Below are 55,379 nucleotides of genomic sequence, written 5' to 3'. Positions count from 1 at the left end.
AGGACAACCAGGATTTATTTCCCTTGCTGAGTTAAAAAGAGGTGTGAGAAACCAGCAGGGGATTATTGGGGAATACAAAAAGCATAAGGAAGAATTGCAGATGCATCAACAAAGCAAACAGCTACAGCTGATGGAGCACAGCTTCCTCGTCAAAGCAACAGGGCAGTAAATGCTCCTTGACTGAGTTTGCACAACTCATTGGAGCTTCTGGTTTCTGAATTGGCCACTGAGCTCTTTCTAACCCCCTTAGCTGGCTTACAGCGTGCCTTGTCTTCTCCCATCTTCTTCTGATGTGAGAGCAGCAAAAGGTGAGTGAGATGCCACTGAGCTGCTCACTGGTGCCAGAGTCAGCATTTCCCATAGGTAAGCCTCAAAATAATTCCTTTCCCAAAGGAGATTTGCTTTCAAGTTATTCCGGTAGGATAGAGCTGTACTTTCTTTGTGCCAGTGTGATTTTGCACGCAGAGGCAACCCGTGTGTAACAAAGGACTTGAAAGGCATCACAGCATTATGGAAACATGTTGGGTTTTTACATCAATCACATGTCAAAAGAACGAAGGTTTGGGGAGTGCCCTGCAGTAAGGATGAGAATTTAAAAGATGTCTTAGTGTATTAGGAAGCAAAATGCCAGCTGGGAGTTAAAAGGGAGGTAAGGACAGGGCCAGATCCTGGGCTGTGTTTAGGCACTTATTTCCTAGAGGGAATAAGGAGCCTGAATACCACTGAGGCTCCATAAAGTACATGTGGGACTGCAGCAGTGCCATTGCTTAGGCTAAATTTGACTCAGCAGGGGGGATATGAACCTCTCTGGGAAGCCTGGGGATCCCTCTCTCTCTCCACTTGGCAGCAGGACTTCCCCATCCTGCCTTGTCTCATCTGACAGAGCAATCTGACAGAGATCCTCAGGCCTGGTCTTGAGAGCAGGGGAGGGAGGATGTGCATAAAAGGACCTGCAAAATCACCATCAGGATCAGAGCCATGTCGGATAAGGGGGGCAGGAGTTGACTATTTCCTTATGGCAGCTTTCCTTCTACCAGGGTTTAATAACAATAGGAAAGATTTACATTTAATCACCCTTCAAGGTGTGTTACAGTATTTGAAAGCTCGCCATAGATTTTAATCGCTTGGCACCCTTGTGGCCAAGCTCGGTACACCAGCATTTGTAACAAGCCTGCCAGACCTAAAACCAGCTAAGTGATTTCAAAACACCCCCACTCTGATCTGTCCTTAAACCGCTGGTTTGGGGCTCACTCGAGCAGCCTGTGAATCCAAGTCAAACCCCACAAGCAGTTTTGGCTGGGGAAAAAGTGGTCATGTCTAAATATTTTTGGTGGTTTTGAATGGAAACACTTTGATTTTGTATGTTGAGCTGCCCGGTTCATTTAGAACTTCATTAAGGAATGCTGCCCTGTCAGACCGCGTCTGCTGCCTGCTTGCTTCCAAGAGGCAAGAAAGAGTGTTAGCTCCAGGTCAGAGAAAACCCAGGTTTTGCAAAAACATAACTGCATCAATTGTGCAATGTTGGGAAACCCTGGGGCTGGTGTGTCACTGGGGGCTGCTGATATGAACGTACCACCAGCAGCCCTGTAGAACAGAGGAATCATCACAATCCCATTTTATAGACAGGGAATTGCATCAGCCCTGCTGTTGAGGGGTCCCTGTGACCCATCCTTCCCCATCCACAGAAACTTCACCACCGCTTGCAATGTGGCACCCTGACACAAAACGGGGTCCTTGGGGAACCTGCCCCTCTGTGGCATCATCCAGAGAGGAAGAAACCAAAGGGAGATAAGGAGCTGCTGTTCTGGCAGTGTGGGGCTGGGTGAATCACAGAGGTAAGTGATTCACCCAGCATCACGCAGGAAACCTGTGAGCAAGGAAGGAACTGAATCAGGGGGTCTTGGTTTTTGTGTTTCTAGCTTTTAATCATCTTTTTCTCATTATCCTTAAAGCCTCTTCCCAGAGGTGGAGGGGGCTTTGCTCGCCAGAAGGGAGCAGGTTAATTACTCCCAGGTGGAAAAGCAAAGAGCAGTGGGAAGTGTGATGCCCTGCTGTAGACAAGCACCTGCAGAGACTAAAAGGTGATGAACTGCCATAATTTCTGCTCCCTCCTTTACTTGTATTTAATTAAATTGGTTTAAGACAGGTCTGAACAGGAGACTGATTTCTCTGTGCAGTTTAAACCACCTGTATGGGGAGGAGAGGTGGGATCAGGGATGCTTGGCAAGACCTGCCATTCTTATGGATGTCTTCTCTTATGCTCACTCTCAGCTATACTAAGAGATGCCTGGAGGATCTGCCCTAGGAGGAGGATGTGAAGAGCTCAGCCCCTGGCACAACATGCACGTGGGACCCAGTGGATGCTCCCATGCCCGCGCTCAAGCCATCAAGTTGTGATGTTCCACCCAAAGCAAAACCAACCCCAAAACCAGAGCATTTTCCATCGAGGTCACAACTGGGAAAGTTCTCAGGTAGCTCAGTCACTGAAGAGCTGCTAAAAGCAGGAGTCACACAAAGCTACGTGCCTGCGGGCTCATTAAAATAGTCTTTGTGCTCCAGAAATGTATATAAAAGATGCACACAGGACCTGTCATTCTTACAGATTCCTTCTCTTTATATTCACTCATTCTCAGCTAAACTAAGAAATGCCTGAAGCTGTCAAAGGGGCTGTTTCAAAGGCAGCCTGGAGACAGAAAGGGAGCAAGCCTGTGCCTGGAAAGCCTTACTAATCAAGGGAGGGGGGATCCGCCTGGTTTCCTCCCTCCCCGGAGCACGGCTCGTGCTTCAGCTTTGAAGACCTGTCATGTGTGATGCTGCTTTGCCTCAACATTTATACTGAGACATTTCTGCCTGGAATATATATTTAATTCCCTTAAAACCAGCCCGCCCACCCTTTGCCTCTCAGCACAGCACTGGGATCATTTCAGAGCCTTAAATAAAACGTAGGGGAGGTGGCCCCAGTGCCAGGACCATCCCCAGGCCATCCTCTGTATAAACAAAGGGATTTTCTCACAGCAGAGCACCCAGCAGGCTGTGTCTAACATCAGGATCTTTAGAAATCTAGGTCTCTAATGAAAAGGAGAGACTTTTGCCCCCAGGAGCACTACAAAAATTAATGGGTATCATGACTGTAACTACTTGAATCAAACGCAAAGCCACGCGTCGCTCAGCCCTTTTGCAATATTAGTAGCTTATTACAAGCCTGTTTACGTCTGTCCCTGCCTGACTTAAGCCCAGCAGGAATAAAACTAATATAAAGTGAGCAAAGTGAATTAGGAGCAGAGATGCTTTTACCAGAGCTTGTTCGAGTGCAGCGCGCTCCTAGCACTGGGCAGATAGATGGGTCCTGCTGGTGTCTGGTGGGTCAAAACCCAGCAGGTACCAGGGGGGAGGCCCAAAGGCACAGACCCAGGACAATGTCAGCCTCAGGACTCGTTCTTTGTACCTGGTGTCACCTGTACCATGCAGGGACATCCCATTGCATAGCAGAGGTGTCCGTGAATCCCTACAGCCAGTAAAACTACTCAGGCTCTTCCAGCTGCAGCAAGGGGTCAGGCTGGGGCATAGCAAGTGAAAACCACCATTGAGATGTGCTTGAAGTCTCTGCAGCAGCCCCAGATGCAGACATTCACTACGGGTGCGTTCATTAAGCTGAACAATGCCTTTGGCTGGTGTTTGAAGAGCTGAGGTAGCTGCCTGTGTTGTGAAAGGCAGAGGTATGAATTCTCTCCCGTTCTGTGCCATCGGCATCTTTAATCTGAAGCCTCTCAGCGAGCTGAGCACTGACACCATCCGCGTCCCAGCTGGCAAACACAACTAATTAGAGACAGTGTGAGAGACAGCGCAGCATCAAAGGGGGGGTGCGGAGCAAAAATCAAGTGTGGGTGCCCTGTCTGAGGTGGAGATTTGTCTCTCCAACAGGATGAGTCACTCCTCTCCCCTTCCCACAGAACAAGGGCCCTGGCTGAAACTTTAAGAGACTGCATTAATAGATCACCAAACCTATCTGTCTGTCAGGGATGAAGCACATTTTGCAGGGAAGAAGGACAGATTTGGGCTGGCACACAGCTTCATGGAACCATTGGGCTTGCCATCACAGTGGTGGCTTATAAATTACTTACAAGTAGCTGTAGTCTCTGGGCTAGTTTAATATTTCATCTTGTTTTTGTCGGTCAGATGCAGGACAAGATCCCAGAGAAACCAAAGTCCAGGGATGAGTCCTGTTAATGCCACCACTTACATTTGCTGAAGAGCCACAAGTGCGCTGCCCGCCCCTGTGATTTAGACGTGATGCACATAACATGCAGGAGGAATTATTCATACCAAATAATTTCTCTTACCCATATTAGCTTCTGGAAGAGGTTGCAGCAAATCCACTGGACCATGTGAGCCAAGATCTTCTGCTAAGCAGCTACTTAACAGGAGCAGATCTGAGCAATGCATGGCAAAAGGGAAGTCAGGCAAAAAAAGAAAGCTCAGGGTTATCCAAAAATCACAGCAAAACCAGCTCCTGTGCAGGGCTGAAGGTGGCCAGAATCATGGGGTAGCCCAGAATGAAGTCTTTGGCTGCCCAAAGCCTCCCAGCACCCTTGCCCAAAGGTTGGAAGCTCAGCTGACACTGGGCTTTCCCCTCTATTGGTAGCACAGTTTAACCTTTCAGCTTTCATCAGGGAATGGCACCATTACCATTGTGGTGATCCCTTGGAGCACTGGCCAGGCTGCATCTAGATGATCTTTCACAGCTCCTTCCACCACAAACCACTAGATGGTTGTGTAGTGTGGGTTGCTGCTGCAAACCCCACAGAAATTGGAATTTGAGATCCTTTTTATCAAGGGTGTTTCCCCAGGAGCCTTTCTCTGGGCTAACACCACATTGGCTTCATCTATGGGTCCAACATTAACCAGGCTGGCAGATCAGGGGACTGTGGGCAAAGCCTCTGTGGGTCATTCTAGGGCCAGACAAGCTCAAGTGATGAGGATCTTTCATCTGTGGTCAATACACAAACCTGAAGACACTGCAAGAAGGACCTCTCCTGGTTTCACCAGCATTCAGCACTGCCCCAGCAGAGGCAGCACAGCAAGGTTTGCTGCACAAAGTACTTCTGCAAGGTGTTTAAAAGCAGATTTCTCTGTAATTCAGAGAGAGACAAACCTTAGGCCAGAACCAAGCTCCCCCCTGGCAGCTCAGGTGGCATGTTTTATTGTGCAGGACAGGGACTTGGACAGGGGTTGGTGCCCATGACTTGGGATCGTGTTAAACTGGGGCAACCAAGTGCCCTGACTGCTTGCTTCTGCCCTGCCAAGAGCAAAATGATTGATTTTTGTTTCTACTTGAATAAATGAGTGGGAAATTTCCACTACTTAGATCAGGAGATGCTGTGAATATTTATGTTATTGTTCAGCAATTGGGGGAAAAAAGGAAGTGCTATAAATGAACATATTTGGTGACCCAATTTGAGTGGCTCATTACAATTAGATCAAGCTAATTGCCAGCCTTGTATTTCATTTGGCAACTTGTTAAGCTAATTGAACAAAATAAAACTAATGAACAATTATAATGAAGTTTATAATTAGACCACTGGAAAAAACCCTCAGTTTGAGAATATTTAAGGCATAATGAATGTTCGGGAGGTTTGGGGAGGGGGAATGGGAGGTGTCAGTACATCATGCCACTCTCTCCCACCAAAAGGCTTCTTCCCAGGAGCTGAAGTTCTTGGCATATTACCTATTCCCAAATTACCTCAACCTGGCATTTTCTCAATTACATTAATGCCTTTAATGTACATACATGGCATTTAAAGTGATCCCAAATTCTGGAATCAGCCTGTTAGTGAGGCAACATTATATTATAACTCTCCTCAACCCCACCTCTACAACAGGAATCAACGTCTCTATGCAAGATGGGCTTTTAATGATAAAGTGAAAAACAAGCATGGGGTGCAGACAGAGGAGTTCACAGAACCCCAACAAGCTCATCTGTGGTGTCAACACACCAACTTGCCTTTCCCATTCAGGAGCCAGGGAGGCAGAGATAGGGAAGAACAGAGAGCAGCACTCTCCACATGATTAGAGCCATTTTTTAAAATAGAGTTATTTTTGTTGCATTCAATCCCTACATAGATTTGAATAAACCCATGCCAGCCTCCTTTCACCCCCTGCTGCTGAAGCACAGAGAATTAAATACCGTGATAAGACTCACTTTCTGGAGTTTCAATTTGCAGGGTCAAGCAGGTGCCCACCGAAACCTAATAGAATTGTCACATCAGACTCCTCACAGCTTAAAAACTTCTTTTCCTCCAGCTTGCACATGAAAGTAATTATTTCATATAGAACTCAGTGGGAACTGAGGGTTTGCATCAGGGAATAAAGGCAGAAACTTTTAAACCAGGGAGGCAACGGGATCAACCTTTTCTCTTAGATGTCTAGAGGTTTCCAGCACTTGTGGCACTCTGAAAGCAAGTGCTGGTTTTCATCAGGAGCCCGTGGTGCCAAATGCCATATGCACAGGGCAGGGATGAAGCATACGCAGTCTGCACAGACCACAGGGTGGAACTGGAGATATTAAACAAAGCAGCACTGATCACACTCCCTACCTGTAACCACCGTAATCCCAGCCTGAAGTCCCAGTGGCAATAACTTTCTTCTTCCCATTTACATAGCTGCTTTACTTGCCCAGATATTAAGATAATGAACTGTTTCAGGGAAATAAGAGGTTTACCTGTATAAGCTATTGAAATCCTATTCCCCCCTCCCCAGTTTTAATTCCAGCTGCATTAGGAGAAAGATCTCTGGGTTTTCAGCCATGTCTCAGTATTTCTGTGCCATCAGAACCAGCTGTCCTCTTCTAAAGCTAATTACAGGTTTCATTGGGAGAGTGGCAATATCCTGGTATTAATGTGGGTTTGTAGCTGTCTGGCACTCACCACTTTCCATCACCTACTTTTGGTGGGTTTCATGCAGGTGTCCTTTCATCAGTCATCCTGGAACTGCTGGCACAAACATGCTGGGGCTAGGACTGCCCTCCCTTCTGCTTGTGCTGCTCGAGGCAGGCTCTGGTCCCATTTCACCATGGTCAGGAGAGAGTTTGGGTAAGGAGGATGCAGAGGGCCATGACCTCTCACCTCCCCTGCATCCCTCTCTGCAGAGATGCAGAGTTTATTGCTGCTGCATCACCTGTAAACTTGGCATCTCTTCCTTATACTGGCAGGTTACAGCTATGGTTTATTCTCAGTACATCAACCCTGCCAGTACCTTCATTTTTTGTCCATTGCATGAAATTAAAGAGATCCCTCCATGTGCTTTCTCCGTTAGGCAAAGCGCCTGGACAAAAGCAATCAGGTCTTTTTCTCCCCCACTGCAACAGCCCCAGTAATCCAATTCACACCAGCAGAGTCTCACAAATGCCTTTCACCAACTTGTATGAGGACAGCAGGCTGACAGCCTCATCCTCACTTGGGAACAACCACGAGGGCCTCCAGTGTGCTGAAAGCTCACCTATACATGCAGGGTTTTCTATGGGCTTGTGCTGGTCCCTCCCACATGGATGCTCACATCCTCTAATAATAAAATGGTTGAGAAAATGGGAACAAACCTTGAAGTGAAGCATGAAATAGGCTCCATGATTCCAGATAGCCAGGTCCATTTAAAGCCTTGCTTGGCATTTGCATTATAAGAAGAAATCCTGTACAAAAATTCCTCTTCATGCATTATACTCTTGCATTAATTCATGAAGTGTCATGCATCTAGCATATTTTATTATACATGAGAACTAGGCAAATTGAAACTCTCAGTTGAGTATCACTTTGCATACTCAAGGCCACCTCCTCAGGCCCTGTTGAGGTTTAGAAGTCTCACCTGTTTAAACTCAGCTTGCCTTTTAAGCCAACTTACTTAAACCAGCACAAGTTCTTATAGTTTTCTCCACACAATTGATTTCAGTTTAGCTTTAACCTCTTCATAGCTAATACAAGCTGAAGAGAAATACATCTGGTTTAAAGGGAAATAAATGTGCTGCCAGGGAAGCTAACTGTGATTGAGTTCTTGGGCTGTAGACACCCACTTCTCAAGTGCCACTGCCTATGACTGTCCCAGTCCCATCACCCAGGACCAGCTGCATCAGCCAAGTCCCATCCGTTTAAAATCCACTGCAAAGGAAGGAAATGCAACTCCACATCTCAGCAAGCTCTTCAAAACCACCTTTTCCTGAGTAAAAGATGCCTCAGATGCAGGCAGAGATCATGAGAGGTAACAGTGCTATAAACAGTCTGGGACTCTCCTCCTCTGGCTGCTGTAGAAAGAAGAGCCTGAGATAAACTCATCTTTAGAAAGGGAAGGAGCCAATCATGCTAAGATGGGGCTTAACTAAAATTAGGCTGTTTGAACATGACACTAGAGCTCTTATCCCCATCACAGAGAACTTCATTGGTTCAGTGCAACTAAGTTTTGCATACAGCTTCCAAAATGTATCTTCTCAAAGTAGGAAAACCAAGCTGAGCAGGCACTTTGTAGGAGTGGGTGTTCAGCTACAGGCTCCCAAAAATCACAGCATCCAAGGACTGCAGAAGAAGGGGCACCTCCAGGACCTCCTCCTCTTCCAGCCTTATTTTCCCCTGCCCCAGGCACATGAACCCCCCTCCGTCTCCTCTCAGTCCTTCACATTGCCACTGATTTCAGCTCTCCTCTTGTCTTACCTGTTGTCTTAACACATCTTACTGTTCAGCTCGGAGCTTGTCCTGGTAACATAAACTCTTTCCTTCAAATGATGGTGTTTGAGCCATTTGCCGTAATACCACAGCCAGGGCCTTGGAGAACAACATATTACAGCCAAGCCATGTTTCTAAGAGCATGCAAAGCATACATGAGAAGAAATGCTCTCCAATTCCTTGGCAAAACACACAGGCTGTAGATCAACAAGCTAGAAACATTAGAAACAACCTCATTGTAGAACTAAAACAGAAACCACAGGGAATATACCCATCTGTGGGACTGTTACCCTACAACAACCAATTCTGAACTTCCTTTAAATCACGGCAGAAGAGGGAACAGAACTGAAAAAAGGATTGTCCTTTCTTCCCTTTTTGTCCAGATTGCTCATTAGCGATGTGAACCTCTCCATGTATACATTAATCTACTATTGTTAACTCATTAAGAATCCTGGAGATGATGGGGTTTTTTTCAAGGGACATTGTGGTTTCAGCAGGAACCTCAGCCTCAATGCTGATAAGCCTCTTGAACTTTGTAAAACCACTTGTCAAAAGTACTAAGATGAGAATTTGTTAAGGTCTTCTAATTAAGAAGTACAAGGCCCAATTAAGCTTCCACTAACATGTTAAACAATGGCATGCCAAGGATTTTCCCACCCCCACCAACGCTGTTTTATCACTTGAGTTCATCTCTGACTGGTGGTTTGGAAGAATTTCTCTGGCCATCAGAAGCAATGATGAGAAATGGTGTGGACAGCTGCAGCCTGCTGCATTAATACTTTGGGACATCTTATTGTTCTGCAACTGAAATTGCTCTGAGACACTCTTTGACTCACTAATGGCATTTCAGAGACTGTTACGCAAAGGAGAGGGAAGCAGAGTCACTCCCACTTTGCACACAGATCATGTAGAGCAAGATGCTCAAACTGATGTTGATTATCTCATTATTTGAATCTAAAAGGGCCCCTAATTCCCAGCAAGGAAAATATGTGTGCTCTCACCAGCTCGGAGGCTGCTGTACTGGGCTGTGGCCATGCTTCACAGCAATTCATGCCCTCATTTTATTTCTGGAAGAATACAGTGTATGACATGTAGCTTCCTCTTTCTATAAAAGATGTAGAAGAAAATTAAGTTGCATCTTGTTGCTGTCTAAGACCTGATTATTTCAGAACTATAAATACCCTCTTCATAAAGGGAGAAGGATGAGCCAAGCATTTTTGGACTTAGCTCTGTAGGGCACAAGACCCAGCCAGGAGACAAACATCTCAGGTCTGATGAGCTAAAAGATTTAAGTGGAGAAACTGCTCTATGAAATTGCTGTTTGAACATTCCAAAGATGACCTGCAGGAAGAGCAAAGCCTTCACATCCACTGAGATGTCTCTGATCAGAGTCCCAAAGGTGGACAGAGGTTAAGTACTCAATAAAGTGACCCACTAGAAGAAATGGAAAAGGAGAAACAGAGAAATAAAGCATTATTCAACAGAACACTTCTTCCAAATCAATGTCTGTTCCATGCTGTGACCCAAGTGTGAAACCCAGTATCAGCCAATTCCAAATACATTAGTCAACAAATGCCTCTTTCCCAAAGCTCTTGTACCTCTGAGCACCGAGGAGACAAATCAGAGATGACGGGCCTGATCTCATGCTGCTCCTGCATCATGCTCCTCCAGCAGCCTTCTCCAGCAAAGGTGTGTCATACTCACAGAAGTGCTCATGATCCATAACCCTTCTCCTCCCTCAGCAGCCTGTTGAACACCCAAGATTCACACGATATCCAGGAAGACAATTAATAACTTAAGTCCTGATATTTAGCCACACCACAGCCCTGGTGTGTGCCAGCTGGAGCTGCACTTACCTGCATAAGGACTATGGCAGCACTTCCATCCAGGGATGTGGTATGGAGTATGTAATTCCCAAATACCTTCCACAAAGATTGGCCTGGACACCATCTTCCTGCCACTGTTCCCTATAGACACTGGTTCTCCCAAACCCAAAACCCTACAGAGTCTGATCTCAAGAACAAACTGGTACTCCTTACTAATGCATTTGATGTATTATTTAACACCCATCCACCTGTGTGACTGAGTGCTCTGCCTTGTAAATGATATTCCTTTAAATGCGTCTGCATTAAACTGAAAGACAATAATGGCCCCAGGGAAGTTGCATTCCATCAGGCAATTATCTGTGTTTCTAAAAATCACTGAAAAAGTAATTCATCAGCTATGCCCTGCTTGGGTTGTTGTGTACCAGCTGATTTCACTTCTTTGAGAACCACCACTAACCAGAGAAATTAACTGAAATCATAAAGTAGTGGGAAGGGGAAGTGCCTGCTCTAACAGGAGCTGACATGAGCGCATTTCTTGAAGGGGGATGATAAAACTACATCTCTCAATGAGTCAAAGGAAATGGGCTGATTCCATCACGTAATTCAACAGTCACTCTCAAATTTGCAGGAGACTAAGTGAGAAAAGCACCTAGCCTCAAGTACCTCTGCTCTGAATTTCCTTGCTACTGAGCATTTATGTTAAAGCTTAACGCAACTTCCAGAATCAGCTCTATTTGCATGCCACTAACATCTGCATATGTAACTTCCAGGCAAGACACTGTGAGCCCCAAATTATAAATAGGCATCAAAAACAGGGGGCAACGCATTCAAGGTACAATCAAGGTATCAAGTCTTTCTGGATAAAGCTACCTGAGGTAGGTCAGTGCTCCATCGGCTCAGACATTCTGCAAGGGTCACCCAACTTAGGACTTAGGACCACCAGGGCTGTGGTACTCACAGGAGCTGCTGCTGATGCTGTGGTATGAAGAGCTGCACTACCACACCAGACCTTGTTGTAGCCAAGCAGCTGGGTGCTACCAGTTTGTAAGGACACAATTGAAACCACATTTGACCACAATTATGTGATGCCCAGGCTCTGGAAAAAACACAGCTAGCTCATCACCTGGGATGGGAAACAGAATATTATGTTCTCTGCTTTTCCTTTGCAAACTGTAATGACTTTAGCTCCCTGCTTTCATGCCAGTGAGGTTCTCAACTATCCCCAACTGGATGTTCACAGCTCCATGGCAGTAACCAAAGAAAAGGGTCACTACAAGTAAGCAAAGACAAATCCAAGTTGGATGCTTGGAGGACAGGGTTTGGAATGGACGGAGCTCCACTCAGGAAGTGGGACATTGTTCCCAGCTCTACCATAGCCTCCCTTCAAGTCACTTCACAGCCTGACACAAGTACCCACATACCTCTCCTCCTCCCTGGACTTCCATGGGCTGTCAGCATCCAGCACTTCTGAAACTCAGTCCCTTGAAACCAGGAGAGGCACTGGCAAGTCCTTGGTCTGCAGAGTGCATTTTGCACCACCCATCAAGGCTTCATGGCTATAAAGTCATTTTCAGTACATAGATCAATATATATAAATACATCTATTTTTTGTTTGTCACTATAGCCTCAGAAAAGTTTTGCAACATGACATTTGCAAGAGATCCAATTATAACAGTTAACAAAACTTTCTACAGTGTTTACAGCAAGATAACATATTAAAAAAGCAGCCTCTAGGCATTGTATATGTTCTTAATGCATCTGTGCTTCTAAACTATCTTTAATTAATGAAATATCCCAAAATTACTTATTAAGAAGGATCTGTGGGCTTTATAAACCCCAGACATTTTGCATGAATTAAAGAACAATGTAATGAAGTTTTAATGAATACAAAGTCACAGTTAATGTAAAATTTATATATAGCATGCCAGAGGGGAAAGGAATTTAAAAGTACTTTCAATCATAGGTTATTGGCAGCTGCATAGCTCATTTTTATACTTTTCTAATGGGTGCTTGGTATTTATGCTATCACATTTATCATGCCAGCATGGTATATTGTCTGCCTTGGTACAGTTCAGAAAGTCAAATGGAGACGAGCTCATTTAATGCCTCATTTGCTAATGAGGCTTTTCTGCATCCTGCAGTGCATGCGGAGCTGGTGTCCACAATGACTGTGTGCTTTTGATTCAGCCACAGACCACCTGAGAGGGACTGCTCCTCAGCTGCATTCACAGGCAGTTTCCCCATTACTGAGTTACTAGCAGCAATGTGACATATTCTGCAACACATCTACCACAAGGTGGAAGAAATATAAACTTTTACTAGCTGTAGCCAAACGAGCATCTACATTTTGCCCTAGGTAACAGAGTACACACCTTTCAGTGCGATCCCTTTCAGTAACATCAACATATCACAACCTGCAACTTCTTACTGTACTGACTCAAGGTACATTTTCAGGACACTCTCTTCCATTCCTGTTCAACCCGGGACCTTCTCAATGACTGCATATGTAACTAGCAGCAATGTTTTGCTTGTCCTGGGTTCTGCATAAGAAAACGGGATAAAACTTTCAGAGAACAGTAATTTTGTAGTGGGATGGACTTGGATAAAAACTATTAAGCTTGGTAACAAATTAAGCTAAATAGCAGTAACAAATTAAGTTAATTCCATGACACCCAATTGAAAGGAAAACAGACAATAAGTGAGTGCAAGTTAAAACACATGTAATATATAATATATATATTTAAAGATCAATTTCTTTTAATTAACTATCAATGCTGAATGCATTCGACACAACTGTAAGTACATCCATGATTTTAATGCATTAAATACTTAGCCCACAAAACTCAAATAGTGCAGGAGATACTGAATGCCAGAGGCTCGGTACAACTACTGCAACTGAATTGTATGTGCTTCCATTTTACTGTTTTAGTATGCTCATGACAGTATTTTTCCCTTTATAAACTGGAAGGATACAGAGCTAGAAAACATTTTAGGCTTCAGCTTTCAACGTGACACTTAGTAAAAAAAGTTACAAAATACATCAGCTTTTAATAAAGACAATGGAATTCTTCAGCTAACATAACACAGGATCATTGCCTTAAAGCCAAGTCCAAAACAAGGAAGCAAAATGCTGCCTTCAACTGCAATGATGTTAACCCACAGTAATAACAGAAAATTCCGTGGAAATAACAGGAAGTTACATCAGGAATAAGGAGGAGGTGATTGCTCCCCCACCTTCTGAACCCCCATAAGTCTATCAACTAAAAGCTTAAAACAATAGGAAGGTTACATCACAACATGAAGCAGCAATTACCTTCACGAGTACCGTGAGATATTTCAAGACTGAAAGTATTCCAAGTCAAGTCAGGCGGGTTTAGTGCATTATGATTTGGCTTTATGAAAACATTTAAGTGCACACTACATAGAGAACACTTGCATGTTTCATGGTCAAGTAGTTAAAGTCAGTGTGTATTCCTTACAGGTGACAAACACACAGACTGAAAAAAGTGTTGCTAAAAATCCAGTTAAAAAAAAACAACAGGAAGTTGAGTATTTTATGGAAGAAATATCCTATTTGCAACTGTAACTGATGCTACTGATGCTCCCGTTTAATGGGCTGTTGATATGAGTCTAACGCGAAAAGATGCACTCCTATATATAAAGATCAAAACAGGCAGGTTCCTCCTTCCAGGCTGGAAAAAACTCCAAGATATATGGCATATTTAACCAATAAAAGGAAGCTAAGCTTTACCCATGTCTTTCATAATGCACTTCATGAAATATTTTTTCTGTTAAAAGAACCACTGGTATTAAATAGAGCTTTTTCTTTACATACAGTATTGGTATATATACAAAACAAACACAGAACAAAGACAGATGCAAAAAAAGAAACCCAAACAAGTGAGTTCAGAAGTTCTGAAGCTCAGGAATATTTCGGTACAGTTCCAAAGTCTCTGGGTTTGAGAAAGCTCCCAGCTGCAAAACTTCCTTCCCTGCAATTACTTGCTTCACAGCTACTTCCACTTTCTTCCCATTTATTGTATACTGAAAAACAAAAATGGCAATGACAGTTACACTTTTCATTTAGTAGCTTTATGGAAATATTCATGACACCCCACCCCCAATCCCAGAACAAAATCAAAGCTTAGCACAATGTCTTCCCTTTTTTGTTACACTTGAGGCACCAGACTCTTTCTTCTAAGAATCACTTGAAGGGTAAGTGGGATTCAAAGAACAGTTTGTAATTCTAGTTTATTATTCCTACTTGGTAACACTGTGAGAACACCATCAAGCTCCAACTTAAACAGTGAAACGCGATCAGAATCATGGTATAAACACCAAAAATCTCTAATGTTTTATGTTCTGACACATCCAATTTTCAAACAATTCTTAATTTTCTAAGGGTGGGCTCAAAACTAAAGCCCAATCCCACTGGGCTTTGAGAGAAGAAAACCTTCTTCTTAAATGTGTCTTAAAAGGACAGTCTTTTTCTAATAGGGTGAAGTGAAACACTGAGCTTAAAATGGTCCTCTACAACTAAACGCTTCAAAACAAACCATAACAGGCTATGGGTGATCAGAATGCTTACCTGGTCAGGACAGGACTAGAAAGATTTGACTGAGAGTTTGTATTACATTTCTAATACCTGGGTATCTCATTAAAACTCTGCTTTGTAGTATTAAAGTCCAAATCACTTCAACGCAGCTACACTGTTTTTCTACCAGTACATAGTGTCTGTATAGTCAGGATTAGATTGTGTGTTCAGATAACAATTCAAATACAGTTCTAAAAGTAGCAGAAAACAGGAAAATGTTTCCCTTCCAAGCCAAACTTTCAAAGATGGGAGCCAGCTTTGATCACTTCAGCACTAGCACGTTTACCTGAAAGGTAATTAAAATTCACTCAATTGTAAATTCAGTCGAAGTGAGAACTAATTAATGATCTGAGCCGGCTTTCCTGAGGGGCCCCATCACAAGCACCTCGCTGCCATCAACCTCGTGCTGTACATTCAGGTGATTTACATGCTTTACAAGTTCAACACTTCATGCAGAACCTAAGCTGCAGCCCAGAAAATCTAGGCTTCACTATTTCATAGGCACCGGGGATTTTAGAGTCATGCAAGGAAGACATTTTGAGCCAAGGATTATTTGCCAACAGTGGCCTGAAACAGCAGATCAACAGATCAGACCCAGGTCACTGCATACACCATAGAGGCTGGCCATCCTGAACTGCAGACCACTTTCACATTGAAACCAATATTGGCAGTAGGCGGGTACCAATATCTAACAATTGGTCTGAAGTCTCGAATTTTTACTCTAGGTACACTCAAGTCCATGCGCAAATGGACCTGAGACAGCTGTTGAGAGGACTATCAGAGAGTGCTATAAAACACAGGCATGCCAACTAAAAGGTTCTTGTGAGACCTCACTTGGAGTATTGTGTGCAGTTCTGGTGTCCTCAACATAAAAAGGACACAGAACTGTTGGAACAAGTCCAGAGGAGGCCACGAGGATGATCAGGGGACTGGAGCACCTCCCATATGAATACAGGCTGAGAAAGCTGGGGCTGCTCAGCCTGGAGAAGAGAAGGCTGCATGGAGACCTCATAGCAGCCTTCCAGTATCTGAAGGGGGCATACAGGGATGCTGGGGAGGGACTCTTCATTAGGGACTGCAGTGATAGGACAAGGGGTAATGGTTTAAAACTTAAACAGGGGAAGTTCAGATTGGATATACGGAAGAAGTTCTTTACTGTGAGGGTGGTGAGGCACTGGAATGGGTTGCCCAAGGAAGCTGTGAATGCTCCATCCCTGGCAGTGTTCAAGGCCAGGCTGGATGAAGCCTTGGGTGAGATGGTTTAGTGTGAGGTGTCCCTGCCCATGACAGGGGGGTTGGAACTGGATGATCATAAGGTCCTTTCCAACCCTAACTATTCTATGATTCTATGGTTCATACAGCAAAGGAGAGCACTAGAGTAACACAGATCCAGGAGACTGAGCATGTAGATCCTTTAGCTGTACAAATTTCTCTACCCACCCTTGTGTGCCCATAAGCACAAGGATTTTAATAACTGCTACAGTTAAGGCACTGAGAGATCTATGTTTAAGTGGCTAAATAGATGTGAAGGTGAAATGACTTACAAAATGATTTTATGAATTTGCTGAGTACTCAGCTTTCATAAGGATGTCACTTGAAACAGCAAAACAAAAACAAAATAAGCTGAGGGGTAGCCAGAAAAGATGAAGTTAAAGGAAAATATTAAAAAGGTAATTTAAAGGGTTTAAGTATATATTACTGAGTGAGCACGACACATTTATAAACTGAGAACGGGCATTTTTAGGTATTGTTAAACAAAAACATGCTTAGCTGAAAAGGAGAAGAAATGATGTTGCTAGGCAACATAGACAAACTATTTATAAAGCTTGAATACACTTTTGAGATGCTAAAATTTCCACGCATGTGGGTTTGAAGAGCAATGACAACTGCTCCTTAATTACTATTCAAGGTGACAAAGAAAAAAGTAGGCAGCATTTTTCATGACATACCGGAATGCCTTTGGTTTCTAGAATGAGGCTTGGAACATGCCTGGCAGAAAGCGCTCTACGGATTGCATCCTGGATCCTTTTCACCAGATCCTTGCTGAACGCATGGTTTAATGCCATCTTCAGGAAGAGTATCACCCTCTCCTCCCCATCTTTGTTGTACTGAGGGACACAGAGGCTATCAGAAACTTCCTCAAAGGCTTCAACTGAAAAGAAAGGAGAATCCTTATTAGCACTTGCATTTGTGTGTTATTCAGTACGCACATATTCTGTGCTTGGACCAAAAGAAGCATCAGCTCCGCAGAGCTGCAAAGGCAAAACAGACATTGTGGCTATGTTATTCTATAAGCTTTGCTCTGGCTGCTCTGAAATTTTAACTCCTGCTTAGGTGAAAATCCAGGTTTAAGGACAAGGTCATATTTAAGTCCATGACAAAAAAAAAGGCATAGCTTTTGGGACCGAAGCTTTTACACTAAGCAGTTTTCTTTGGGTTTCCTCACAACCCTCATTACTGCAGAGACAGAAAACTAACACGCTGGATCACACAAGAACCAGGAGAAGCAACAGGCCCTTAAGTCTCAGCTTAGCACCCCTGCAGGTGCATTTTCACAGCCCTTCACAAGACAGACCTTTGAAATATGAAGCACAAGCTCAAGAACTTCTTGTAATTATGAGGAAAGACAGAATAAAACTGCTTGTCTTGCGAGGGGGAAGGAAAACCTCAGCAGTTAGGTTCTCTTATAAATCTGTATTATATAATTAGTCTTTAAGGCCTTATTATATGAAAAAAACATCTTACAGAGCACAGATCTTGAGCAGTCATCTCCAGCCCTACAGAAGCTTTGGGAAAGCAATCCATTTCAAGTCTTCAAAACTGAATTTTACTGTTAGTGCTAATATGCTCTCTGCTGACATTTGAAAAACGGCAAATCTTTTATTACCTAATCCTTCCAAACACCTGAAATGCAAGCATTATAAAGATTTAAGGCAACAATGTCATCGCTGAGAGGTGGAAAGTTAATTTCATACCTATGTTGTAGATTTCAGAACTTCCGAATCTTACTCCATTTGGATTTAAGGTACCATCACTGAATCACACACCAACAAAACAAAGAAGCATTGAAATGTGATTAGTTTGATGAAAAGAGAAGAACTAATGCAATTAACCAAATCTCTCTACATTTCATGCAGTGAATATGCAGCCACATTAGAAATAGAATTTTAAAAGAATTTGTTTCAAAAAGACATTTTGCTCATTAAAATGAAGTTGTACAAAGCAGCTCAACATTATTGCTTGATCCTTTCCTAGTGCCTCCTCTTTCCAGTAGCCTACAACTACACACATGCCACTGATGACCAAACAGACCAAGGATCTTAGTAATCCATCATATTGCACTTGCGCATCATTACTATCCAGAAACTTATAGCTGGAACTTGTGTTTCATATATAGCAGCCTCATACTGTATGTCTGTTGAGTAGGTCTGTTTGTGAAAACGGAAGATACAGAATGAAGGCAGCACTCAACTGTGTTTCGAACAACAACTTTTAAATGCAAGCAGAAAATGTAGCCACAACTGTGATCTTGAACATCTGTGATGGCCAGCACAAGCACAACTTATACCTGACCTCCTGTAATTTCAGTTTTGCTGTAAAGCAAGTCAATGGCAAAGGCAAGACCAGAAGAAAAGTTTCCTGATTCACCACCTTAAATGTGCTGCACTCTCAATTTGAGCTCTTATAAATGATCATTATAAACCATGGACCAGAAAAACAAGTTCAACAGTTGTCCTGTGTTCACACAGACAAAAGTGGAATAGAACTTTGAAATGGGCTCCTTCCCTCTAATGCAGCTGCTCTGATTAACTTAAGGGCTGGAATTCACAATACTGGATTTAACAAAAGTAATATAAAGCTAACAGGGAGGATGAAAAATAATGTACATTATGCTCTAAGGTGAGGTTTGTAGATTTTAATGCTTTCACCAAAATACTATACCTGCGACCCAGCATGACAATTCCTCCTGTCTTGGGATTAATTTTGCAGTAATCACCATGGGCCCAAACACCTATTAGAGAATGACGGAGATTAAGAAGCTGATTTCATATTCATCCAGTCACGGCAGGCATTTGTGTAATCAACTCATGTTAACTTAATAAAACACATACAAAAATGTAACATATCAGATCTAGTATGAGAACTACCCACAGCAAATGTAGCAGTACTTAACTATGCAAACAATCCACACTGCATTTACTACAAAAAGCTAACACACATGAAAGTAGTTCAGACATTCGGATCAAACTAGGTTATCTTCTGATTATTTGCCTGTATGACTATACAGTATCCTTTAGAAAACAGGTGAATAGCTGCTCTAAACACCGTATTTTGAGGGAACTGGGAGAACCTTCCCCAAAAATAACACCATTCCCACCAGTCTTTCTTGATCCCCTTTTAGGATGTGCAATCCTATGCAAGAAGCTTTCTAGGCTTGCACAATAGGTCTCAACAATTCCCTTGAAGCTTATGTACCTAATGATCTTGAGTTGCATTAATATGTAATCAGATTTGACTGCAGAGCTGGAATAACTTTTGTATTCCTTTTAAAATTGCTACCACTACAGCAGCCTGCCACAGATATACAGGTCAATTCTAGTCAAGTTTTTCTAAGGAAAACAAACAACCCTCAATTGTTTGCACAGGCATGTACACATAAGACCATTTTTTAACTTCACTATGACAACCTTAAGCCCATTTACAAGGAAAGACAGAAAAGAGGTTTCAGACAGAACCTCTGGACCTCAATGATTTCAATATAACAACTGTCAGCACAGGTTTATTTTTTCCCCTATGTACTGTTGTCAGGCTTACATGCAAACCAACTCCCACATTCCCTCAGTTTTCCTATATAATTATCTCCTGATGCATGTCCCGACTTTGCTTGTGAATTCACTCTGTATTGCTGCTATTTATAAAAAGCTTCCATCTCCAACAAGCAGCAGCTTGAGGTCCTGTCCCTATAAAAGCCCCTGCCCCATAGGCAGCAGGGAGTTCAGCATTGCTGTGTCACATAAGCAAATGCTCTGGATGACATGAGTCCTCCAAATTAGGAAGAAAGCTTCTGGCACACAGTACCTTTTCCTTTACTCTTACCACCACTGGAAGACTGTACAAATGCAGACTCTGCATGTCTGAAGCTGCATATACTTAAACCTCATGCTAATGAGGTAGCAGGGTCAGTACTTATCCCTGAGGATTCACTCTTCCAGCTAGGTAGCAGCAGTCTGGCAGAGGTGCAGTAGCACTCATTAATGGCTGATTGCTCCCTGACCTATTCAGCACTTTCATTTCACACTCATGCCAAGCAGTCCATGTCTGCACTACAGATTATCAGGCTGTTACAGGCACATCTGCCTAATGAGAGCAGGAGCAAAATGGGATTGGAGCTTTTCAGAAATTCTTAAAATTGATTTGGATCCATATTCAAAACAAACCACTAGACAACAGAGTGAGATACTATGAAACTTGCTATGGATTTCTCACCTTGGAAATCTAGATTCAAAAATGCACTTACATATCACTGGGCAAGAATAAACCTGTGCTTTCTTAAGAGCAGCAATACCATCTATATCCTTGGTCAGTTTGAGCAATATCCAAAGCCTTTCATTACATACCTGGGAATTTTGAAAAATATGCCTTCCTGTATTTGCTTCCATTCTCATCATTCCAGAAGTGTGTGGGCTGACAGGGAATAGGTTTGGTACAAACCAGCTCTCCACTTTCACCCCAAACTGGTTTTCCTGTTTACAAGGAAAGAGGTAAACAATAGAGTACCAAAGCAAAGAGCATCTACAGTTATTACTTACATGCCAGATGCTGCTGTAGCTATAAGATGAGCTGTTACTGGTGTGCTTAACAGCTTGTGTTCAATTCCTAAACTCATCCCTATCAACCTCAGTAATTTCAGGAGAGCTGCACCGCATGGTGGAAGCTAGCCTGGCTATATGCACAGCAACATAGCTAACTAACACACATACCAGAGGCTAGAATTTGGCCTTGATGTGTTTTAGCAGAGCAACGGAAAAGGAGGGCCTTTATACACATAGATTATCTTCACTAGACTCCTGTATGATCGAGATGAGATGGATTCAGAGGCAAGTTTTATGGAACATGCTTCCTAAGTGAAATCACTCATTTAACAGCTGACCATTTACCCATCTGGTGAATTAAAATTAAGGTATGTAACTACTGTATTTCATAAGTTTGCAAAAGAGCTTTGATAACAGTTACCTTCATCATTCCATGCTTCTACAGCCATTCCAAGATTTCTGGCCTGAATTTCTCCTTTGTAAACTGGAATTGTAACATTCTGACCCATGAAACACGAAATTATATCTGTCCCACCTACAATAAAATAGTCCATTTAGAATACACAGTATATTTTGGAAAAAGCAAAACTGAAAATGACTTAAGAACTCTAGAACAGCTCCTGATCCACATTAAGTAGCATAGACAGACAAGCATTATCCAGGATGCTATGGGACTGAATAAAAGAAGGTTTATTTTCTTACTTTACATGTCTTTATACATTTATGCCCTTCATGTAAGAATATTCCTTAAGGCATAACTTTTCTTCTTCCAACAGTTTCTTTAATCTCATTTAAGGAAGTTTCTGTCTATCTAATGAGAAAAACAGGCCCTAGTTTTCAGACTTAGATATTTATGATCACTGAGAAATGTTTTCTTGTTTGTTTGAATTAGTTTAAGGTAATGTCAAGCTATTCCACTCAGTATTTACTTAGCTGTTGTATCTCATTCTCATTAGCAGGGAGGGGGAGGAAGGGAAGAAAGGGGAGCCATGTCTATAGAATGAACAGCTATCTTAATGAAAATAGATACTGTCAAAGTGCTTACTTAACTGGAATATTTATAGTCTTTCTAGAACTTCAAGGAAGTGGAATTATAAGACATATCAATCACGTTAGCTTCACTCAAAAATAGTATCCTGCATATGAGACTATTAAAGTCTATTGTAGCAAGTTCTAGATTCAGCACTACTCTTACTAAGGCCTGAGTCACAGGAGACTTCAGTAGCAGAACAGTCAAACCTTAAACAAATCAAACTAAGTTAAAATGCCCTTTGAAAAAGTTGGTCCTTGTTACAAAACAGAACAAGGAGCTCCACGGTGGACTTGCTGTGAATAGAAGCTGCCTCAGCTTGCACTCCTCACAACAAACTACACAATATGTGGGCTTGGTATTTCCCTAATCATGTAATTTACAGAAAACTCTGGCTGTCAAACACTTACTCCAAAAGAACTGAAACAGGGACATGAAAAAACCTCTCCAAGAGGTGTTTTCTGCTGAAGGTAGTTATCTGCAGACCAGTGTGTTCTGTAGGTTAATAGACTCTTTTTTTCTTGATCTCACCCTGCTATCCCTAAGGACAGCAAGTCAAAATAAATGATCCTGCTGAAAGTAAAGCAGCCAAAACCCAAAGCATCCACCATGGCAGAAGCATTCTACCTAAAAGCCTTTGAGTGTATGAGCTTCATTATGGCACACTGAATTATGCAGAAAATCTCTGCACTAATAAGACAGTTAATTCCAGTTTAACTGTAACCAAATCTGAACAATCCAAAGGTTAAGCTTCTTAAATATACAGCAGCAAACAAGAACAAAATGCACAGGCGATGAACAGAATTAGGAAGATGCATGCAGCATAAAAGCATCACCTGAAATGGATCCCAGGAGAACACTGCTTTTTATGTGTTTGTAGACATACTCATAGCTTTGAGATTTGAGCGGTGATCCTGTAGACAGAATAGTGTGGAGGGTTTGGAGATTGTGTGTTTCACCTTGAAAAGAAGGAAGACAACAAAGTAGGTTAAGGTAGAATTTTTACAAGAGTTTGTATCTATTTGACACTACAATCCAGAACAATTACATGAAGTGCTTTGACAAGATTCAGGGCCAGAACCTGGACAGGAAAGGCAGGGGGGACGACAGAAGGGATGCAATAGCTTTTTGAAGCTTACCTGGTTTTAAATTTTTCTCTTCTAGCACAGACAGCCACTTTGCACCCGTTCCAAGGATGGTGATCCTAGAGTGAACAAAGTTTCAATGTTTGGTATATTTAAATAATATGCTAAGACACTAAATGCTTGCAATTCCCACTGCGGCAAGCAGAGGCTGTTAAGACACTGTACATTGATCAGTGAAGCAATGCAGTGTCTTAAAGCTTTCTAAGTGCAAGGCACATTCTTTTGAGCAATCAAAATCAGCCAGATCACATGTCATTTCTGCAGCTTTGAAACTTTTCTTTCCATCTTTAAATATTAAGCAAAGCTTTCCCACCTCCTGGAGAATGCTCACTTTCATTTACAGGAATTCATAACTGCAGAATACGCCAAAGACATCACAAAATGTTATACCATTTATTTCATTAATGGGTCATAATTGTCACTAAGCTGTTAAACACAAACCTGCTGCCTGTTACACTCCTGCCTGTAAGAAAATTGCCATTTCAGAGCACAGTTGAACAAAGAATACTTCACTCTGAAGACATCAGCCAGTGATTTTCCCTCTTCAATTTACAGAGATGAAAGTCGGAGTTGCAGGTGCCTAACTGAAATGAAATACGGCCTAGCTAACTGAATAACTGAATTCTGCCCCTACGAAAGGGTACTGGAGCTTTCCACTACAGTATAATTGAAATTTGAAATGAAGGCTGTCCCCTTCCCTACTCTATCAATAGAAGTGCTAGTTCAGTTTCTGCTGACTTTCAGGAAATCCTCTTCCCTGCCTTCTGCTAATTCATTTTATATTACAGCAATAAACTCGCTCAAGAAAATGCACAGGGACAGACAGGGATAAGGGACACAGTCTTGAGGGCACAGAACATGGGCAATCATACATCAGTAGAACTTCAAATAAGATCCTGCTAGCTTTGCTTTTATGCCAAAGGCAAGAGGGAAGGCAGAACAGCTCTCGAGATAATACTGTTTCATACATGGAGAGAAAGCTATTTGAACACTATCAAAAGGGGATGTCTTTGCCATTTTAGATGGATGACAGTTACTAAGAGGCTGCCACCTCTTGGGCAGGGACAGGCTATTTGCACACTGGGGCATAGAGCAGTTTATCAGGTACATGGGAACAGGACCATAACAGTCCAGATGTGCATTGCTCCTCCAGTTCTACACCAAAACCACATCACACTCCTGTATGATACCTTAGTTTCCTTCCATGCTTCAAATTATTGCTTATTTTACAGCTAGAATACAAAATGCTTCTCTGTTTTTAAGCTCTGACACTTCCTCTACAGCACATACAGAGCCTAGTCTTCTATTATTTCCTCCCAAATGCTACATAACTGGTGGATGGTGACAAAATGGAGTTCACTTGAACAGCTCTTTAATTGATGTCCACTTAAAATCTTGTCATGCAGTATGAGATACCTTGATGACACTGTAAGAATATGCTCTCAGAAGGGAAGTGTGGCACATCTTCAGAGAAGTAAGGTAGTCTTCACATGTTTGAAGCCCTTTTTTTTAATATGTAACATATGACTGAGCTGGGAACAGACTGCATTATGAAGTACCACACAGATGGCCACCGCTTTTAGCGCCAGATTACAAAAGTGAGACATGCAGACACATTTCAGTTATCTTCACTTACTTCTGGCATGCAGAAACAATGCTTAAAAATAAGCTGTGTTATTTCTTGAGTCTAAATTTTTGCCTGTTGTTCTAATGGGTTTTTTCTGGGGGGGAGGTGGGGGGCGTCTTAAGTTTGTGGGTTGGTTTCATGTTGGGTTTTTTTACTGGAAGCATTCTGACTAGGCATTAACCTTCAATTATAATAGCCAGAGACAAAACATCAGCCTTTGAATATTACATGTCACAAAAGATTCAGTGAAGTTTAAATTATTAATTATCAAGAGGCAGGAAGTGAATCTTTTGGCATCCACTTTCTACCACAATTTTAATTACCAATTGAAAATGACGTTATTTTTATCAGCAATAACATTCAGATCTACTCCTTACATCCAGCTGGCAAAATAAGAGTTACCAGAAAGATAAAGTTGAAGCAGAGTACAAAGCTAAATATCAGCACAGGGTTTTACAGCTGTTTATCCAATACCTGCCATTTCTCTGGGCTTTGACAGAGAGGGCACTGTGAGCATCTGGAGGCACAAAGACCTGTGTAAAACAATTAACTAACAGCTTGGCAGGGAAAATTAGGCATTATAGATTTAAAAGCAAAATATGAAAATATAAGCAACCCTGCTGAGCCTTTGCAGTCAATTTATGTCTTAAAGTGTTACACTGAGCCTTATGTTGAACTGCTTGAAAAAAGGATTTTTATTTCCTAAGTTCTGCATGTGCTGAGAAATTACTCCTCAGATTGCTCCCAATTACTGCCTTTTGAAAAGGCTGCTCTTGAAAACTGACTATTGAACCAAAATTCTTTGTTTGCCTGGAATCCAAATACTTGACTCAAATTTGAGACAATCAGCTCTTTGTTTCTCCTGCTCTCTGTCAAAAACTGGTTTAGTACAAAATGGGAAGAAGTAGTACCACTCAAGGCTAAGCCAAAAGATAAACTCATGATGCATACTAGCTTTGATCAAGGGAATGACACCTGTAATGAGGTTGCTTGTATGTGGTCATCGTAACAGCAGCAGAACATTTTCCTCCATTTAATCTTGTTCACATACCCCAGTCTGTCAGTCAAGTCCCAGAGCACATTTGGTGATGGAATTAGAGGAGATCCATCATACAGGACCACTGAAGCTCCTGTAGCAAGCGCAGTCACCAGCCAATTCCACATCATCCAGCCAGTCTGGAAAACAGAAAATACCTACATCAATTTCCATCTTTGTCAGCTAGCTGTCTGCTTTTCTGGCAGCCATATCACAGCCATCAGGAGTGCTGCTTGCTATCATATGCTGGTAGAGGAGCTACAGGCAACTAGAAAAAGATGGACATGTGCAGCTCTTGGCAAAATCATCTGGACCAAAGCATGCTCCTTGCCCTTGTGCAAGAGGTGCCATCTTCCCCTCCAATCTCCTTTTCTCAAGTTTTCCTACTTTAAGAAAGGGTCAAACCAACACCTGAGTTTATGCCCATCTCTGCTGATTATATCTCATCATATTATTTAGGAATCAGAAAGTAAGGCTGGAACACTGCTTATCCTCGCACCTGTCCCAAAAGCGGGTCAGCTACATCTTCCTGATGAATGTTCACCTAACTTACCTTTACAAATACCAAATGAGATGCAGATTCCATACATCCCTATACACATACTTTTAAAGCATGAGTTGAAAGACAGGAATATCTGAGACAAGGTCATTATAACAATTCCTTCATGGAGATATTCCAAACTGATTAGTGCTGTTGAAGTTCAGAAAGGAACTCATGAGGAAATACATCAGCCTTCTCAAAATGTTCCAGTCATAGAAGACTTTGGAACCATTTCCTTTACCACAACATTAAGAGGATAGCCCACCACATAACTGAACTCCTACACAGATCAGATTTATTCAGCAGCTTCTTACCTCCCCACCAAAACAGTTAAATAGGACAATCCCTTGCAGAAAAATTAAAGATATATAAAAATGTACTTGTAGATGTGTATGAAAAGCTCTCCCATCTCTATAAGAGAAAATATATTAAAGTGGTTTTAAAAATGCCTTAAGCCACACTTGCCGTTGTATAGTACATAATAATGTCATTGCTGGTCATGTTCCCATGAAGAATGTGTTCCTTCAGATGCTGTATTAGTGTACCCTGAAAAACAGAGAAAGGAAAATGTAAGTTCACATAAATGAAAAGCAAAACTCTGACACATTAGGACTTAACAAACCCTTAATGTTGTCAATACTTCACAGGATGTACTCCACAGTTAAAGGCAAGTATTGCCTTTAACCACAACTAAAGTAAATCCCAGGGCCTATCTACATCAGCTGCAGCAATTGCATTCTCCATTTTTTCATGTAACTTTTCATCTTCTCCCATTAGACCACTGCAATTCCCCCTGCACATCATTTTTAATCCATGGAATAAATAACTTCCTCCACTTCCAACTCTCCTCAGCCATCAGAGTTGCAGAGCGCTCCATGAAGGCCATAATCTTAATGGCATGCTTTTACTGGCCAGATTTTACAAGATAAGCCCTTTGACAGTTTTGTTTCGGTATACCAATGCAACTGGGAGGAATGAAGGACCTAGAACTGCTATAAACTGCAGCAGCTGCTATACATTAACAATACGTATCCAAACGGTCTTATTTATTAACATCTAGGAGAGGAAAGACCTAACTACACACATCTATAAACATGGAAGTGACTAGCAGCATGAAAAACCTCCCAGCTCAAAACATCAGTATTGATAATGCAGTTAAATATATTACTTTCTTTTCTCTTTTATTGGAGATTCTGCTCAAGTACCTTTCTAATCATCATTAGGATAGACAGATCTACAAACTACTTCATTAAGTCACTAAACTGCAGTGACAAACTGGTGTGGTTAATCTTAAAATAAAGATGGGGTTTGGTTTTATGCAAGGAGTTGCAGTAGAACTACTAAGAGCTTTGTAAGGATGAAACATGATATACACTGAAAGAAAATATATGACAGATGAACACTTGAAATGAAACCGGTGAGTCATAAAACTGGCACATGCTTCAGGAGAAAAGGCAGAAAACATTAAATAAAAATAAAGGAATAAGTCTTATTTTCTCTTTGCGAAGGAACCAGGTCTGGATTCACCTGCTGCTGTTTGAACACATGAAGCTGTCCCGATGCTGCCACCTAGCTATAGCTAACATTCCCTACATTGAAAACTGAAAAGCAGTCAGGATTTGAAATCACTAACTTCATTGTTAAGGTTGCCAAAAGAATTGCAGGTGTTAACATAATTATTCCATTTATAAAAGTAAGCACATCGCCCCCACAGGAGAGTCTGAAAGAGCCACATAAGAGTGAAATTAAAAGTCAAATTCAATTAAAACAAATACTGGCTTTCCTTTTCCTTCATTTAGTTGTTGCTATTGCACAGTTTGGGAAACAAGCAATTTTTTAAACAATTACTTTAGGTAGAGGCTATGAACTAAACCCTTGCAAAACGTGGTAAGTCTCACTCCAGAAGCAAAGGTATTGTGGTAGATTGTATACCTGTTCTAAAGAGCTTATGGCCCAGTGTGCAATCTCAAGTTTATTTATGGGGCTTACTTATAGGACTTGTATGACACCCCCCCCCATGAACCCTAAATGTTCAGCGCTTCATGACACAGATCTGGCAGCTCATAACTTACTGGTCTGCTTCTCTTCATTGGGCTTAACATATGGCTGCAAAGTGCTGAGCATCTGGAATGTCAAAGTATCAGCTGGCACAGCTGCTCCTGAGCCACACCACCAGCACATAGGGGCCAGTGCTAAGGGGTTACACAGCTGAGAGAGAGCAGCTACTCAAGGCTGCTGGTCTCAAACCAGCAACCTCCCCAATGCAGCATTCAGTAGAGTCCAAGCATGAGAAATCCTCAGAGTGATTTGCCTACAGTTACACAAGAGGTCTGCAGCAGTACAGCTATTTAAGCTCAGGTCTTACAAGCCCTTAAGATGCACACAAATCAACTGATTAGGATTTTACAAAAAAAATATCTTCTTAGATAATTGGGAATATGGAATAACTGAAAAGGGGCCTGTCTGAATGAGGTAAGAAGCAGAAGCAAGGTTTTTAGGACTTACTATTGTTTTTCAAGTATTAAAAAGAACCCTAAATGGCTCTCTGTAGCACACCCAGTTGTTCAATACAACACAGCTTTGATTCCAAGGCCAGGAAAAAGCTTAGTCCCCTCTGAGGCACTACTTTCTAAATCATCTCCCATGACATGGCTTCATTTTCACTATTTACATATGTTATTTCACTGTGTGTCAAGAAAACAGAATGTGTACAGAGAAGACAGACCAGAAACATACTGCAGCATTAGACAGAAACAGAGTTGTGAATTTGAAGTAAACTGTGTATTGGCATCTCCAAGATCAGTACAGAAACAAAACAGCTTTGAAGCACACTGCAAAAAAACAATTGAAGTGCCTTTACTGAAATGTCATCCTTGCTTGTGCTTTTAACTATCAAAATCAAACTTCAGTCAATCTGAGGCTGGAAAATGAGATGAAGACCATGGGGTAGTTCTGCTTTTGTTGAAATCAATGAGAATCCTTCTATTATTTCCAGGGGAAACAAGATTAAGCCAAGAACAAGCAGAGAAACCCAATCAAGTGTGCAGAAGACATCTACAAATCTCTTTGCATGGATTTTATTTGTAGGCCCTATTCAAGCTGACACATACAAAGCATGCAAACCACAGAACCTCCGATGCAATAATTTGCTTTTAGGCCAAATAAAAGAGATTTTAGCACCAGAACTTACAAAAACCACTATCCTGCAATACAGGAACTAGAGAGCTGTTCAGTAGGAACACAGAATCCTCATAAATAACATATCCTATTCAAGAAGCCATCACAGTCTCTCCTCCCCAGCAAGGATGAGTAGTCCACACCTAAACTCGGTTTGAACTGAACAGGTGATTCAAATGGAGAGCAGAGGCATGACTAAGCCACACAGGTAACATGGGACAAGAAAAAACTTTGCAGAGAAAAGTCCTCTTTTCTGACCTACACCTGTGTTTTTTGTCTCCCTACTGTTTATCCTACATCACTGAACAAAATACCTGTCCTCTTTTTGCTAATCCATCTCTGCAAGTACTTTTAATCAGTCTAAAGCCAGCACAGATTCAAAACAATTGTCAAACTTCAAAATGTAACTACTTCTTTCTTCTTCACACACACAGGATTTGTGTCCCAAAGGGACCATTTTGTGTATCACATGCTGCCTGGTATGATCTCCTACTGATAATAAAGCAGAGTGTCTACTGGCAGTGTGGGATTTGTCTGTGGGCAAATCCTCCAGCCCCTGCCACCAAAGAGGCAAGAACATTTGCACTGTGGGTGTGACAAAGTGGCCCTGCCCTCAGGCTACCTGAAAAAACTCTACAGCCAGTCTTGCAAGATGCTCATCCTGACTTCCAGAGCGAAGAGCAGAAACACTGGACTCTGGCTAACAGTTGTGCAGTTTAATCCATACAAGTTGGTTGAAATGTGCTTAGGCAGCACATTGTGCCTGCCTTAAGGGAAATAACACCAAACCCCTGCCTTTTATTAAGGAGCAGAATTAACGTTGCCCAACTGCTGGAATCACTTCCTTAACATTTTAAGTTGCCTAGAACCTGAATAATAAATGGAAAGCATGGGAACATGGGTCATTTTGGCAGTAATATCATATATACATTTAGTTACAATTAGACACTGCCTAAAGCAAAGCTTCCATACAAAGCAAAACCTACACCCAAAGAGATAAGCTAACCTTTTGGCTTCATTCCTTAAAAGGAGATTGATGAGGATGACATGCTCTGAACTGATAAACATAGGGACTAAAGTTTATGGTCAAAAAAATCCTAGGTAATAAAAACTGCAAGCTCCCTAAGGGCCTCAACTTGACTGTGTCCAAAAATTAGTTCTAAGGACTCAATTCAAGTTCTTTGGCCTTTCTTCTGCAAGTATGAGTCAGGCCAGTTCTACCAGTGTTTTTGTGACTGACACTTGTTCCCAGGAAATAGCTGAAGTCTGAATCTTTAAGGATATAAAATAATTTGGGTTTTTTTAAATCCTTATTTGCTTTCAAACAGTCACAAATAGAAAGTTTCATTGCAAGTTACTGAAAAGCTGTCAGCAATCAATTTGTCCTTAAAGTGCATTATAGCATGATACTGCCAAAGGAAAAATATAACTCAGGTAGTTAAATATAGATAGTGGAGCTCCAGGAGGGCAGACATACCCCTGCTGAATGAACCATGCATTTTGGTGCCCCTGTTGTGCCTGATGAATACATGATAAAGAGAGGATGACTGAAAGGCAGCTGTTCAAACTCCAGCTGGGGGGCCTGGTCTCCTTTCCCAGCAGCGAGGAAGTCTTCTAAAAAGACACTGCATAAGAGGGGAGAAAAAGAACATTTAAAACAAACTTACATCATTACCCCAGCCCATACAAAGAATTACTTCTGTCTTTAATATCTCTTTTAGAATGAGCTATATACTCAAACTGTGGACATTATTTTTATTCCTGATTTTTTTAGTCTTTGAGCTGCTAATTATTTTGTTTCCTTTCTCTGCTTTGAAAATAAAGCATTAGTATAATATTGAGATGTAACACAACAAAACCAAGCCTATAAATCTGCACCTATGATCAGCTGCCACTCTTAGCAGCCCAGACTGGAAAAATCTCACCCTCACCACAAAATCTGGAACTCCAAAAGGTACCCAATGTATGTAATCCAGGCCAGTAAATAAGCAAAACAAATTATCTCTAGAAATGTCACTTAAATTATTAATTATCCATTTCTCAAAGTGATTTTCTTCTCCTTGCTATATCCTATTGAATTTTGCCTTTGTTTGAGAACCATTAATACCAACACTGGCTCTGTAGAAGCAAAACATCAGCAGCAACGTATTACTTCTACATTCAGTATGAAGCTGGACCCACATTAAGAAATCTGACTAAACTCTAGCTTTTGCAAGTTCATTTGCAATTGCTGTCAGCATCCATCACATCCATAGTGAGGACAGTCCCAGCTCACAAGCTCCCATTACCTGTTTGGAATCCTAGAAATATCTATGTTTTCTCTTGAGGAGACATATGGAATCACCACCACTTTTTTTATATCTGGAAGCCCTGGAAGAAGGAAGGAAACAAATTATTTCCTACATTCAGTTACCTAAAACAATGGTCTTTTCTGTCTGATTGGATAATACAATGTAATGCACTAAGTAACAGGAATAATTCTGATGCACCAAGCATTGAAACTCCAAAAGACTGAATTGTTACCTAAGATACAGTTTGCTCAATATTGCCAGCCTGTGTGGAAATCTGCATGCTTTAATGCTGTAATACCTCTTCATTTTTCTACAGCAGCACTTCACTTGGGCTCAAAAAACCCAGTATCACCAGTCCCTGTTCGCCTGCTGATACAGCTGACGCTATACTTAAGCTAAGCTAGCAAAAGACTGTGAGAATTACACAAAAAACTGGTTAGTTTCCATTCAAATCAGTTCTGAAGTTCCAAGTGACCACAGAGATACTTTAAAGGAGGAAGGACAGTGAGAAGCAGTCAAAGTGTCACTTCTTGTGGCAGTGAAGGCTTTGAGAGCTCACAGAACTACAGCATAACTAAGAGTAGATGGTACACAGTGAAATACCTTTTACCACATTAAGCAGCTTTTCCAAGTGTTTATGTTCTTTGCCATTGTATATAACAGCTTCAACAGAGAAGATGAGCTTAGGCTGAATTTGGGAAAATCTGTCCAGTACACCCTAGGGAAATAGAGAAAAAGAAGTTAAATTGCTGCAGTAGGAAACCCCACTAGATACTAAATGCAAATCCCAAGGATCAAGCAAGGAATAAGGACAAGAATTAGCAGAATTGATAAAAGACTGCCTGCTTGTCTTTCACTCACCCCAGATTTTCAAAGTACAACAGGTTTGGAGCAATCTATTTAATAACCCCCAAATATAATCAACCAATAACAAAGATAAAATCACCACAAATCACAGCATGCCGTTCACTGAAAGAACAAGCTCAAAGCTATCTAAGCAGTTAAAAATTCATCTTGAGAATCACTTAAACTCATCTAGAGAGGATAAGCACCTGTAATGTGATCAGGACTCAGGCACTATTTACTTGAAGGTCCATGACTCCTACCTGCATCTGCACACCCTTGTAAACTGCCCCCAACACTCCTTGGACAATGCACCAGTAGCTGGGCAGTCTGCACAGGGGAGAAACTGAAAAACACCAGTCTTCTGGAAGATGCCTTTATCACACAGCAAGGTGGCACTTCACATGGACTGGCAGCTTTGCTCAGCTACGATTAACAAAGGAAACTATACCACTGGGTTTTACCAGAGTTACTAGATATTGAAAACACATACACATACGTACATACTGCCAACAAAAAACTGCCCCAGCTCCCTTAGAACCTCTAGGGCAGGACAAATTCAAATGCTAAGTTTTCTCTTCCAGCTTACAGGGTTCTCAGGAATTTACTCTAGGTATTATCACATTTGAGAGAAAAACCCTTCTGGCATTTTTTCCCCCAGATACACAGCATGCAGCAGTCTACCAGAGATGGGTCTTTCTGTATTCAACAGCAAGAAGCAAATCCTTTTACTAAAAGCTCTCAGCACACAGCAGCGTTCACATCCCTCTCTAGCTGTATTACTTGAAATGTTAAGAACTACAAGATTACTCCATACTGTAAAATTGTCAGCTAACTATTCAACAATCTCCTAAGTTATGCTGCAAAAGAATCAGACTTTAGTCATGTGCTTATTCTTTCCTGCATTTTTTATTCTTATTTGTCTCCTGTTTTGCCCTTTGCAGCCAAAATGAGACAAACTATTACCAAAAGACCAGTGCAAAAACATCACAGACAACTCATCTCTGTTACACTCCCCCTTTGCAAGCTGGACTGGTCAGGGTTACAAGAAAGCCTCCTGCAGAAGTACAGAGGTCCTGTCTTTGTCCATAGTGTCTTTTTAGGAAAGCCCACTGAACACCACAGGGATGTGACTAAATATAAACATGCAACTATCTCTGTTGAGTATGTCACAACTCTTCTATCACCCAAAGATGCATTTCCTTTTCCTTATTCTCATCATAAGAATAATATAAGCATAATACAAGCATGCACTGACACATAGCTTTATCAGTTAGCTTAAAACAAACACCAGAATCTGTTTTGGTGGCTGAAGTTTTCAAGGAGCCTCTAACATGTTAGCTAACAAACCTGGAATTGCAGATTTAATTAATACATCAAAGTTATCCTCTAAGGGAGTATGAAATCCAATTTCCTGCTTTCTTAGGTATGTAATCAAACACATTTCTTTGTACTGTTTTCAAATAACAGACTAAGCAGCTAAATGACACACAGCACATGTATATGTATATGTGTGCACATACACATTCATGCTGAGCATGAAGCATACATATCCCATATCCATGCTGCCTGATGTTTAAAAAAATTAAGACTAATGAGTGGGCCTTAAGAGAAGAATCAGATCTGAAGAGAGGTGTGAATCAGAAAGAGATGGCTACAAATCTCAGGGTCTTAGCAATGCTGCTAATACACCCAGTTGGATTCATTAGCACTGGCAAAAATCAAATCCCACAGAGCAGCCTGGTATGACACAAGGGCAATAAAAACAGATGGAACATGTAATTGCTACACTGGAACTTTAGTCCAACCAGATGGCTCAGCAAGGAATTGCTTTCATGAAAAATTCAGGTATACCAGATATGGCTCATTCTATTTTCTGAGCCTCAAATCCAGTACTAAAAACTGTGCAGGGCTCCATGAATGGAGCTGCAGATTTTGCTCCAAAGGTTCCTCATATAGTTCTAAGAGAAGAGGCTCTTCTTAAACTTATATATCCAACAACTTCTTATGTACATGCCGCGAAGAACCACTTTCCTATTAATATACCAAAAGGGATAACAAGGACTAGAGAAAAGAAGGGAAAGCTGCCAAGAGCTGCATTCTGTGTGGGAGGGAGCTCACTGGTTCTCTGACAGCAGACTTCCTGAATGCTTGTGAAGCCTTTGGATGTATGGCATTCAGAGCCTGCAATGTGTAGGCAGTTCTGAGAAGTGACATTTCTAAGCTTCACAAAACATATATACACAATTGGATTTGAAGTGTTGAAATTGCCACACTGTTCCCCAAAACACAAACAGAATCTTCGTTTATGTTAACAGGACTAATGCAACTGCACAGAAGGAGGAATGTCTTTTCCTTAGGGTGAAAGCCAATATCCCTGAGGACCTTTGCCGATCTCCCTCAAGATTTTAGGGTTTGAATTCATGCCAATATACGCTGCCAAGCCAAAAGAGAATAAATGACATCGATGGCACTGCTGCTCCAAGGCTAAGTTTCATTAAGAGACTATCACAAAACCTAAAAGCTAGGCACTGAAAATAACAGCATATCAACATGGACAGAAAACATACCAGTACTCTGTAATGCAAGTGAAATGAACAATCTTCTCCCAGATGAGAGATCAAATCACATTGCAAAGAAAATACTCCATACTGTCATTTTCTGAGCAAGCAGAAAATATTTGTAGAACAGATTGATCATTACATGCTATAATGATTTTTTTAATCATTTTTTTTCCCAATGATACAACCTCGAGTGTAAGAAAGTGGAATCCTGCTGCCCTCTAGCGCTAGAGATGACAGCTCCATGCATCTAACCTGCTCCTGGTTAACGGAGATTGAGGGTATGCATTACCTAAAATCACTGGTATTTTCTGTATTCAGCACTGCACAGACAGTACATTCTCCAAATGCTTTCATGCAAACTTTTAGATAGAGTAGAAGTTCAACACTTCATTTTAGAAGTGATTTGTATCTGTTGCTGCTTGAGATGTCTGCTAAAGGCTTTCCAAAGAAAGCAGAATTTATTCTCAAAGCCTCCAGGGCACATTAATCAAGTTAATTTTTACCTTATTTTACACACAGCATTTCTTCCTACACTAAAAGGAGAGTTAAATAGGTTAGTGAGATTAGCCTGAAATGCCTCACCTTGTTGGCAAAGCCTTAGGGAAAAGACCAAATGGGTGTTGCTCAGTTTACCCACATCGGGGGCAGAGGAAGGGACTACTTATGCAAAGAAACTGGAGTGTAGCTACGCAGTCTGGGGAAGGATTTGAGAGGGTAGAGCCTAGCCCCAGATAACTCTGTTCTACTGCTGCTCATTTGCACATTTAATGTAATAAAAGCTCACAAAGACTGTGAATTCCACCTGAAAATATCCCAACAGTGACTTAGCTAAAGATACCCAATTTGCAATGCTGAATGTCATTACTGACAACTGAAAGCATGGACTTGCCGTAGCTAATAAAAATCTGGTGTACTTGGGTGTGCCAGGAGGTGGCAGTAAGACTAAAGTGAACAAAATCTGCCACTTCATCCCTTGATTTGTATGAAACAGTGATAGCTGTCCTGCAATAATAAGGCTACTCACATTAATGCCAAAGTCTGGTGATGTTGAACTCCAGATAGCGCCAATACTTGAAGCAGCCAGCATTGCTTCGACTGCATGAATGCTGTTTGGTAAGTAACCTATGGCAGAATTCAAATAGTTAGAGATAGAAGTGAAAAAACACCAAACCTTACAGTAAATATAATGTATCAATAGCCAGTTTGAACAGACTTTTCCTAGACTGAAGCATCCTTTAAATTTTCCACACATAATGTTATCTTCTGAAGTCAAATCAGTTACATGAGGAATTAGAAGCAATTCCACTTATAATTGCATTGAGGCTTGTATCTACAAGGTTACTCCCACTTTACAAATGTTTCTGCTTCATTAATGACTTTCAGGTTAAGAGGGCAGCACACTGACTAGAAGAACTGGGAGGGATTATGCTTGTGGTTTGAGTTGGGTACATGGAGACTAATAGAGCACCATGGAGGGGAAGAGAACAGGTTTTTCAAAACAGCCACTGGAGAAGGAACAAGGATCTGGAAAGAAACATTACAAATAATCAGTTCAAAAGTGGAGATTCAACTTTATAGTACCAGAATCTTGAACATACACAAGAAAAACAAGTGTCTCGGCTGATAAAGGAACAATACCCAAGGACAATCCCTGAAACATCCCAACAAAAATGTAGCTCTTCAGGTTCATCCCAACAGGTTGCAACAAGATTTCAAGACTGACATCCAACTTATCAAGGCACACAGAAGAAATTATTGTCAAAAATGTTGGTTTCTGAGTGGGCTCAATTAGAGCCACGGTCCAGAAGGTTCTGGGTGGCTGAGATCGACCTCAGCTGGATCAGAATCCAAACCACAGATGAGAACATGCAACTGAAATAGATCAAAAATCTGGAGTTTCAGAGCATTCTTCTTAAGTAACCAAAAAGATGCCCTTGTCCTTCAAAAAAAAAGGCATGACAGGCTTGATTGTTGTACCTGGGCATGTAATTATAACTCAGCATTTGAAAGCAAACTTAAATGGCAATAAAAATGCTTTCCAATTTCTTGAAGAGAAGTGGTGAGCATTACCAGATCTTGGACTGCAGCGCATGTTGCAGGTGCTCCACAAGTATCTACCAGACAGCAGAAACTCACTAGTACGGAGCACTCCTCAAAGAAAGATTTATGGATGTTCTCTTCAATACAGGAACAAAGATGAGAGATCTTCATAGCAATTTCTGTACATTAACTTTATCAAGGAGGGTCTGAGCTTAACTTCTACCAGCTTGCCTACACAGCTTGAAAAAATCTATCCTTTTTCAGCTGTGTATAAAGTAGACCTTAAAAGTCAGAATTTAAACTGAGATTCTTTTTCTTCACAATTCAAAACCAGTAAAATCAATTTCCTTAAGCCAGCTTGACCGCTCCAGTTAATGTGTGAGCTGTTGTGCTTTGGGGTGTAGCAACTCTGAAAACAGCTTTATGACTTGAGCCCAACGATTTCTGCAGAAAACACAACTGTGAATAAAAGCTTTACACCATGTTAAGAGAGAAATTACTCCCTAGAGCTGCTTTTTGTGGTGTTTTGTTCAGAGAGGTTCCGAAGTACATAAAGTGCAGCAAAACCCCATGGCCATAAAGGCATTATTTACTTTGCTATTTTCCCCCTTAGAGACAAGGTTTACAATACAAAGTACTGTATCCCAAATTTTTACAGATTTTTCTTTTAAAAGAAATCTTCCTCCCTGAAAAATAATTTGAAATTTTAAGCATATGAACCAGAACAGACTGAAATGGCTTTTTGTGTGATGAAAGCAGCTCTATTTTAATTGATGCCACTGAGCGTTTCTTGGATGGGATTATCAGGAGGCCAGAGAGCAATGAAAACGGAAAGATGTCTCTTCAAACTTTGGAGCAGTTATTACTATGTCATAGCTTACAAGCATCAGTTCTCCTATGAGGAAGTTCTCCTTTTCACCATTGCTATAAAAGCCCTCAAGGCAAGAACTCAAGTCTCTGCTTAGCGCTGTGATCTTAGTACTTGGATTACTTAGCACTGTAATCAAATAATTACTTTCATTTGTCAGTTGGCTTTGAGGTGGTGGTGGAGTTTTAGAGGGTATCAGCCACAACTGCCCAAAGGTATGAAACATGCAAGGCAACTCACTCCATGCTTCTGTATCCATATCCCACCATTGCAGGCAGCCAGCCTGCATGCTCACTGAGATTTTCATGTGTTTGTCCTAATCCCCAGCACTCACTATTACAAATAAAAATGAGGATCTATTTCAGAAAGAGATCATCCAGACATAGTGATAGAAGAGCTCCTGGTGCTTTTCTCTTGACAGCTCCCAACTCTTCACACAGACTACTTCTCCTCTCAGTCTTTCACATTAAAATGGGATTCTCAGAAAGAAGAATGACACGTCAGAGATTCTGCAGATCACTGACAGCAACTGTCACGTATGTAAAACTCCCTGCATTTGACTGTGCCCCTTGAGGTATCAACTGACTTCTCAGAGCATTCAGTAGGCTGACACAGGTCGTAAGTGTCTAAAACTTGAGCAGGAATATTGCTGACAGAGGATAAAAGTACAACTTTTTTAGCTGGATGCACGCCAGGGGTCACAGAACAGTGACATGTACAGAAGCTCTGTACTACAGAAGAATAATGGTACAGTTAATTTAAATATTCACCATACATTTGTTTGTATATTTAACTAAAGCCTCCATGTTCCTTGATACGATAGTTAAGCTAAGGATCAAAACGAGCATCTGTCAACATGGGTAAAGTCTACAGAAGGTACTTGTCTATCTCTGTATCTTAACATACTCCTTTCTTGAAGCTGGCAAGGAAGGTGGAAACTATTCTTTTTAGGAAGAGGAGAACCTTCATACCTTCTTTGGGTATGAAAGCAATTGAATAGAAGGCTCCAAAAGCAGGAGTTGGGAACCCAGCAACTAGGAATTCAGAGTATGACATAGCAAAGATCCTAGCATCTCTCTTCCTGACTCATAAGCATGTGTAGAATCTCCATCAGGACAAAGAAATAAAAAATATACTTTGACACAAAGCCTGTGACAAATCTGTAGCAGGACAAGTAATACCTTAAAAACACCCTATGGAATTTTTTAAGAGGCACTTAGAGCCTGATCTGCTCAGGACAGCATTTTCTGACAGGCGCTGTTTACCTGATCTAGCATAGGCTGAGATCACACCTGAGTTCTTTGTTTTACTGCAGTACTTCAGCAACAGAATAGGTAAAAACTGTAGTCCAAAAATTCCTGGTACATCTATGCTGGAAACTGATCTCACTTCATCTCTGAGTGCTGGGAACACATTCCCTGCAAGCATCTACAGCCTTCATGAAGCTGAATAAACGTGTACTCAGAAACAGAGGCGTCCAACCATTTGAATAATCAAAAAAGCCCCACACTTGGACCTGCATCAAAGACTGAGTTTGAGCCTTGAAAGAATGCATCAGAAGGACAGTAGGGAGCTACAGTACCTTAATGGCTTGTACTATTGATGTACACCAGCTCTCAAATAGATCAAAGACCACATGTCCAGCTTCTCTTTGACGTTAATACAGCGTTTCCCACTCCTGTAGGACTTTAAGGTGGTCATCCTACCTAACATTACTGTGTCCTGAGACTATTAGCAACATGCTAATCTCCTTACAAAGCTAGCTTTAAAACCCACGTAAGCAACAACAGCTAATACAGTTACTATAGATAAAATACTAGCTGTAAACAATGTAATTCATTGATGTTTTGTTGAGGATTTTGAGAGAACACATGGGGAAGATTAGTTTAACTGCTGACTTGGAATAGAACAAAATTGGGTACAGGGCTATAATAGAAGTAACCTATCCAGAGATGAGAAACACAGATACTCCCAGTTTTATTTATTCCTGCTGCAGTCATTGTTATTTGCCAAACAGATGACCACTGGGAGACATTCTTCACATGTGGATCCGTGTAGCTTGCATTAGGTATTGCATCTGTCTCTTCCAACTGTCCCAACATCACTGCCAGTAACACATCTTTAGAAGAGATACGTTTTACCTCCCATCTGCTTCAATTATGTTTACTATTAACTGCTGTCTCCTTTGTGATGGAAAGGGAAGACTGGGATGAAATCAAGCTGAAGAAGTGCTGACATTGCTGCTTGTCCACCCACATTCACCCACCTCCACCTCTAATGCACTATTACTGTCACGATGTAACCATGAATTGTATTGAACTAACAAGGGAATATGCTGAGTATAATGAAAAGCTAAAGCAGTTTTCTCTTAGAGGTAGTAAAGCATGGAGACGAAATTCACAAGACAGCAATGTTAATGGTCTTGTGTACAATTCTAACAGCTCAAGATTTTCAGTGATTTTAAGAGAAAGTGGCAACAAAGGGCATCAGAACCTGTCAGGCTGACTAGGTGTTGGGCAACTATAATAAAATTAAAGTATCTCCCTCCTATTCAAAAGTTGATTTCTCAGAGGCAGTAAAAGCACGCCCTGTTATTACTGCCATAAAACACATGAAGAATCACCCTTCCTTCTGCCATCTGCTATAAATTTTGGAACAAATTAGGTCCCAGCAGATTTTGGCAAGCTTTGGAGAGCCTGATCCTTGATACAAGTGGGTGCAGCATTCAAACTTTCCCCCCCAACACTTAACATCTCTCCCACATTTCAACTTGGGACTTGGACAAAAGCCCGCAGCTTGAACCTCTGACTGTGATGTTGCAGTTTAGCTCTTCCAAGGACTGCCAATATCCTCTGGCATAGGAGAGAAACATATGAAAGAAGTTGGGAAAATTAAGATATATATTCCTCTCTCTAAATAGCTGCATTGCTGTTCAAAATCCCATCGGTTTTCTTTCACAGGAAGCTCTCCCTACATACTGCTGCAATCAATCAGGCTGCTGAAATCTGTTGAGTCAGGAGTCAAAGACTGGGTGCAGCAGGGGAAGGGAAGGAGTGGGAACAGTGCAACTGATGGGAGCTGATATGTGTTCATCTGGCTGAAGATTACAAGGGAAAAGACAGTCACCAGCCAGGGTAAGAAGACAGGGTGGAAACAAGTGAAATGGGAGAAAAGGCCCAAAAGAAAAAAGTGCAGAAGGTAATTTTAAAAGCCCGTAAACATACCATGATTTTAAGGACAGAAATGCCCGGATTCATTAACCTTTTCTATTATCAAAAGTAAAGGGCTTTGTTATGGACTCCGAGCACGATGCAAGCCTGCCTCCACAAATAAGATATAACTGCTCATAAAGATGAGCTTAAGCTACTGAAAAGCTCAAGGGGCCCAGCACAGATACTTTGTGCCTACAGCAGCTGGGCAGAGAGGTCTCTGCTGTGGAAGTGCCAGATGGGAAATTTTGGTTTAGGAGATGCACAAAAACACCAAGCGAAAAAACAGAGCTGCAGCTTACTCAAAGGATGGGAGCTGAACTTGCTGCCTATTGCATGCAAAACCCCTTAAAAATAAGTGGTATCTATTAATACAATCTTTATTTTTTAACTTAAATAAGAGGTGAGCCAGCTGCTAAAACAACGAAGAAGACTGAGGAGCCAGGCGGCCTCCAGTTGTGCTAAGCAAAATGCAGTCCTTAACTAAAAGGAACTGTTATTAAAATTATAATAGCATTATCAGCTTAATTATTAGCACCACTAGCTATATTGCAATAGCACATTTTCTCCAGCTACAGAGGCATTTCTCCTGCATGGTTCACTTTACAAAGAACTCCTCACAAGATCAGCACAATGTGAGAGCATCCTATGTGGTCTTTTCCCAAACACAGTATTTCTAACTTGATTAGAAGAGTTCTAACAGTGATAACCAGGTTGCAGAGAGGCCTTTAATTTGCACTTTAGAACACAAAACAAGCTCATGCAGGAAAAATTCTTCGGTCTTAATTCAGAATGTATGTTCCCATGAAATATGGCAGCACCTGCTCATACTTAAACATTAGTATTATATCTGTTACCCTAGTGAGCAGTATCTTCTTCCCAGAGACTGAAAACCTCTTATTTAGCATCAGACATCAATAGCTAATGTCTAAGAAATGGACTTTAACCTGAGAATTAGGACAGCAAAGAACAGCACACTCCTACTCACAGGAACACACCAAAGCTACATCTGTTGCTACTCACAAGCTTACAGCTACTGTCCTCCCCAGTGTGTGTGAACACATTGTATTCTCTTCACACACTGTTTTAATTCACATGAAATATGAAAACATATCCAGTAAGTACTCTTCTGCATTTTCCATCACTTTCCAACACCACTTTTCATCATGTTATGGGATCTGAAACAGGTAGAGGCCTCTTTTTGCCACTTACACGTGAGATTCAATCCTTCAGTTTATCATAACCAGCAACACATATGGAAGAATTGTTTGGGGCCCTGTTATGACTTTTTTACTTACTTATAAACTAATTAGGAATTATACCCCCACAAGCAGCCCACAAAACAGAATACTTCAATACTATGCACAATTATGTATTGCTTTGCCAATGTCCTTGGGGCAATTTTAAAATACACACAACTCATTTTTACCATTGGAGGCCAGGTAGTAAGAAGAAGTACACTTACATTCTGAATATTCACACTTTGTAAGTTTTCCTATTATTTAGTTTGGTTTCAGACAGAGACTGTTGCTCCTCAACAGGTTAACAGATACAAATGTGTCAACATTGAAAATGGAGACAAAGTTAAGCATTAGTCTTCACTGGGACAAACCTGCCTGACTTTGCTGGATGGTTCATACTCACTTAAGGATCTAGCTGTAATTCTATGTAAAAAGCAAGACACCAACTGTGATAAGTAGATGTTCAGTTACCAGTTCCATAGAATACTCATAGCATATGCACAAAGTATGAGCTCTTGAGTATATTTTACATTTGCAGGTCACATTTGTGGGCTTAAACAATAATAATGCATACCCTTCTGTTTTTGAAGACAGAAGGGCTCCAGTTCTGGTTTATAACACACAGAAAACAAACCAGTTTCATCACTTTGGGTTTGCATCATATCAGAATTTGCACATACTTAGGATAATGGCCAAGTATTGCTCAAAGAATATGTGATTCCCACAGTAAGATGGATATGCAACATCAGCAGAATCACCAGGTAGGAGTGAAGCAGCTTCAAGGATATTGATGTTTAGACGTGCACTACACTGACACAACTGAAAAGCCTGTGTTATGGAGCACATGAAGCACAGCGATGAAGTAGTTCAGTTGGAAGGGCAAACCCAGCAATTCAGAACTAAATGGAACAAAACCAGACTGAGTAACTCCTTTCTATGCCTGGACTGTATACTGCACAAGCTGTTCACAAGACCAAAACTTATTTATACAGAAAGAACCACATGATGATCTTCTGACAGGAAATAATATTCCAGAAGATCTTGTGAGTTACTGAATGGATCTCGAGGTTTTAAACTACTCATCTCTGCACTGAAAACTTGCTAATTGAAAAATTACTGCTGACTGGCTGCTCACTACCACAGTGCTGGAGGACACTATTCCCAAATGCACTGGTGGCAGAAGGTAGTACAAACCCATTTCTCAAGAACTGCCATTCGTAGTGCACCATATTACCTGAGGCCCCAGAGGCAGTAACTTCTAGCTGGCACCAGAACAATCAACCTGGGACCAGAATTCCCAAGACTGCTCCTGTGTGAATGTGCCAGACCTCGTGAGTAAGGGCTCAGCTAGATGCAGTCTCCATCACTTATGCTTCCATGGAGTGCTTATGAAGCAGTCCTTAGTGAAGTTATGAATAAGGTATTTTCCTTCCCCCTCCAGTTTGAAGGACATGCAGGCTAATCCAGGTTCCTTCCCTCTAGAAGTATATTTCATGCAAATGTAAATATAGCAGCATAAGAGCCTTTTCTTCAGAACGTTTCTGTGAAACAGTACTTCACATTCATGTTTCCATAGCCTTGACTACTCACCCAAGGAAATTTCACCTCCTGTCCTTTAAAAGAAAGCTACTCACCCACAATTCTGTCTCCCACTTTTACTCCCATCTTCCTCATGGCTGCAGCATACAAAGCTACAGCTTGTCTGAGTTCTTCGAAAGTAACTTTCACAATTTCTTCTTTGCCTTCCTCTGAGGAAAGATGATTAGAACAACCAGTCAGAAATCCTGCACTGCAACATAATTAGAGTCTAGTCCAAACAATTAACATTGGAAGAAAAAGAATATTAAGCTATTTCAGGAGAACAGTTTCCACAATTACACTTTTTGCTTTTCAAGTTCCTCTTACACTGTTCTTTTTAATGGAAATCAAGTATTAAATCAGTAGTATTCATTAAGTAGGCACAATGATAGGAACATACATCTGTAGAAAGGCAAACTGTTCACTGGAGAAAGGTGTGTCCTCAAAGAACATTCACTATACATAGATTGCATTCACCACAGCTACTTTCTAATACGAAAAGAACAACCCCCTTTTCCCTTTTTGCTTAGTTTTCTCATTAGGTCTAGGAAGCAGCATCAAGGTGCTAACTTCAGGTTTTACTACAGCGAGCCACTGTTAACTAGAAAATCATTCACATGCAGTTACTAAGGTCTGACTTTCAAAAAGCCTTTTTAAACATCTGTGCCTGCCAACATACCACAAAGCAAATAAACTTAACTGGACTCCATTCATCCCTGAAAAGATCTGCAGGGAGCTTTCATTTTTGTACTGAATGTCAGATGTCACATAAGCTGTTAATAAACCACTTGTGAAACAAAGTGAACAAATCTAAACGTTATGAAAGGCAAAGTTTGTCATCCTAAGATCCCTTCCTGTAATTCCTTAATGCAACTGCTGCAAATTATTCGGATTGGCCTGTTCCCAGTATTCAGCACTCCTTACGAAAACATACTAGGTATGTCACAACAAAAATGTGCTGCATGCCCTGGTACAGCTGCCATCAGTCTGATTTCCTTAAACAGGGAACAGGATCTTTTTTATCCTTTTGCCTTCCTGAATTTCCATCCCAGTAAATGTGGACTTAAAGAGTGCAAGAGAGCAGGTTGTGATGGCAAACAACACAAGTCAATGTAATATGTAGCTCATGAGCTGAGCAGGGACTGCTGAGAGATTCTGTATTCCCATCAAACAGAAAATGGGATTGTGATACTGTTCCATGATTAAAGCCCCCAGAAGAAGGGACTCACAAGCAAGAGATTTACAGTGGGAGCCAGTGACAGGTGAAATTGTTCAGTAAAGTCACATTTACATTCCAGTGCTCTGTTAGATCCACACTGATCCCACAGAATATATCCCTAACGAGCACACAAACCTGGCACGGGTTCCCAGAACACCACTCTGACCTAGCAGCAAGGGGTTAACAAAGAATGCTCTGACTTAAGAGATCTTAAGAAGATTAAATACAGCAGAAGGTCATGAAAAGAAGTGGAGGTGGAAGCCTGTTCCCCACAGCATGTTCAGTCCAGCACTCCTACAGTATTCACTACGATTATGTGACACACAGCAGTGACTTTCTGGTACAGTCCATGTTCTCCTAACAAGAAATAAGATCTACAGGAACAATGTAATCACATGTCAAACCAAATAATTCATTAGATTGATAATAATTCCTTCAATAATTTGAACTGAAAGCATTGAACTCCACTTTTTCTCAAGGTGCATGTTTAGCTTTTAACATTAATAAATCAATCACATCAATTCCACATACATTAAGAGTTGACTTACTCATCAGTGCTTGGCTGTTGCACAAGATGTACTTAACTACGTTGATTTTTTTCCACTAAATAATACATAAGCAGCTTTTCTAATGGTCTCAAATTTGAGAGTGATGAGTTCACCACTTTGAAGCCAGCTTTCTGTTACAAGCCTCCCTCTTATCAGACTTTACCAGGTCAATTCTTATGACACCAAAACTGCATCACAGATTTTCCCATTCTCTCTGAACTGGTAGTTGATTATATATGTGTGATATGTTTTTATATATGTCTATGCTTTTATACCTATATGATCAGAGAGGTTTCTCTCAGTACTTCTATGGAGTAAAATGCAACTGATAAATATTTTTTCACCAGTCAACTTACAGAAGATAACTGCCTCCTATTGTTTTCAAACAGCTATCAGAACAACAGTAATACACATATAACTCGGAAACTGATCTCCACACATCGGAAATTAGAAACTAACACTTTTAATACCTAAAACCAAACAACCTACAGTTCTACATAATTTTTGCTGCTAATGAGCTGCGAGTCTTCACTGTTTATTGTTAGGCTATTAAGCACCACCATGGCTTGGTCAGTCTTATGTTAAGGATTAGGTCCAGCAAAAGGGAAGCTGAACATGCAGCTCCCTAAGGAAGGACTCACACACCTGCACAGAAGCTAATCCCATCGAACAGATCAGAACAATTTATTTAAGTTACCAAAGTCAGCAGACATAGGGAAGGGACTTTGTCTCAACACTGCCATCCTAATTATGAGTATTCCCAGATTTTGAGACTTAAATCTTCTTTACAGTAACAAAAATTTAAGACTGAGCTTTAGTGTTCCAGAAAGGTGAAATTCCAAGTCTCCTATGCATATAACTGTCATTCCTTTCTGTGCTGTCAAAACCAGAGTTAATTCCACCTACATCCCATGTAATACTTAGTATTCCTAAATTTATCTTAGGCATAGGAAGAGCATAGGAAGTACAGTATCAAGCAACAGTGTCAAAATACTTCCTGAAAGCAAGCATCAGACAAGTGTTCATGAAAATGCGAAGTAACAGCTCAAATACTGAGTGATGCTAAACACAGCATGAGTCCCACTACCTTAATGCAGATAAACCCATTCTAAGAAAACTCTGTTTAGCTTGTCAAGCACTTTTCAGAACTACCTATATTCCCAGAGCACGTTTTGCTGTTACTTGCAGAGTAAGGTTTCATATAAACAAGTGCTGTTTTATAAGGCCTAGTCCTGTGAACTATAAACACAAGCCATTAATTCTTTCTTACTTGCTGCATACAGTGCAATCTTGTCATTGTCCTTGTGCCTCAGAAGGTTTTCTGCATAGTTCAGACGGCTGCCTTTAAACCATTCTGGGACATCTACAATGCTTTTGGATGTATCAACCACCTGAAAAATAAGATACAGATATATTCCTGGAAAACTGTGATATCATTTTTCAAAGCACTGTACAGAAATCTGCTAACTAATCCCAAGCTCTTTATATATGCTATTAGGCAAGAATAATTTCTCCTAGCCTACAGATAGCAAACACAGATACTAGATCCTGTAATTACAGGCCTAGAACGATTAATTATTTGTCAACTCTCACAAGCAAAGACATCGTTACAACACTAAAAACAGCTTCCCACCTACAATTCTACCTGCAGACCAGCCTTAACTACACAAGTGAAGCAAACCAGTATGACTACATCCAGACCACAAGATACACACAAAACCACAGAGCACACTGGGGTTTTGGATCTGGGAACGTCCCAGACAGGGACTGAGCTATATGGTTTGTAGCTTTTTACCAGGATACACTCCAGCCTCCCTCTTATAAAAATCAAAGCACAGGAAAGTGTGAGTACCCATTTTTTCCCAACATGAATCACAAGAGAAAGACCAACATCAGGAACTTAGACAATGGGAATTCCAAACAACTCTAGACTAAACAAATGACCTGTATAGTAAAATGTAACTAAAAAGTTCAAGCTTTTTATTCCAATTCTCCGTTTTTAGGATTCAGTTGCACTAAACATGTAAGTACTCCACAGCTTCCTCCACAGTGCAGAAGCATTACTACTAACATCAACTAATAACTATTTTATTACAAACTGCAAGAGTGGGTATTTCTACCACCCTTGATTTGTTGTTTCCTAAAAAGAGAGTTCAATAACTTAATAAGACCACATTAAATAATTCTCCATTCAGGGTTAGGATAGGCAAAGAACTGATAAATGCAATTAGATCACAAAGGTATGTGCAATTGAAACAACTTCCCCTCATCTTGAGCTAATTAAACTTCAAAAAAAGTACATTACCCCTTGATTAAGTCACAATTAAGACTATACCTTTAATAAGTGATAGGTAAAGAGCCCCTTCACATTAGCCACAAAGGAATTTGCAACTCCTTCCACAATGCCCCACTGCTTAGCAACTCAATTACCCAGTAGCACATGTATTTGTAAATTCAAGCTTCATTGTAGAGTTGTGTTTCTGAAAGCTTCAGCTTACACCCTGAGGTTGTCTCATGGACTGGACATGCATTACAGAACCAGCATTCTTCCAGACCAAGTGAAAGGCTCTTCTGAAAGCCAGAGAGAACTCAAAATAACTCCCATTCCAGAAAACCTAATATTTTTGTGCTTTGAGACGTGCAGTGTGTGTATCACTGGAGGCAGTTTTAGAAGTTCAAGGCTTACGTGAAAGTGCTCTACTGCATTACTTTATTTCAAATTAACTTCCTAAAAACAGGACAAATGGGATTTACAACATTTACAGTTTATCAACTCAGGCTGCAGAATCTGTTATAATTTTTATATATAATACATAGATTACTGAAGTAATTAGAAGACACTCAGAACTGTCTTCCTTAGCTTGAAGTGAGCAGAATGTTTTCAGCTTTTTCCAGGACAAGATCTAACATACCCCAACTTCTCACTGAAGGAGAACACCCATTTGAATAGCTCCAGTAGCATAAAGTGCTGGACTTGCATACTTGATGCTCAGTTGTTTTCTACTCAGGTAACACCTATGACTCCTGTTTAAGCCCAATCTCCTAGGTGGTGGCACTGTCTTATGAACATCCTGATGTCCCCCACAGACACAAGTTCTCAGCAAGCAACACAAACTCAAGGTCTGCTAGTTATTTAATAGATCTCTGCTCTAGTAAGTCTATGAAAATGCAGAGCTTTGCAAGCATTTCACTTCACACAGTCCAACAAATGCTCAGCAAGTCCAGAGGAATGAAGTGCAGTCTACAACACTGCTGACTGCAGTCATCATTTAATGAGTAAGGCTTTACTTCTACTCACAGCAGCAAAGGACAATTTGTGGGGTAGGTGAACATGCCAAATATCAGCTGTGCTCCTGTTCTACAATTGCTCTTTCCAGCAGCTAATCAATGACTGCTTCCCAAACCTCAGGAGCTACAAATTAGCATCACATTAGAGGTGTGGACAAAGGATATACCTACTGTATTTCCACTCCTTCAAGTGGCTTGCTAGTTGTGTTATAACCATACATTATCATGCCTCAGATTCTGCTTACCCTAAACAAAAACTATACCTTTGAGAATTAATCTCACCACTACTGTGAGATAGATAACCTTTGCCTTACTGTGGTACATGCAATATTCTGTATGACCTGAAGAGCAAAAGAGCATGCTTCATGAAAAGCTAGAGACCAGGCACTGTAAGAATGCTCAAAGCAGCTCCTCTTCAGGAACAATGGCTGTTAGGTGCTTCTTGTAGCATAAATAAGTTTAGACCACATTCCTCATTTAAAATCAACAGCTACTTAAATTTGACATAACAGTGCTAATGCTGTCATGCCAGTATAGTTTTGCACACTGCAAGTACCTTTGTTGTTTTCAGAAGTGGCATGGATATAACTTACTATAGTGATGAACATGCCTATAAATACTTAAATCCTTACTAAGTTTCAATAAAACACTTGCTGTCTGTTATATACACACACAAGATCTTATTGTTTCTTGGAATGACCGGTGAAAGTAGAAACGGTTCCACTGGCTGTGAACAAAGGAGTCAGCTCCAGTTGATGAAAAATTTTATTTTCCTCAAAGCATCATGCTTACTTCCAACAAGCAGCAGGCACTGAATTTAAGATACATCAAACTTTTCAGCTCTTCAGCTACCACAAAACAGCTCAGTTACTGTGACCAGCCTTTCTTCTGACATGTAACAGAAACAGACCCATGGTAAGGACTACAACTCAGCTTTGAGGTTCAGGAAAGCTAGTCAAGCTTTGAGGCTGACACTGTGCTGACACAAAGAATGGAGAGGCAAACAGCAATAGCCATAAAGAGTGAGTCAAGCATCTTCTGCAGTACTTGTCTGTCAGCTTGACTACCTCTCCAGCTTAAGATCTCACATCACAGAAAGACCACTGTAGAATAGGCATGCAGAGGCCTAGAAGCTCAAGGCAGTCTAGTTAAAGCCTTCCTAGACTTCCCCATCTTCTTGCTTCTCATCCTCAGTAAACACCCCAGGCCTCTATTGCCTGCTTCAGTATCCATTCCCATCAGCCACTGGTAGTGTCTGGAGGGACAGACTTCCAGAAGAACCAGACCTGTAAGGCAAGAGAACATAAAGTATTGCTGTGCAGCTTGCTCAGAACAGATACACAGGAGAATAACTCCTCTGAATTACTTGCTCAGGACAATATGCACTCATGTGGAAATTCAGAAAAAAAAAATCTTGCTACCAGCACAGAATATGTAGAGAAAATGACAGTAGCCAAATACAACCTGACCAGGTTTTCAACTGCCATCTACAGGACCAGAGAAAAGATTAAGTGTTTACAGCCTTTGGACTACACACTCATAGTAGTTATTACGGGCTAGTTCTTAAAGACAGTAAGAACTGGGCCTTATATTCTTGACGAATCACATTAAGACACCTGAGCATGCAGTTTCACAGCAGGAGGAACCACTTGATCATACAGGGTAGTACGGGGATTTGCAAGACAAGAAAAAGCAAAAGAAACTTACCAGCTCCCTCTGCAGAACTGCCAGTACTCTGAGTGTTCTTGGAACAGATGGCCTCCAGGGATTAAGACAGAAGTCCAGTCCTCTCTCTACTAAGTCCAGGAAAGTAATGAGTCCAACATCTTCCTCAGATGGAAAACCACAGGGTGATGTTGATATCCTACACAAAGGCTCTACAAGGGCTGCAGTTTTGCCCTCCATTTGCAAGAGCTTCAACATTACTTTTATCTCAGAGCAACACTGTGGTACGAATTGGGATTCAACCTGTGACTGCATTTCACCACTACCACAACACCCTCAGAGATATTTCAAGCCTGTATGTGGTTGCAGAGACTTCCACAACCAGTTCTACAAAGCCAGAGTTTAACAGGTGTGCTTATCAGTGACATGATTCAGGGAGCAAACATGAACTTGACTGCATGCCAGCACTTACACAATCAAGATATCCTACCAGCATAGCCCTAAAGCAGAAGGCAGTGTGCCAATAGACTCCTCACGAGCAGCCAGGCCTGCCAAGGTATGCAAGAGCACACGACCACAGGGACACAACAGCACAATTCTTTAGGACAACAGAACTTGAGGATTTCACGATCCTGAAGTGTCTCAGCAACAGAACACCACCATCCCACACACAAGGAAATTCAGGACCATACACTTCGCAGATACTTCGTATCACTTGCAAAGGTTCCAGGAACATGTCTAAAAGTTGATTGTAACCGGTTTATTTCCCCTTTGTGTTGCAGCTGGCTGTTTAAGAGAAACACTTACCTCATCATACAGGCGAGAACATACAATGTTGCTGTACTTCCAGAATTCTGCCCAGAAGTCCGAGAAGGATTCCACTGACCACTGGTATAAGTCATCGTAGTTGGCTGAAGTAACAAATATGATAGCATTAGGCAGATAATTACAGGAATTTAGACCAACTACAGTTAGGGATATCCAGATAAATAGTATTTGTGGCTAAAACAACCAGTAAGCTAAAACTGATGACACAGAGTAGAACACTTCTGTTCAAGGGAAGTGACTACAGCATCAACAGAAATAAATCTACTTAACTGACCAGATGGCATCTTTTCACCTGTTAAAAGCCATTTGCTGCCACAGAGATAGAGACCTTTTCTAATAGCTCTGTGCAACATCTACCCATATTAGTGAAACTGAGGATTGGACAACAGGATAGAGACCAGCTTGCTGACACTTCCACTTCCTATCTTATCAATAGCATGATGCTTCCATACAGCAGAAGATAAATGAGCCTGCCTGACATTTGACGCGTGATTCTAGACCAGGGCCAAAGACATGGTAACATGGAGAATAGATGCATTCATTTAACATCAACAGCACTGTTACAAAGGAAGCATGCATTTTTCCTTAATAAGCTGTAGTCTGTTAGACCTCTTTTCATGCTAAAACAGCATCAATGAAATGAAATGTTTACTAGCTAGATACTAAAACCATGACCTGGCATCGAAAACATGGGAGTGACCAGTTTAAGCCTTACATGACTGTGAGACAGATAAGTAACCTGAGAAATGCACACCAAATCCTCACAATTCAAACTAAATATTGAATTTGCGTGTAAAACCATTTCAGGTATGCATAACTGAAGCCAATTCCTCAGCAGCAACTTAAAAGTAACATTCCCAAGTCACATCCATGCTGTCTGAAGCTGTGCCAACAGCCAATTTAGATATGAATACCTGCCATCAGTGACAGTAGTAAGTTTCCTGCTCTGCCAACTGTTTCCTATTTGATGCTTTCAGCTAAACCACTTGAAGTCATTTTCTCCAATTATCTTTGGTTTGTCATCCTGTTGTCCAGCTGATTGCTTCAGAAATCACCTTTGCATCCTCTTCTTACAATGACATCTTCCAGACTTATAAGAGAAAAGCATTCAAAACGATCTAGACACTGTTACCCACACTTGATCACAGCAGCTGCTTCCCCACCCAGTCTGTCCCTTTCGCATCTTAGTCCACTCAGGCTTTTCCATCAATGTTAGATTACTCAATATGCAGTACTGACATACTAGAAGCAGAGGCAAAGACTCCACTCCATAGCTCAACTTTTGCCTACGTGTTGCCTCAGTCCCAGCCTCCTACGTGCCCTTTTTACACTCCACCACTCTTCCACAAAGTGCACATCAGTGGGTCTGTGGTGTGGGGATACAGTTTTACCAAAGGAATGTTCAGATTCCCACCTCCTCTTTCAAAAACCAATTGTACCACATGGTCCAAATCATTTGATAAAGGCAAAAAAACCAAACCTACAAGTCACCACTAATCTGGTTTCTTAGAGTATGAACAGTTTGTCCTAGCTTCTCTATACAGTTTGACACCAAATAAGCTTTAGCATGCAAGCCCTTAGGGGCACAAGCCTGTTATTCAGCAATTAAACATTGCATGTTGTTACTACATCTTCAGCTTTGGGCAGAACCATGCTGTTTAAAAGGTTATAGTGCCCTCAGCTCTTCTCAGCAAGTCCACATCTTAATGCTACATAAAGAATCCATTCTTTGTTGTTGAACAGCACACAGACCGATGATCACCAGCTCAAATGTAATGGAAGTTGACAAAGGTTTCTATATATGAACAGGGATCCACTTTTGAATGGAGATAGCCACTTCTAAATGGGGTGAAAAGAGTTCTAGTTGTTACAGCCATAAACATGGGCAGCACATCTGAAACTGCATTCAATCTTGATCACATGAGTGCCAGTTAAATAACATTTCTACTCAGGAGCTGACTAAAATCCTGTAGTAATTGGCTTTCTATGTACTAGGAGAGTTAGGTGCTATGTATGTGCTCAAATGGGAAACCCCCCAGCAGCCAAAATAACAACCTGGCTTGCTTACATAGTACGTTTCTAACTGAAGCTCCTAATTGTTTTCCAGACATGAACAGCTAGAAGCACTAGATACATTGCTGCTACTCCAGAATGCCTCTGCTTATACCACAGACATATTTATACTGGACTGACAAACTTGTCAGGCCACTTGCCAAAAACTCTCCCTTTGTTTCTCACTAGAATGACTGCAGGAAAGCCACACAAGCCACCTGGTCCCCAAATGCTTGGAGAGGCCAGCATGGAGCAATCAAATCAGAATCTGAGGGTTTAAGCCCCCACATGCACTGAACTCTACCTGGTTCGTGCCACAGATGAGCCCACACAGCCAATACCTGACTTGCTTCATAAACAGAGATAAACACAGCTTTAACTCAAGCCTCACACTCACATGCTGTTAGAGCATCATATTATAGTTAAAGCTTAAACTAACATCACAGTCATGATGGCAGCAATCCTTTCCTTCCACATCCCCTTGAAACACTAAGTCACTTTAGCTTTGCCACTCACACAGAAAATCCTTGTAAGCAGGGCCCCAACAACAGAGGAACAGACAGGAGCACACAGCATGTACCAGCACCAATGCTGCCCAGGCTGACATCCAGCAGCAACACCAGTAACAGATAAGGCTGTTTGCATTTCCCAATAGCATGTACCTTTCACACTAAGCGAAATGCTGCACCAAAGGCCTCTACAGGAGGCACAAGCAGAGCATCCAACTTGCAGCCTGGACCACTTGGCCCCCCTCCTAACCTAAGGGAGATGTGGGACGGGCAAGCACCACGCGGGCACCTTGCCCACCTCCCTGGGCTAGGGGCAAACGGCCCTACCACAGACCCACGATAACACCATTCCCAAAGCAGCAGAACCCCCCTTTAAATCCCACAGCCAGAGCAGGGCCCAAGCAGAAGCCGAGGGCCTCCCCACCCGCCCAGCGCTCACCTAAGCGGAGCCCGCAGCTGCTGGCTACGGCGGCACGGAACCGGTCCATGTGGGTGTTGCGCTTCGTGTCAGGCTCCCACATCACTTGCGACTCCATGATCTCGGGCTCCCGAGACATGGCGGCGGTGGCAGAGGAGCGGAGCTAAACCTCTCGAACAGCCGTCCCTCCGGCCAGGACCCCCCACCCGCCTCCCGCGGCGCCCCCGCCCTAACTACACGGGCCCTCCCCCGGGCGGGAGCTTTAAGCGTCGCCGACCCCTCCCATTTACCTCACGCCGTAACCTTCCGCGGAGAGAAAAGAGTGCGGGGCGCTGCGCGCCGGCGCCGCCCGCTGAGGGGTGGTGAGCACGGCGGAGCGCCGGGAGTGCAGGGTCCCCGCTTCCGCTGCCTGCGGGGAAATGAATGGGGGGCGGCCGCGGAGAGAACCCCTCAGCCCGCCGGGGCCGCTCCCCTCAGGCAGCGGCGGCCCCCAGGCCTTTCCCGCCGAGTGACCGGACCCCCGGCCTGCTCCCCGACAGGAACCGTTTAACCGGGGTTAGGCGGCAGAACCGGGCCGTGCTCCGCCGGTGACATCTCCCTCCCACCGGGGCGCAGCGGGCAGCCCAGCTCCGCTGCTTGGGCCCCGCCACGTCTAAAGGTCGCTGAGCGCGGTGCCCACACCATGGAGGGAACATCGCTTCGTGCTCTCAACATCTCTGCGAAACCA

General features: G+C 41.7%; 1 protein-coding gene across 1 annotated transcript; it reads right to left on the bottom strand.

The window, feature by feature from the left end:
* Window positions 1-13,231: 13,231 nt before the first annotated feature.
* Window positions 13,232-54,860, bottom strand: AACS (acetoacetyl-CoA synthetase). Its single transcript, XM_061344685.1, has 18 exons — window positions 54,674-54,860; window positions 51,653-51,756; window positions 47,163-47,283; window positions 44,182-44,295; window positions 36,214-36,311; window positions 32,386-32,500; window positions 31,780-31,861; window positions 30,969-31,116; window positions 26,780-26,860; window positions 25,789-25,913; window positions 23,105-23,169; window positions 22,802-22,924; window positions 21,357-21,470; window positions 20,741-20,866; window positions 19,065-19,134; window positions 18,098-18,156; window positions 17,072-17,274; window positions 13,232-14,572 (listed from the first exon to the last, which is right to left on the bottom strand). Exons 1-18 carry the CDS (start codon window positions 54,789-54,791, stop codon window positions 14,435-14,437), a joined length of 2,004 nt encoding a protein of 667 aa, XP_061200669.1. The 5' UTR covers window positions 54,792-54,860; the 3' UTR covers window positions 13,232-14,434.
* Window positions 54,861-55,379: the final 519 nt, after the last annotated feature.

The sequence above is a fragment of the Neopsephotus bourkii genome, unplaced genomic scaffold (genome assembly GCF_033783945.1).
Source record: "Neopsephotus bourkii isolate Nb327-2 ecotype Australia unplaced genomic scaffold, CSIRO-AGI_Nbou_v1 NB_230, whole genome shotgun sequence".
In the NCBI taxonomy this organism is placed as follows: Eukaryota; Metazoa; Chordata; class Aves; order Psittaciformes; family Psittacidae; genus Neopsephotus; species Neopsephotus bourkii.
The sequence above is the reverse complement of the archived record's forward strand: the minus strand, read 5'-3'. Positions and strand labels throughout refer to the sequence as shown.

Excerpts from the sequence above, each read along its gene's own strand:
- AACS (XM_061344685.1), bottom strand. The coding sequence starts at position 54,791 with ATGTCTCGGGAGCCCGAGATCATGGAGTCGCAAGTGATGTGGGAGCCT. Across the intron at positions 25,914-26,779 it reads TTATTATGTACTATACAACG|ACTGGCTGGATGATGTGGAA; the intron begins GCAAGTGTGGCT and ends TCTGTTTTCCAG. Across the intron at positions 14,573-17,071 it reads TAGAAACCAAAGGCATTCCG|TATACAATAAATGGGAAGAA; the intron begins GTATGTCATGAA and ends TTTGTTTTTCAG.